Genomic DNA, 72,089 nt, shown 5'->3' on the forward strand with positions numbered 1-72,089 from the left:
TGAAGAATATACAAACTGAAAATAAGAGCAGACATACCCAGTACAGGAAGAAAGGATACAAAATAATGTATGACAGGATACAGATATTGCTCCAAAGTGTTAGGGGAATTGAAAGAGGACTAGATTAATTCTGGCTAAAGGAAAATTTTCATGGCAGCAGAGAAATTTGAGTTGGGATTTCCATGTTGGAAATATGGATTTAAGGAGGATTAATATTCTGGGGGAAAGGGATTGTGTAAACTCAAAACATTAAATCAGGATTATGAAAGGCATATGTGGGGGATTTTGTTCAGTTTGATTAAAACTAAAATTCAGTGAGAAGAAAGACCATTACATTGGAGTAAAGCATTGAAGGGATTTTAACAGGCAAGCTAAGAATTTCTGTTTTAAGCATTGAGATAGGAAGTATTATTGTATATAAAGATAAATAACTACAGTTAAATAGGTATAACTTTGATACATAAAGATAGAAAAAACAGATTTTTATTTGTGACAAATGTTTACACAGACTATAAAATTCTGACTTCATATATCTAATGCTAATTTTTTTACTGTCACCCTACCTAAAAATTCACTTGATTTATTTGCTGCAGGTTTGAGTCTATTGGCAAAGTTGCTGAATATATTTGACTAGTTATTATGTTGCATTAGACTTGATCATTTTGTTGGCATTTAAAACAAACCTCCAGTACTTGGGGGCACTGAGATGGTTTTGGCTACAGAAAAGTCCCTTTGGAACTTCTCTGTTGGACCATTTGAGTATCAACTGCAATGAATGTCCTCAGGATGTGGTTTAGGAGATACTATGATAAATTGCTATAAAAATTAACTGCCACTATACTTCAGAAAAGGATTGGTGGGGTTACTGAAAAAGAAACACATGAGTATAACTATAATAATTGTTCTAGTATAATGTTGCTGAGAAGTAATTTCACTGGAGTCATCCTAGTTACCCATTGAGTCAGCTCTCTTTGTTGTTAACCAAATTTCGTCTAGAAGGATCTTTCTGAAAATTCTCCCTAAGACTCTCACTTTTAAGGTTTTTCTAGGACTTTACAGCACAGTCGTCTCAGAAAGAGAATTCAAATATTTTATTCCTAAGAAATAATAGGTGTTTTTTTACATATTCTAAAACTATTTTTATCCAAAGTATTATTTCTCATGACCTTGGTTAGATATAGCCTAAAGGGTTTCGCTATATGTTACTTTTGACAATGCTAAAACCAGAGAATTTCATTAAAAGTTTCAAGAGAAACAAATCAAACTTTTCAGAAGTTCTACATCCACTGAATTTACTTCCAAGGCAAATGTGACAAAAATTTTTAATATGTAATATGTTATTTAGCATAAAAATGCACTAGTGAACAATAAAGTATGAGAAATAGTATCATTTTAGTAGATTTATTTGAAAAATTACTAGAAAAGAAGACTATACTGTTGGTATTGGTTTTAAAAATTAGATAACTAATAGTATGCAGGAAGATATAATATTGTCACTACTCACTAAACTTCCCTCTCTTTAACTAGCATTCTCTTGAAATAAGGTAATTCCCAACCTTAGCTGTCACTCCTATCAGTTATCTCTCTTGCCTTTCCATCCGTATACCTACTTTTTAAGAAGAAAATGACAAATGAGTATATAGATATATTTAAAGACAGACTACAGAGAGAATTATAATTATTTATTTTATCTGGAGAATAGAACATATTTATATTACCAAATCAAACATTTTATTTTTTTTTCCTTTTGTCTTTGTGTTATTGTCCTGAGTGCAAAAAATGGTAGAGTCAAGAATCAAGTGGAAATACGATTATTTTTACTAGGTAGAATCTTAGTGACCACTGGAATTTCGCTTTGAAATACATCCTACCTGAAACAGAAAAAAAAAAAAAAAAACACCAAAAAACTTTAAAATAAAAATTCAATTTGGAGAACAGTTTGAAACAGGTTGAGGGGCACCTGGGTGGCTCAGTGGGTTAAGCATCCAACTCATGATTTTGGCTCAGGTCATGATCTCAGGGTCATGAGACAGAGCCCCACTCTGGGCTCTGGCCTCATCGTGGAGTCTGCTTAAGATTCTCTCTCTCCCTCTCCTTCCCCCTCCATCTGCTTGCACTCTCTCTCTCTCAAATAAATAAATAAATAAATAAATAAATAAATAAAATCTTCAAAAAAAGAAACAAGTTGAAAAAAATATGGGTCTGAAATAATCAAATATATATTAACTCTTTATCTTCATAATAGGTAAGAAATAAACTGAAACACTATCTTAATGTTAAATATTAGTTTATTTCTTTATTATCTATTAATCCTTATATTCAAATATAGGATTTTGTTTGGCAAATGAATAAAATGTCAACATAATCAACTGAAGAGTAAACTGTTCATGCAGCACTTTGTAAAAAATCTAGCATTTAATAATGTGTCAACACAGAACATATTGTAGTTTAGGACCTAAGGTTTATATAAACACATACACAATTACAGAATAAGCCAGAGACAGCAAGTAAAGAAGGAGACGGAGAAGGAGAAAAGAAATGGATGAGTAATTTTTTTGGTAGTGACTTAATCTTTGCCTCAAAACTTAATTAAGAAAAAAGCCAACGTCTATGACATAAGCATAGTCCTTTGATAAAATATTAGATCTCTTATTGTTGTTAAATTACCTTAACACCCTTGACCTGTCTGTCCTCTAGTATATAACTGGAGACTATCAAGCTCTAAAATAATGTAATATAAAGACCCAAAATATTTATTAACCATATTTTGATACAATGTAATTTATTTTTAAGTTTTGTAAAATATTATTTTCAGTCCAATGGGACAAAATATATTTGAAAAAATTCTTTCAAAATCGCTGTTGTTATAATCCATAATTACATGGCAGCAATCAGTTTAATCGTGTGACTCTTTGGAGACCCATTGGCTTTTATTCTTTCTTGATAGGCACTGTACAATTAATAGAAGTGGTTTACTGTCAATACTCTATGGAGATTATTCACAAACATTCAATTAGTTGACTCATACAAAGGGATGAAATTAAATTTGATAATTATCTTGTTTTGCTAATTGTTTTCTAGACTCCCAGAATGCATTTTGATAAGGCTTTTCATTTCAATTCCATCAACTTTTTGAGCAACTATAGTTTGTGTAAGAAAAAGCTACTTAGTTCCTGATACAAGAGAATATTTTTCAGCACAAAATTCTTTAAACATTTTGAATGTAAGGCAGGCAAACAGAGCTGTGAAGAACTCCCTCAGGTGTTATAAAGCAAATGTCCATAACAACCTCTTGAAATTTAAGGCAGGGGAAAAAAATTCAGGGGCATCAAAATAGACCTATGGGAGTTGTCAGTGGTTTCTTGGAGATTAGCCATTCAAGATGTAAGATTACAATCTTATTATATATGGGGCGCCTGGGTAGCGCAGTCGTTAAAGCGTCTGCCTTCGGCTCAGGGCATGATCCCGGCGTACCGGGATCGAGTCCCACATTGGGCTCCTCCGCTATGAGCCTGCTTCTTCCTCTCCCACTCCCCCTGCTGTGTTCCCTATCTCGCTGGCTGTCTCTCTGTCACATAAATAAATAAAATCTTAAAAAACAAAAAAACAAAAAAACAATCTTATTATATAATTATTATTATAATCTTATTATTCGAGATGTAATGGCATTTGTTGCCATTTGTTGACTACTGAATAAAGAGAAGATGGTAACTTTATTTAAAAACACAAATATAAATCTATTTATTTGAATAAAATATTTATAATATATTTTGTTAAGTCCAATGGAGAACATTCCTATATAATAACTCTAAACTGTGAGTGCCATTTTTAACTGACATTCAGGGAATTTTTCCTGTATGTGTCTATATGTCTTATCTATTTAAAACTGTATGATTTATATAAACATGTAATATGCATAAGCCTAATTATTAGAACAACAGATTATCTTATGAATTGGCATAGAGAAGCATAGTACACTCAGTAATTTCTTAGTCCAAAGACATTACAGCACAGAAGTATAAGGGCCAACTTAATTAAAGGCTGTGATATCCCTATCTAGGCCAAAGTGACACTGACTTCCTCAATACATAATTAAATTTTCTCTATGGTGATCTTGACATGAGAATTATTGTAGATCTCTGTAAATGATGCATTTAAACTGTGCATTTAAAAAAAAAATAGCTTCAAATTCTGTTGCTTATAGAGATAGGGCACTGCAGTCACCTATTTAAAATAAAATAATTCTCATATAAATATACTTCAATATACTTAACCATAGTTGTAAAAGCAGCTATGTTGACAAATACTTTAATTTATATTAAAATATTCTACTTAAAAAACATTCCTTATCACTTGCAAAAATCACACACACACACAAAGATTATTTGTGTTTTTTTTTTTTTTTTTGAGGGAATACCTTCTTTTCATTTATTTATTTATTTAATTTTAATTCCAGTATAGTTAACATAAAGTGTTAAGTTAGTTTCAGGTGTACAATATAGTGATTCAACAGTTCTATACATTACTCAGTGCTCATCATGATTTAAGTGTACTCTTAATCCCCTTCACCTATTTCACCCATCCCCCACCCACCACCCACCACCCCTCTGGTAACCACCATTTTGTTCTTTATAATTAAGAGTATATTTTTTTGGTTTGCCAAAATGATTATTTTCTTAACGAATGGATCAAACTTAAAGAGAAACAAAGTGAATGCAACAGTGTATTCATAGGCAAGAATCCAAAAGCAGAATTTAACAAAGATTTACTTTTGTTAATTTTTATGCTCTGATTTTTTAATGGTTCTTGACTCAGCTTAAAACATCCAAGTACTAGGAAATCGGAAGTTCCACTATTTATATCTAACTGCAAATACAAATGGCTAACATCCCACAGGTCAGACTACCTTTCTTCTGATTTTTTTTTTTCTTTTAATGAAGAGGGGGCCAAGATTGTCCCCTCTGAATTATTTGACTGCTTTTGCAACCTCGTATTTTAAGAAAGGAGGATAACAGGGCTATTTCCCATGAGTGACTCCATCACTTCACTCATGACTAAACTATTTTTATAGCTTGGCCATAATCCAGAAACCTAAGAGCAAGAACACTGACAAAACTCTTGGTGCATTTAGAACTGCCTAGCTGCACTCAAATCTTTAAAATTCATGAAAGGGTGGGTTCATATGTGAAAGAAAAAATACTGGTGTTTTGGGTCATCAGGCCCCTCAATGTTTCATATGCTCTGGTTTCAGTAAGATCTCAAATATTTCCCAAGCCTTTGAAGTGTTAAAGAGTGTGCACACATACATACACACACACCCAAAGTAACATAATGTGAATTTCTGAATCATCAACATGGAAAGCAATAACCTATGCAGTATTTTGGCAATATGCAGGGACAGACATTTGAAATTGTTGTAAAAATGGCCACAGCAGCTAACTATATAGTTTACAACCTACCAGGAGCATCTAAGTGAATATGTGTATTTTTTCATGAAATGCTCCCATAGTCTTGTTAGGTATGTTAGAAATTACTGGACTGTAATTTTAGAATATAGAAATAGAATAACAATATAGAAATTATTATATCATTTTAAGTGTATATCATAGATAAATAAGACAAAGAGAAAAATTTAAATAACCCAAGGTCAAAGACCTAGAAGAGTAGTTATATGAACTTGGGTAGTCTGATTTCGGAAACTACACTTTTAACAATTACATTATTCAGCCTCCCTTTTCTAATCCATGAAGCCATTTGTTAACAAAATATTTTATTAATTTTAAGAAAAAATCACAAATGTCAATGATTCTGATGTCTGATTATGGTAACTCACAGATACTTATTCTATTTACTTTCAAAACTATTCTATATCCTTTCTAAACAGGAAATGTATGGCCTAGCTACGTATGTATAATTATTCATTCTCCTTACACATTCTAAAGAAAATTGCTTATTTCTTTTTACAGAAATAAGTATTTTTTTTATTTAAATGTTCAAACTCTTCAGTTAAAATGGTTGTATGAAGTGAATTTATATAATTAAATAAATTTCATAAAGCTTATCTAACTTTCAAAATTTAATGTTATCATTCATTTTCTAAATTGTGCTTTCAAGGATAAATGGAAGATTTTTTTCCAATAAGGACCACATTTAACTTAGAGGACCTATGCAACTTATATTAATTTTATTAAGCTGGTTTTAACTTAGAAAATTAATAGAGGAATGCAGGCCCATTTCAAACACATTGTGGTTTATCATTTGTCATTATGCGTATGTTTCTTGTAGGGTTATTTTATATATTTTATGTTACTCCACAGGATTTGATTTGTGTTATTTTTGTCTGAGCTATGCTTTCTTATGGTTGTGTGACTAGAGTTATTGCTCTTACATATCTGATATCTGCTGTCACCTTGTGGTAATAAACTCTGAAAGCTCAAGTTAAAATATGGTTGGTTTTCAAAGTTTTATTGCAATTTAGATAGAATTAAAAGGTCAATTAAAATAATGATAAAGGTATATTCTTGGAAAGGGTATTAAAATTACAGTGACCTAGTTCTAGAAGATGAAAAAGAAATAACACATGTCCTACAAATAGAAGTTTTCAGAAACACTGTTAAGTGACTCTTAGAAAGCATTGGGACTCAATGAAAATGTCAACTTCTCTAAGACAGATGTAGAAGTAATGCTAGAAGTAGACAAAAAGCATCAATTTTTATCTACTGACAATGACTCAAAAGCTGCTGTTCTCATCTTTTCAACAACTGTACTTATACACTAGTGTGTAAATAGTTGTATATTAACTGCATATTTTTGTAAAATCCTTAGGATTAATCAACTTTATATTAATGTTATTCATATTAGTGTTAAATATAATATGCAAGTTCTGAAGAAGAAACTAGAAATTATTTTAATTGGAGTCAAGTCAGAAGTTATTGATCATATTCTAACTTTGATTTTGTCTGAATCATTTTGGCCAAGTTAATGAATTTCTTTGAATATAATTTTTTATCTGCCAAATTAGAAAAATATGTCTTAACCTTAAAATCCGCCATTTGACCTAAATATCACTCAAAAAAGGGAGACCGACAAAACAGATTCTAAAAAATGACCCAACCTCAGGGTTCATTGTTGGTGCTATACATTCTATAGGTTTGGACAAATGTATGACATATATTCATCATTATATCATGCAGAGTAGTTTCACTGCTCTAATATAATTGTTTTTTATAGTCTTCATATTTCTGAAGATATTCTCCATCTGCTCATTCATTATTTCCATCTTTTCTTCCAGGTCATAATTGGCTAATTCCAATACCTAGATCATAAGTGGTTCTGCATTCATGTGTTTATGAGTTCCATTTGCTTGCTTTCCACTTGTTTAAGTATGTAATTTTTACCTTAAATTGGCAATAGATTAATAGTAGGAATTGATATATACCCTTATTCTACTTTCTTCGGTTTTTTTTTTGTGCTTGAAAAACCTGTTCCTTCTTATGTCTACTGACTGAACTCAGAAGATGATCACTCACATTATACCAAGTGCAGGTTGATTTGGAAGTAGGTTTTGATAATTAAGCACACCTGCTATGATGTTTCCACAGCTGCCAGATCCAGTGTATTTGATCATATTAATGTTGATTCCAGGGTTTGGGCTGGTATTTGCCTGCAAATTCATTAGTAATGGCCTCTAGTTTCAGAGACTTGCAATGCACAAATACTATGATAACCTTTCTGACTTGCAGTCTCAACCGTGTTGAACAAACAAAAAAAGTGGAAAAATGGAAAAGATTAAGGTATGGTATAAAGATTTAGCTGGTGAAACTGCCTAGAACAATTTTTTAAAAATTAAAGTTATCCTTAACTGTAACAACATCTCTATGTAAAAATAATTTTTGAATAGGAGTTACCAGGGTAAGGTGGTACTTTGCAATTGAAATTATAGAGTTAGATGAATATGAGTTATAGATATTCCTCTAACATAACAAAATGCTATAGAGTGAAATTGTGTTTTCCTAAATGTTATTGGCTTTATAAAGGGCAATAACTTTTCACATTCCCCTAGAAAATAATAATTCATATTTTCACTGACAAGGGGAAAATCTTTGCCACTATTTTTTTCTTTGTCCTTGATTTCTCCTCTTCTAAGAACTTGCAAGTTAAGCTTTTATCTGAAATCCAGTTCAGTCATTATACTTTCTTTCTGCCTGCAATCTTGTTCTGTTTTGTTGGTTTTTACCCTTGAACAACATTTAGTTTCTCACATAAAATAATAACCCTTAAAGATTCATGAGCCCTAAAATTCTGTTTAAAGAGGAAGCTTATTTAGAAAACTAATAATGCCAGGTCATGTGGTTAATATTACTCTCATTGAGTTTATCAATTATTATTTTATATTTTTTGAAAAGTCATTTTACATATTTTCTTATTATTGCTATTTACTCAAATACATTTTGACGAACTTTATGAGCTGCAAAGCTGTTAAAACAGTATGATTATAATTATATACAGATTATATGTATATATACGTGTATATCTTCAGTTAAGGACAGAAACAGCACTAATGACAAAGTCTTCAGTCCTCATATTTCCAATCCCTTTTTCTATGCTTCAGAAAAATGACATAAATGTATAAACAGAGGGATAGATATAGATAAACTGTATATTCCAATATGTACAAGATACTGTGATTTTAAAAAATTATCAAACTTTAATTCGATTGATATATTTTATGTAATCTGCATGCACAAAACCATATTTTTATAATGCACAATGAAATGTATCTAGTATTTTGGAGAGAACCTGAAATTTGTGGTTTAATGAGGTTGAATTTGAAATCCAGCTCTACACTAGCTTGTGATAATTTGTATTATTTAAAATATGAATAATAAACATTCTTTTTCAGTATTCTTAGGAAAAATACATGAGATATGCATGCAATATGACTGTTCTATTAATTACCTTTATTAATTACCTTTATAAATATAAATAATTGTGTTAGAAAAATCAGAGGAGTGTTCTGAACACATCCAGGAATACAAAACATTAAAGGTGCAATTTTTACACTGGCATTGATTTTCTGTCTGCCTCTCAGCTTCTCCATGACAACTCTGGAAATATTTAACCATCCCACAGAGTTTTCATGTGGATTAACCAGTAGTAGGCGGCTTTATGCTACTCTCTCAAGTGTATTCAGGTGGTGAGTCCCCTATTTTACTAAGAAAATGACGTGATGTTCATTTAAGAAGATGCAACATCCATAGTCACCACAGGCGTTTTGAACTGCCTACCTATAATGGTAATTTATTTATTCAGCACCGTCCGCACACCTGACCCTCTCGCCCCCAGCAACATTCATATCTGGGAATAAACTTTCAACAAGTGACCACAGTACATAAAACAGAGAAAAGGGCTTTCGGTTTTTTCCTATGAGTCAAGCTGTTTGAAAGCTCCCCTTGTTCTTATTTTAAAAAGGGGTTTCCTTTCATTAATCCAGTTTATAGTGTGTGCACATGTTTTATTGAAACAGTGCACTTCTCATGAAAATGTCTATTAGACAAACAAATTCTATTTAGTTTTTGGTCTTTTTTAACTGTGGAAAATTGAGGGAAAACAAGAATTCTTTACAGAAGGACTTAAGTAAAGGCCCCTGTAATTAGAAGATGTAAGGCTGTTAATAAGGTAGTTTGATGGAAAAAATATAAATAAATTTCTAAAAATTAACCAAAAGAATAATTAACATATCTTGATGTTGCAAAATCAGAAATGACAATGCCAGTGATTTGTATACTACCCTATTTATTTATATTGCAGGAGAATTTTAAAAAAAAGTTTCATGTTTCTTTGCTGCCATATTGTGATATATTTAGAAAAACTCCTGTCTTAATTATCTGGGTCAAAGATAATAAGCACCAATAATTGCTGTATATTTGCAAAAGCAACCCTACCTATTTCGTTGTTTTTCATTTGTTGGTTTCCACTGAGGAAAACTTAAGAGTCTATTTTTTCCAAACCATTCCTTTTATCACATCTTGGAACAATTCATCCCACTTGAGTATTTCTTAGTGGGCAGCTCATTAATTTTCATGACATCTTTTATTGCTGAATAGCTCTCATTTAAAACACAATAAAACAAAATCATCAATTTTTAAAAATTTTTCAAAAACATATTTCCCTACCATTTCTTCTAAATCAATCAATCTCTCTCTATCTACTTACCTACCTACCTATACCTGTACGTATATATTGATACCTGTATCTGTGTTTATGTAGCTATATTTATATATTTGTATCTATATCTTCATATAATATAATTGTGAAGCTGTCAGATTACTTACAGGAAAATTTATACACCAAAGAGGAAGGCAAAATCTTAAGTCCAATAAGTGAGTATCTGAATGAGTGACACATGAGACAGTTGATGAATTACATTTTGACAGGTTGATGGCAACTACTTGCTAAATTTCCCATTGTTTAACTGTGATGGATCATAGAACTTGCTGAAAATAATATTGGCAAGAAAACTAGTACTCAGCTGATCTTAAAATCTTTAAAAACATAATAGTAAAATCAATGATTTCTGTTGAGCAGAAATGTTCTGTGTGTGGTATGGACTCAGAGACTCTGGGCTGATTCTACCTGTTAACAGAGTCTATGTTTCCATATTGTCTGGGTGTCTTCCAGGTTAAATTGGCAGAGCCTGGACTATATTAGTGGTTCTATAGTAGCAAAATTGCATCTGGAGACCATACGCACACTTTCCTTCTTACCAATTTTCACTTGGTTCTATTTATTGAACTTATAGAAGTGCTGAGTGAGTCATGGCAAGCTGCCTGTCAAGTGAAAGGTGCCATCCAGCCTGGCTGAAGTCAGCAAAGGGACTCAACATCTTTGTACTAGTGGCTAGTAGGCAACAGCTTTTCAATTTCACAATTGCATATGTAAGCAATAAAATCACTTTTATTAGATGTACAAAATTTTAGTTGTTAGGGATTTTGGGTCATTTTATTTAATATGGGAATGCTTTCCACCCAACCTTCCACTGAGATGTCCATTCACACTCAGAATGTTTCCTAAGCAAGGCTACATTAGTCAAACACTTCCATCATTTAGCTATTCAAATTGATGGCTCTTTCTTAAATCTTTATTTCTAGATTAAAAAAAAATAGGAAAAAAACTAGCCTATCTGCCAAAGTTTGAAAGAGTGATTAGATAAAAAACATCTATGGGCTCTAGGTACAGGTGACTTTTTCTTTTAATCAAATTAGAAGTTGTATGGAATAAACTTATAACAACTTTCAACTGTGATCTAGTCATTCTATAAAACTGCATGTTTCTGAAAAATAACCTTTCCAATCTTTATTGTGATATCTGTCTTTTGCATTTCTCAAGCAGTGAACTCAGTCCTTTACTCTAAACCAATGACTCTCACTTGTGGCATGGGGGGGGCAGTTTTGCTGCTCAGGGGACTTTGGCAACGTCTGGAGATATTTTTGGTTGCCATGACTGAGCATAAAGAGTGCTACTGGCATCTAGTGGGTAGGGGCCAGTGATGTTGATGAACATTTTACAATAAACAGAAAGGCCCCATAACAAATAATTTCCTGACTCAAATTGTCAGTTGTTCCAAGGTTGAGAAACAGTTGTCGAAGCCAACACAGAATTAATTTAATTATTTTAATATACATACTTTTAAATAAAAGTCGTATTATTTTCTACATTTATGAGAGTGTATTAAGAAACAGGAAGTGAGTTGAGGAGTGTCATAGAGCTAGTTGAACCCAGATTTCCCTGAGTCATAGCCAATGCTTTATCTGCTTTACTCATTGGTATGTAAGACAATGCTTGTGTCTTATGAATTCAGGACTAAATCATGACTCTCTTTGTTGGTAATTGGTTCCAAAACAGTGAACGAAAACCAGAAGAATTTTGGAAAGCCCTTTACCATGTTTTTACCTCTTTAGCTATAGGATATCTACCTAAATGTTCTACTTATAATAATTATTGCTAAAAATAATTCAATATTTTCGTGCTTTTCCACTTTATAGGATGTCTGTCAATGACGTCTTCTGCATATCTTCCCTCTCTTTTGAATGGGAGGAGGGAAATGAGGAGTGAAAACTATGAGTCTCCTACAGTTTACTTACGTCTGTGTCTAGCAAATGTTCATTCCTTGTTTTAAGTATTCATGCACCATTCCCTTATATATATATATTTAATAGATCACTTGTTACAAATTTGTACAAGAAGTAGGGCATAATTCTATAGGCCTATGGTCAATTTATACTCATAACTGTTAACTTTTCATTAACTTAATAAGTAAACAATCTTTTTTTAAAGAACTCAGCAAAGTAACAGTTGGAGCAGAATAGCTAAGCGTAGTTAAATGTCATTGACATTATCTGTGATAGTAAAGAATCATTGGAGACAAAAGTGGGACACGTGTCAACTTCAATTTCTAGAGGATATAGAAATTTTTGTAGGATAAAACTATGAGAGAAACTCAAAATTAGAAATGCAAATTGTGAAACATAAGCTACCTCTCTATTTTGGTTTGCAGTTTAATGTAAAAAATAGATTTTTCTTATTAATAGAAAACAATCCATGAGAAGTTTGGTAGAGTCAACTCATAGTGACTCTTTAATCATACCTTCTCCACCAGGTTTGCATTCTGTTTGCACATACATATGCCAAAGTTTTAAAATTATCATAAATATATTTCTTACTCTTCAGTATTTAACATTTGTTCATGGAGACTGAAAGTTTTATTAAAATATTTCTATATTTTTAAAAATATAGTCCAAAATACCTTGTAAAATATCTCTTTTGCTTAATAAAAATTGCTTTTGAAGATAGATGTAACTTTTCAGGTATTTCCAACTAGTCTGTATTCCCCTCACTCTTACCTGCCCTCTAAACCCTTCTCCCTGATTCAGCTCAGCCACAATCATGTCCAGGAAGAAAAAAAAAAATTTTTTTTTCTGGCAACAAAAGTGAGAACTAAAAGCAGCTGAGGTGGAGGCTATTTGGCAGCAAAGACAAGAAGTGTAATGTGCTTTGAGGAAAGTACAAAGACCTCACCACAAGAAAGGTAGCCATTCTGAAGCAGGGAGTAATAGCAAATATTCAGAAGAGGGTTTGAGCTCAGAGTCACAGCTCTTGAATTTGCTCAACTTGTCCCTCCAGGCTGCTGTGATTGAGAAAACTGAACTCCCATCTGTTAGCAGTATGAATGGTACCTTAGTACTAATGCTAGAAGACAATGTCCAAAGGCAAGTATTAGCTGGCAATATAATCCAATATCTAGCAACAAGCCTTTTTCCCAACTCTCTTTCCTCTATCTCCCTACGGGAAAAAATCCCTGATTAAAAAAAAATTAATTTAATCTTTGATGATTTTTTAAAATCTCTATTTCTATACATTTTTCAAAATGCATTTTAATAATTTTTCAAAATATTTACTCTATTGTTCTAACAACCGCATTGGTGTTATTTGATCACTGATCATATATTTTCTTCTACTTATAATCAGATACGTTCTACACGTATCTCAAAATACCCTGATATACAGCGATAATCTTTAATATGGTTTGTCTGCTTATGATTTTTTAATTTTTTAAAGATTTTATTTATTTATTTGACAGAGAGAGAGAGACAGCCAGTGAGAGAGAGAACACAAGCAGGGGGAGTGAGAGAGGAAGAAGCAGGCTCCTAGCAGAGGAGCCTGACGTGGGGCTCGATCCCAGAGCACCGGGATCACGCCGTGAGCCGAAGGCAGATGCTTAACGACTGCACCACCCAGATGCCCCTGATTTTTTAATTTGAAAAAAAAATTAACATGTTCCTTTTTAAGTTATTTTTAAAATCATATCTAATCTTTGAGTAGTCTATGAAAAAACAAATACTCATTGCTACAACAAACACACAGTGATCATCTACATATCATCTTACATTTGCCTTAATCAAGAGATCAAGTAACTGTTTACTGAGCATCCACAAAATTGCCTGTGGATGTCATAAGAACAAAGATGAAGAGACAAACAGTACAATATGTCTGCCCTAGATTATACTCTTGTGGGAAACACCAAAAGCAACAACTATAACACAATGCTTACACAGAATATATATATGTATAAAATATTCTGTGAGCACAATAAAAGAATATATTTGATTTTGGCTGTGTGGGAAAGGAAAGCCTCTACAAGTACAGAATAAACAATCTTGCTTTTCCAGAAAAATTCTAAACCATCTTAAAATCCTACAAAACCTACAATTTTATTTTTTTGGTTTAATAACAACTTTGATTTTATTAAGTAGACTATTCAACTAAAATTATACGATCTTGGATAAAGTATCACTGCTTTGCGTTGGTGTTCAGAAAACAAATAAAAAGCACTAAGTAAATGAAAAAGCTGGTGGTTTCAATCATTTTCATGTCAGATTCAATGAAAAATATATCAATATGACCAGAGTCTTTCCTTGTTTGTATGTGTGGTTATTATATCAGAAGCCTGTAATATGAGTATAGAATTCACTATTTCTCAGTTTTTTGTACAGACTATTATTTTTCAAAACAACTTATTTCGAGATAGCTGTAAATTTCAGCCCAGAAGCTTTTGCAACTTTATTAAATTGCAATATGATGGGTCCAAATAGAATTGCACTTTATTTTTAATTAAATTTCAACAGATCTGAAATCAAGTTTAAAATGGCATGTTTTCTATGGTCTTTTATATAATGGCTTCATCATATTTGTATCCATTCAGATCCAATTCAGTATCTAGCCAAAATCAAGCATTAGATATATGGTTATTTAAGCTTCTATATTTTGTGAAAAATGAGAAATTGAGCATTTCAAGAAATTCACCGTTTACAATGGAAAATGTTAGGCTTGAGGTTTATATTCATGCATATAATTTTAAATTGAAAATGCATAAGAAACAGCATTACTTATTTGAATTTTTTAAAGACAAACCCACAGCAAGGTTCAGGTACACAATCTGCAGGAATACTACATAATTTGTTCAAACTTTTTTTTTTTTTTCAGTTTCTTCTCAGATTAAACAGACTTCCTCTTTACCTATTGCATCAATGTATTCATTGGCTATCCAGACTAATCAGAGGTTTGCTTTACTAATTCACTAATTTACCTAACTAATCAGTGATTCCTTGAAATTAACAGACTCTCTTGTCTTATGTAATCTGGAATTTATTTGGTGATACAAAAACAGTAAATGGAATCTGAAATAGTTCAACAAAATTAAAAATAAAATGTTTATTTCAGTTACTTTTATTGCCATAATTGACCTAATTTCCTTGACCTCCCAAGTCATTATGTCAAATGAAAAGAAGAAATATTTTTTAAATTTCAAATGAATGAAAGTCGAACTGATGAAATATCAAAAGGCTTTTAGAATCTATTAATACTTGATGTTCTTAAATGCAATACTCATGTATCTAAGCTCAAATTATTTTTAATCATTATATATATGTATATATGTTGTTTTTAAGGTCTTGGGCTTTAAGATAATTTCTTAAATTGTTTCTGACACTACCTTCTATTCAATTTTTTTTAGTCTTTTCTTACATTTCCTTTTATTTGGAATTTGGTTGTCATGGATAGCTTAAATATGTGCTAAACTAACTTCTCTAATTTGGGGGGCATGGAGTGAATGGGTTGTGGTCTTTATTTTTCCTATTTAATTTGTTTTCTTCAATTCCCTGAATATTATATTTTTCCCCAAGGGACAATTTTTGCTTTGTTTAGAAATTATTTGATTATGGGGCACCTGGGTAGCTCAGTTCGTTGAGCATCTGACTCTTGATTTCAGTTCAGGTCATGATCTCAGGGTCCTGAGATCGAGCCCCTTGTTGGGCTCCGTGCTCAACACAGAGTCTGCTTGGGATTCTGTCTCTCCCTCTCCCTCTACCCCTCCCCTGCTTGCACTTATGTGCACTCTATCTCTCAAATAAAGAAATAAAATCTTTTAAAAAATAAATTAAAAAAATTATTTGATTATATTAATAATGAAGCAAAAGAGAATAAATACTACATATTCTTCTTTCATAAGTAACACCTGGCAACCGATACTCTTCATTCTAGGGTGAGTTGGTGAACAGTCTTCCATTTTACTGAGCATTTCCAAATGCCAAGGTGCAAATGATTTATTCTGGGCTACCATTCCAGCTATTCTTGTCCTTCCCAGTCACATAATTGCATTTGTTGATATGTATTTACCTAGAAGGTGGATGCTTGCCTTCTAATCATCCTGTGTTCAGGAATGGGGGAAGGGAAGTGCTGTATTATATACATCAGGGCACCCTCCATCTCAGTCCAGAGATCCCCTGGGGTTTAAAACTGGCAAATCAGCTCTCTCTTCTTCCTTCAGCCTTACTGAGCATGTCATGAACTCTGGCTTCCACTGCCCTGCTTTATCAGTCAACATACTTCTGTTCTTCTAGGTATTTGTTGCAACCATTTTTCTATCAATGCCCCCCCCCCGATGTTCTTTTTGTTGATGTGGACTTATATGGCTCTTAAAATAATTTTAATGAGGTTCCAGGAGGGCAAGTAGATAAACTGAGTTCGTAATCTTGAACTAGAATCCCCAATTACCTATTTAATGCTTTTTAAAAAAAATTATCATATAATGCATTATTAGTTTCAGGGGTATGGGTCTGTGATTCATCAGTCTTACACAATACACGCACTTGCCGCAACACATACCCTCCCTAATGTCCATAATGCTTGTTGTTTTCATTTGTCTGAATCCTTGGCAAGAGGATCCTACTCATCTCTTCTTTCTCAGTATTTGGCATAGAGTTTGGCTCAGAGCTGGCACCCAGTGATACTCATTTGAGGAATTCATGTTTATCTGCAAAATGCTCCTTTACATTCTTACTGTTCTTAAGACCATGAAAGAAAGAGAGTCTCTATCTATAGGTGTATATATGAATTCCTATTCTTCTATAATTCCCTACCAGGGCATTCAAGAAAATGCCACCAAACTTCCTCTAATTCATCCCAATTTTGGTAAAACACATATCACATCATAGACTTTGGAAGGGGAGTAAACCATGAATACCAAAATGAAAGTGTTTTTAATGTGATTGAATTATTAAATGCTCCCAAATGAATTATGTAAGTGATCAAGAAATCTACAGATTTAGAATTCCAAACAATTTGAATTTGAAAGAGGTTTTTTTTTTTTTAAGATTTTATTTATTTATTTGACAGAGAGAGTGAGCCCACATGCATAAGCAGGGAGAGCAGCAGAGGGAGAGGGAGAAGCAGGCTCCTCCCTGAGCAGGACCCCGAGGTAGGGGCTTGATCCCAGGACCCTAGGATCATGACCTGAGCCGAAGGAAGACGCTTAACCAACTGAACCACCCAAGCGCCCCTTGAAAGAGGTTTAGAAGGAATTAGGTAATTGTGGGTGAAGATGAACAGATCAAAATTAAATTTAGGGCAAAAATCATTATTAGTACAACTTACATTTGAGCTAAAAGCGTATATTAGTGTATTTTCCTTAGTTTATCCTAAACTCCAAATATATATATATATTTCTTTTTGTAAAATATTTTTGAAAACAGAGTTATAGTGAACATCATTTATGGTGATCAAATAGTTCAGGATGAGACTTGAATTTATATTTATATAATAATTAAAGATATATCAAAGACAACTGAGAATCTGCTATTCACAAAAGGTAATTCTTACAAATTTAAAATGGTCATAGAAACAAGAACTCATAAGCTTGTCTAAGATTAAGCTGAACTTCCAAACTGTAAACTTGCAAAGTTCCAAAATATCCTGAATGACCCTTAGAAATTATTAAAAGTGAAACTGATAACCAAATTCAAAATAAAACGAGTCTTGAGAGCAATAGCATAGCAACAGCTTTATACTGCAGAGGTGACTATTTTGCTTTTGTGCCCAAATAATATTTTTTAGTAGTATAATCTTTGCTGGCCATTTAGTTATAGCTATTTAGTATTTGGTGATACTTGTCCTAAATTTGCTGCTTATTGTACTGTTCTCTCCTACTATAAGGATTAACATTTCCTCTATTAAACTTCTTCCATTTTGATAGAAAGCCAAGACTATATTCATCTGTGTTCCTTGGGAGGGATCAACTATCTCAGTGCCTTTCAGCAGAATCAGGAGTTTGTGGGCCAACTGAGCAATAGCATTTAATTTGAGATGTTCAATGGTGAACATCCAGTGAATATCCAGGAGTATTTTAAAATAGACTTTTCCATTATTTTTCTTTCAATTAAATTGAGTTACATTAAACCTTGTTGGAAAACAGAAGGAATATAGTTTATGGAAGCAGACTGTCCTGGATTTCAACCCTGGCTCCACAATTTCTGTTATCCTGGAAAATTTACTTATTAACACCTTTGAGATTCAGGTTCTACTTTGTGAGGAGCTTATGTGGTGACTGAATGATAGTAGAGCATTTAGCACAGTGATTGGCATACTAGGCTCATAATACATGTTATTTCTCGCCAGAATACCTAAAGGCAGCATTAAAAAGAAAAAAAAAAAAAAAGCCTTGTTTGAATAGTCATTATCTCTGCTCAGGCAGGGAAGTATTTCCTGTCAAAAAGACATTTTGTAATGCAAACAACCAAACAACCATAATATATTTGCCACTTCAAACTCTTTTACTTCATTTACCATAACTGAGTTAAATTAGCCCTCTAGGTAGGCTGAGCTCTCACTGGTTTAAAACTGTGGGAAAATAATCCTGAGTGCAAGGAAATCAGGAAATTATCTTGGTTTTGGAGTTAGCTCCTGAGAAAGCTAGTCATTAAGACTTTCCAAAGGACTTGCTGTAAACTACTTACATAACCAAGGGTATCTGAGACACAATGTTTGCTCCATTGTAGAGAGACCTTGGTTTCTCTAACTGGAGAAACTGAGAAAGTTGCTTAACGTTTGTAATGTGTGACTATAAGGGATATATATATATATATATATATATATATATATATACATACACACAAACTGATACAAGATTATTTTCAGTAAAACAGTAAAATCGTGCTACTTAAGGATGTATTTTATATATATATAATCTGTCTAAAAATATGTATAAATATGTATAATATATATAATATGTATATAATCTGTCTACATACACTTAATTACATCTACAGAAGGGGAGGGAAGCAGGAAGAGAGGTGTCAATGCCTATCGTTATCACTATGCTGCACTCAATAACTGATAAAGGATAAAAAAAAAATCCTAGCAGATGAAGTCCTAGGAACCAGCAAACCACAAAATGTCAGGACGAACAGCAGGTTTGATGTTTTCGGAAGATTTACCCGTTGAGAATGAAGATACATAGTAATTCTCTGAGTTATTGAATCTATGCTCCTGGCTTCTGCTTCTAAAGAAACTCAATGGTACATTAGGAAATATTGTCAGAAGCCCAGTTTCATTGAATGACTTAATAAAGCCATTAATAAAGCTTGGACTATTTCCCACAGGTACGATCCTGTGATTCGCTTCAGAATTGGGCAAAACTAGATGATGAAACAACTCACAGGTGAGGGTAGGCAAAGTAGGAACTGATACAAGATTATTTTCAGTAAAACAGTAAAATCGTGCTACTTAAGGATGCATTTTCTATTACTGAATCCAAACAGGATACTAGAAAATAGGAAATTAAAGTAAGAGAATAAAGTCGAATTATAATGTAATGGTGTTGTTTTTATTTATAAAAGCTATGAATTTGATTTTTGAGTGGTTTTAGGTTTACAGAAAAATTGAGAGATGGTGCCAAGACTTCCCATATATATACCTCCTGCCCCGTAGATGCTCAGCCCCTCCCACTGCCAACACCCCCCACCAGAGTGTACATTAGTTACAATGAATGAAAAGCTATGTATTTTTATTGTTGAAAATTTTAATCATAAAATCTTGAACATTAGAGGAAAAGGGTACAAAGGAGAAGACAAAAATCACCTATAATGCCATGTTGCTAAAGAAGATTAAATGTTAGTGTTTTCAATATGTGTGTATTTATATATATTTTTTCCTCTGACATTATTTATATATATTTTATAACATTGAGAAAATTACTTGTAATCTGTTTCTTCACTTTAAATATGTATTATGTATTATGAACATTATCTAAAATTCTCTTCTAGAACACCATTTTTATTTTTTTTTTCTTTTTTTTTTTAAAGATTTTATTTATTCGACAGAGACAGAGACAGCCAGTGAGAGAGGGAACACAAGCAGGGGGAGTGGGAGAGGAAGAAGCAGGCTCATAGCAGAGGAGCCTGATGTGGGGCTCGATCCCACAACGCCAGGATCACGCCCTGAGCCGAAGGCAGGCGCTTAACCGCTGTGCCACCCAGGCGCCCCAGAACACCATTTTTAATGATTTTGTAGTATTTAATCATAAATCGGCAAAACAACTTATCTAACTTGTATCTTTGCCTTTATTCCCATTTGGTAGCAATTGTTGTTAATTAGGTTATTATTCTTAAATCATTGCTTATCTTCTTATAATAGGATTACTGATAAAAGCTTGTTGCCATGCGACTTTGCAATGACTCTCAGTAAAGAAAGCTGAATATAAGCCCCTTGCCCCTTCCTTCCATTAACTTGGGCTACAGCTTCGGGACTTAATTTGAACAATGGAATATAGGCAAAAGTGTGATAATGTTTCCACCTCCCAAAAATACTTTAAGTGGTGTCTAGTTTTAAGCTCACTTCTCTGTGATTGATATTGGAGTTTCTTCAGACTAAAATCAGATGAGAAGACACGTTAAATCCAGAAGAGCCTGGTAGAGGCACAGCTGGCCTGTAGTCTCATGTGCATTATATAAATGCTTGTTTTCACAAATGACATTTTGAGTTTTTTTTATTACTAAGTAAAAGTTGATCAATGCAATCATTATATAGAATGTTGTACTGACACTCTTTGTAGGTATTTCTTGTTTATCTTTCTAGGTATTTCTTGTTTCACTGCTAAGTTTGCATTCCAATAATCTAAATTGAAGTTTTAAAAAAATACTCATATTTTTAAGGTCTTTAATTTGAATTGCTAGATTTTATTCAGAAATATATTAATCATCCTACTTCATCAAAATGTTTGAGAATACTCATATGCTGCATCATAAAAAAGGGGGATTAAAATAAGTGCATATAACATGAGCTATCTACTGATGATGGCATCTTTAACAAAAATTAAAATATATCACCTGCAATATCTTACAATTTTCATTTTTTCCTTAATTAGGCACTTAAATATTTCTCCTGAAAACACACTATAATATATGTTTCAGAATACTCCTTGGGAAAAGATTGTATTTGACACAGATGGGCAGATTTTATTGTCCCATTGCTGATTCATTCACAGATTGATGGACCTGAAAACTTTAGGAAACATCAAAATACCTTTCTTATCCTTGCATGAAATAACTGAAACATGGCTCTTATTCTTAGCATGAAGCCATGTAATTGAACACTTTGTACATCAGAGGACGCATCATTTGCTAAAGATCCAAGGAACATCATTAGGGTGTTAATTAAGAGCATTAGGGGTATTATACCACTAGCAGAGGTCATTGATTCTTCACTTGTGCCAGTTTCAAAGTTAGGCCATTCTCTGTTAGATATACCTTAAGTACTATGTACAGTGTAAATACAGTAAGAAGTTATGCAACCACAGAACCATAACTGTTAAACCAAGCTGTTAAACCAAGGGTAAGTGGTCTTATTCTTGGTTTCAATCCAAATTATTAAGGCATAGCATGGTAAACAATGAAAGAGACATTGATTAGGTAACTATTATTTGTCAGCTACTATGCCAGGTGTTTTACAAATATTGACATAGCTGTTAATTCTCTCCCTCTAAAAATTCTTTTAGAAAGAATGCTCCCCTTCCCTACCAAAGGTATAACTAGAGATTAATACTCATCACTCTACTAATAACATTTCTTACAGCTAGATGTGGCCATTTAGTCATGAGCATCTGAGCTTATGCAATGTTCACAATTTCCATATCATATTTTTGTATAAGAAAATCACTTGCCTTACACCTCTTTCCTTCTTCCCATGTGGTGAAATGAAGTCATGGTGTTGTGAGCAGCAATAACCATGCAGGTGACAACAATAGAAGCTAACAAAGAAAAAGAAGAGAAGGAAGCTGAATAGTTGAATCCTGAATACCTGTAGAACAAAGTACAGATCTGTTGTCAACCAGTTGCCCATCTATGAATACATACTACAAGACAAAATTAAACTAACCTGGTTTAAAACACTTTATTTTGGAATTTTTTTTCTTAATATGGCTTATATCACTAGTTATTCAAAAAACTAATCTCTTGCCATATTTTTTTTAATCTCTGAAATATGTGGTACTGGCTTAGAACTTGAGTGGGCCAGCGGTGTTGCAGGTCAAAGAGCTGGTGATCCTCATTATGTTATGGTAAACATTTGGTTAAACTGTTGTTGTTTGTTAGTCTTGAAGGCAGACCACATGCCCACCAAGACTACAGCTATAAAGGAAATGAATGAATATTCAATAACTTGAAGTCTTTCATAGGTTGGGAAAAGCTATTCAAATGTAATTAGGAGATATTATTCTTGTTCAGACATTTTCTCTGAGACTTCAAGAATTTCAACCAGATTCTGTGAGTCAGACCCATGGCAAAGATTAGTCTAAGGGAGGTGTTTTAAATGGCTTATTGCTTCACATGGCATCATTAAATCCACGATAGATAGATGATCTAAGTGCAGAATTTAGTAAACAAAAGAAGAGAATTAGTAGGCTTAAGTACGATGACAAGAGCAGACTTGAGGTTTGGTTACTCCACAGTGGAAGTTTTTCTAAATAATCAGACTTGAAACCTGCTACATAATTTTGCAGCCAAAGAAACAAGCCTGAATTACAAAATTATCTGAGTGTTTCATTCCTATTAAAGCCCCCAGACTCCCAAATCAGCCCTAGCAGGAAGTAAACTCCAAAAGTTCACCATCCCCTGGAAAAGACACACATTCCAATACTAACACACATTCCAAACTTACATTTGGCTACACAGAAAAATGATGCATCAGTCAGTGTAGACCGAGTTTTGCTGCAAAATCAAAAACTCTATAGCACACACCACCACCACCAGCAACAACAACAACAAAAAGTTTTATTTCTTGGACCTAAAATATCTGATGTGAAATTAGACATCTGTCCAGGGCAGATGGCCCCCATATCTATAGACGTTTCCACCATGATAAAGGTGCTTCCACATGCTTCACTGGCACAAGAAAGTTATGTGGGCACTTCAAGAAGGCATGGAAGAACAATTTTCTTTCTGCCTATAAACAGAAGTATGCTCATTAGTATTGCATATTAATAATATCTACCCTAAATAAATAGGAAAATATCTCTCCAAGAGCAAAACCAAGAGACATAGAGAACAAGATACAAAGATTTCCAGAGACGAGAATCAGGTACAGTCAGATGGGCTAATAGACGAATTTGCTCTACTGATATAACAGGATTCTCTTTGATTCCTGCCTATAAGAAATTGTTAACTTAATGTGTTTCCATTCTTCCTTTTTCTTAGATCAGTTTCAGAATTATATGCAAAGTGATAGAAGAGATATCACATTGTTCAGAGATCCTGGATTTTGAACTAGATGAAGTGACTGCATAGGATTTTATATTTTCTTCATTGGAGAGAGTAAATGTACCTATGTACGGGGAAAATTACATGAATAAATATTTAGTGGAACAAAACTGAAGACGTTTACAGAAAAAGCTAAATGCAACCTTCCTCTTCTGTGATTGAACCCCTAAGATTTTAGTTAAGTACACGACCACCTATGCTATTATGGGTCCTCTGAGATGCATATGATGGGGCAGAATTAGATGTGAAGGAGATATGACCCCACATAATTGGAAATGGTTTAAAAGCTGGCACGGAGCACCTTTAGATTATAATACAGTGTGCCATCTGTGAAGGGAAGAATGGAAGGTAAAACAACTTCAGTAATAAGAGTCTCAGAGCTAAGTGCACCATTGAGAAAGTATATGCCAAACCAATAAGGAGCCCCACAAAAAACGATTGCCCATAGAGAAGTTTCAAGTTAAGCAGAAATGGTCTAGCCACAGTAACCCAACAAGTATAATCACTGGCTTGGTACAGGCCGGGGAAAGCATGACCTTCACTAGATTGCTTCAGTGAATCCAAGTACATCAACTTAGATGCTGTCAGCCAATTACATTCCTCATAGCATTGTCTCCTAAAGGGAGATCTGAGTCATGTATTTCCATAACTGACATATTACTTAACTACAAACTACCGTTATCAGTCTCTCTTGAAGCTAGATTTGGTCAATGGAATAAAAGAAGTGATTTATGCAACTTAAGTACAGCATTTTATAAGGCAATTTCTTGCTTCCCCTTTCCTCAATTCCCTCATTACAAAGGTTAAAATTTGGATGATATCATGTGAAATAAGGTAAGACCTTAGGTGATGATAAATCAAAATGTAAGAAACTTGAATCTCTTTAAGACCTCCAGGTGGGCTATTGCTGTGCTAGTTTAACTGCCCATTCCTTAATCAACTGCCCATCTCTAGACTGTTACTTGAGAGATAATCAAGTTTCTCTCTTATTTGGGGCAGAGATATTGGAGTCTCTTTTTAATAGCAATTAAAGCTATCTAATACAAAAACAACAACAAAAACAATGCTCTAATGCTTCATACAAATACTACCCCAATATAAAAGCAGAGGTAACCACATTCAGAAATTAATTTTCAAGTTTCCATCACTAGTAATCAATAGAACTTGTGCTCAAATTCAAATTGTAGAAAAGCCCTAACCAGAAATACGATTAGCGCTTAAAAATCCTTTCTAGATTCAGACAACTGGAGTTCAAATTTTGGCTTTACTATTACTAGTTGTATGATTTTTGACAAGTCATTTAACCTTTCTAAACCTCAAATTCCTATCTCTACTTTCACATGGTCATCATTATTGCATTTATTTCATAAGATTATGAAGATTAATTAAATAAGAAGATAATATTCCTGATAAATATAATGTAATATTAATCATAACTGTTCAATGTTATTAGAATTTTCTTTCTCTACCCCTGCCATTACTCTCTTGTTCCCTAACTGTTCTAACTCCACATTATTTGTAGGTCCTCAAATATAACTGCTAATATTTTTAAATAACTCCAGTTATAATTCTAAATGGAATTATCCTCTATCTATCTATCTATATTTATTTATATGAACTGTGAGTGTATTTTATTAATTTAAAATGAACCAAAATGACAGGAAAGTTGAAGGGGTATGGACACATGTCAGAAAAGAAAGTTTTAAGTATTAAGGGGACAATTAAAAATGTGACTAACAATGAACTAGCTATCAATAACCATGCAGGTCTGTTAACAAAATATGACAAGTGACTCAGATAAGCCATCAGGAAACACAAAGGATGTCAAAGCTATTTGCTGGTGTGGGAAAAATATCATCCATGAAGGAAAAAAAAAAGATATGTTAGGAAAAGTAAGGGTTTTTGTTTGAGTGATTGTTCAAACATATTTTTGGGAATATAGAAATGGGAAGGAATCATAAATAGGTTCCATAGGAGACCAATTAATCACTCATATCTGTTAAAATCAATGTGTTTTAAATATATTTATTTATGTAAAAGACTGAACTCTGAGGATACTAATACAGGGAAAGGAGACAATAAAATGCATACATAGTTTATGACAATGAGTTTTTGAAACAACATCTTTAAAAAAAACCTAGTTTTAATGGGGACATTGGGTTAAAAAATGCATTTAGCATCTTAAGAAGAGGACTGAAATTGATTTGAGGTGTTTCTATTTAGAAGAAGCCTGTTCTGGTACAGATTCATATACACCATCTGCGATTAAGCACACAAATACCTACGATCTATGAAAGGTTAACTAGACTCTCTTGATCTACATTATTTTCCTATAAATTACTGCTCTAAATGTTTCTAACCATCTGAACATTTAAGTTCATTTTTTCTTTTTTGTTTTCTTATTTGTCTTCCATTAAAGATAAATCTTAAGATCTACACTGGTTCTGGTTTGAGCAGAATGTGGCTATTATTACCAAAAACCTGTATTATTTTCTTGTTTAGTTATATGAGGTGTTGCAAAATAGATTAAACTGACTCAACATCTTTGCTTCTCTCAAGTAAAAGTAGAAATATCCACCCCCCAACAGTAAGACTAATCCCACCATCTCTACACCATATCTTATCACTTCCCCCCTATGCTTTGTACTAAGTCTTTCTCATCATTATTTGATCATACCCTAAATTTTGAAGGAAAAAAAAAAAACTCTCCCTTAAATCCACATGCCTGTTGAATATACAGACAGACCCTGACTGTATGGTTGGTTCAATTTATGATGGTTCAACTTACAATATTTCAACTTTATGATGGTGAAAAAGCAATACGCATTCAGGGTATTTTGAATTGTGAATTTTGAACTTTTTCCAAGCTAGTGAGAAGTGGTACAAGTACTCCTTCACAATGCTGGGTAGTGGCAGCAAGACACAGTTCCCTGTATGTCACGTAATCACAACTAACACAACTGCTCTGTACCCATACAAACATTTTATTTTTCATATTCAGTACACAATTCAATAATTACATGAAATTCACACTTTATTATAGGTCTCATGTTAGATGAGTTTGCCCAATTGTAGGTTAATGTGAGCGTTCTGAGCATGTTTAAAGCAGGCTAGGCTAAGCTATGATGTTCGGTAGCTTAGGTGTCTTAAATGCATTTTCAACTTATTACGGGTTTATCGGGACATAACCCCAAAGCAAGTCAAGGGAGATCTGTAATTGTCTCTTTCATTCACACCTAGGAGACCAATTGTCTCTTTCATTCCCATTAAATCTTGTTTCTAACTATTCATCAATTCATTTCTCAAACTCTTGCAACCTGGTGTCTACCCTCAAGTCTTTATTTTTTTTTTAAAGATTTTATTTATTTATTTGACAGAGATAGAGACAGCCAGCGAGAGAGGGAACACAAGCAGGGGGAGTGGGAGAGGAAGAAGCAGGCTCATAGCAGAGGAGCCTGATGTGGGGCTCGATCCCATAACGCCGGGATCACGCCCTGAGCCGAAGGCAGACGCTTAACTGCTGTGCCACCCAGGCGCCCCTACCCTCAAGTCTTAAATTCAAACAAGTCTAGTTAAAGTTGTGAATGATTATTTTGTAGAAAAATTGACTTTTCAGTTGCTGCTTTTCTTGGTTTCTCTTTGATTCAACACTATCAACCACTTTCCCTCTTAATGTGTTTTTTTTGCCTTGAAATTTGGAATAACACTTTCTCACATTACCCCTACATACGTAGCGTAGGGAGTGGGGGGAGGCACAGAAGGAGAAAGAGAGAGAATCTCAAGCAAACTCCCTGCTAAGCACAGAGCCTGATGTGGGGCTCGATCTCATGACCCCAAAGACAAGATGTGGGCCAAAATCAAGAGTCAGACGTTTAACTGACTGAGCCACCCAGGCGCCCCAACTTATTACCTTATTTACCACAGAATTTCTTCCTTTTCTGGTGTTAATAATAAAGGACATAGTGTACTAGCCAGTGTCTAAAGCCAGAAATCTAATTTCAGTTGTAATTATCCGATGCCTTTCATCCCTGCATCCAATGAGGGAAGTCCTCTCCAATTCCCTTGAATCCCTTGATTTTACAAGACAGTCACTTCTCACCAGATTAATTTTACAGCCTCTATTGTTTTTGTTTGTTGGTTTTTCCTAGATATTCCTTTTGTCCATTCTTCTCTATTCTATACATTGTTGTCCCAATGTTTTTTCTACCAATATGGTCATGTCATTTCCTTTCACAGTTCTTTGTTGATGAAAAGATCAATAATAACACAAAATAAACTAGAAAAATTTAAGAAGAGCACATTGCCATAGACATTAAATAAATAACCACATCAAATTAAGAGAATTATTTTATATGAAAACTAGGCACGTAGATAGAAATAAAATTCCCCATATGATCCTAGAACATATCTTGTGTCACAATAGCAATTTCTATCAAAACTGCACACAAACAGTTTTAATGTAATGCGATGGGAACTGGGTTGGAGTTATAAAGAATCCAGTGAGAACTTTAATCATGTTCCTGTTTAAAAACATTACTATAAAGATAGAATATGCAAAGGTAAAAGCATTTTGACTCTATAAAACTATTTTCAAATATAAATGTCATTTTTATTCACATCACTTTTCTCTGCCTTCTTACACTAACTCATTACGGTTACAGTTTCCTATGTTTCTTCTATCCCTACTCTTTGCTGTAATTAAAACCTGATTCTCTCCCTAAATCTTTAAATGATCTTTATAAAAATCACTGTTTAGGATTATTTAAGACTTCCTAGAATATAACAACAGCTGTTTCACATTTTCTCCCTGTCAATCCCCTGCTATTGTGTTAGCAACCTGACAACACATTATTTTAACCGTTCAGAATCCAGGACCATCGAGTTATTTAATGCCTATGCAGACCTCCTCTTTCTTGCCACATTAGGAACTAATATTGTGTATCAAACACCAACAAAAGATCTTTAATTCCTGTATAACACCTGCTTCTCTCAAGTCATCATTCATTTTACATTTGTTCAGATCCAATTTCTACTCTAGAATCAGTTGTCATATATTATGACACCAAATACGTATTATTGAATGAAGTCAAATCTGCTTGTGGTTTGTGTCACAACTGAAATAGGGATAACTGAGTCAAGACTATGGAGAAGTTAACATAACAATACAGAGAAAATGTATATTTTAAGGAAATTAGCACTAACTTGGGTAAAGTTGGATATAGATTAGAAAGGAGATTGGTGAAATAAGAGAGAAACTGAAATAAGCTTGTATTCCACACAATATAAGACTAGGAAGAAATGAGATTTTAAAAATTTTGCTCATTGTTCTTTTTCTGTGATTTTTAGAAATTCCTCTATTTTTCTCACTGTCTAGAAGAATACCTACCACATAATGGATGCTGATTTTTTATTTTAATAAATTGTTTCCCCTAGAGATGAAAGACAAGTCTTTAAAGAGGATATGAAATCTGAAAAAAATGAATAAAACCCTAAAATTTCGATGATCAGATATGGAAAATAAGAAAATTCTAATTTCATAACAAGGCCCTCTCCTACCACAGTCCTTCATTCCACCACAGAAGAAAAGCAACACTGGATAAAGAATTCCACTTCTTTCCCTTCGTTATGGAAATAAGGATGATGGAAAAGTCAGAAATACAGTTGGCTACACTAGAATCTCAACCTCTTCAGACAGGAAGGGAAAATAGTAATGATTTTCGAAGCAAAGTAAGATCATGGGTTGAATTATATTTTCATAGGATTAATTACATGAGGAATCTGCATGCTTGAGGGGAGAAATACGTAGAGGGAAAGACCATTAGCGAAACATGTCAAAATGTAATTCTTTCTATCTCAGAGATAGTTTGGAATAAAAAAGGTCAAAACCAAACTATAAAACCAAATACCCTCACATTCTAAATAAATTGCCAAACCACCTATGCAGGATATGCTTAAAGAGTATGAAGCAGTTCTACTAGCATTAGTCTTCTATCCTCCACCAGGCGATATAGGAAAGGCAAAAAATTCATGGGGCATTTGATGAAACTAGAGAATGAAGCTAATACATGGACTGTTTCCACCAACTCCAGTCTAATGAAAAGACGTTAGAGAACAAATCTGGAGATCTTTTTAATAATGCTTGATAAATATAGTTGAAACTATGTAATTCCTCATCAGTCTCACATTTTTCTTTCCTCTTCAAAGCTAAATATTACTGCATCTGTGTTTTTATTATTTATTGCTTATGCACATGTCCATATATGTACATGTCTACATACATATATGTACATGCATGCATATACAAACAGCGATAAAACATTTTTTGTGTATATAACAAAACTTGCTGTCATAATATATGTTTGCAACTTTTTTTACACAGAATTGCTTTTATCCATTTTGGTAAATATAAATCAAGCGTATTCACTTTGCTGCTGTATGATGTTCCATTGTATGAATATATTGTATGAATACTGGTAACTGATTTATAGTTACCAATCTTGAAATCTATTTTATTTGTTTTCTTTTCTATCGCAAATAAAGTTGAAATGAGTTAACACTGTACTCCTTTCATTATACAAGTATAACAAAATTTTCCTAGGATATATTGATATCAGGGATTTTTCTGGGTCTTAGGATGAGTATTTCCAGCTCACATTTCATTATAATGATACTTGTGTCATACACACATTTCCCAGAATGTTTAAACTCTGTTTCTGAACTTTCTATTTTATTGTATTAATCTATTTTCCTATCCCTGTTCCAACATCAAAAGTCTTGAATTTTATAGATTTAATTTGTGTCTTAAACCTTTATAGGTCATATATTTCCTCCTTAGACTTTATGTTATAGTGTATGGGCTATCTATGGCCTTTAAAATTTCACACGAACTTAAAGAAGGATTTTAAATTTTAATGAAAAAAAACTTTGGAGTTTTGATTTCATTGCTTTGAATTTACAGGCTAATATATAAAGAATTGACATCTTTGGAATACTGAGCTTCCCCATTCATGAATACATTTTTACATGTAATTGTCTTATTTTAAAGCGTTCATTAAAAAATTATATATACCCATACATATCCTGCCTTTTTTGGTTCATTCCTATGTAGTGAAAAATGCTATTACTATGATGAATGAGATATTTTTAAATTATACCTTTTACTTTGTTGTTGCTAGCATGTAAAACATTTTTATACAAGTATATACCCATCAACTTGCTGTGCTCAGTAATCAACAATTTTGTTAGACTTTCTATTGGAAAAGAGTATATTATCTACAAATGAAGAAAATTAATCATTCCTAATACGTGTATTACTACTACTACTACTACTACTGCTACTACTCTACTACTACTTTATCTAGGACTGCCCATGTATAACTAAAGAAGTTAAAGTACTTAAAATTTTACTTTTATTGATAACAACAGCAATATTTCTAATAGCTCTCCATTTACTAAAATGTGTGCAGTAAGGTACCTGGCTTGCTCAGTTGGTGGAGCATGGGACTCTTGATCTCAGGGTTGTGAATTTGAGCCTCGTGTTTAGTGCAGAGATTATTTAAATAAAACACAAAAAACTTTTTTTTAAAGATTTTTAAAATTTATTTGTCGGGAAGAGAGAGAGAGAGAGTAAGGACAAACAGGGGGAATAGCAGAAGGAGAGGGAGAAGCAGACTCCCCGCTGAGCAAGGACCCTGATGTGGGACTTGACACCAGGACCCTTCGATCATGACCTGAGCCAAAGGCAGAGACTTAACCAACTGAGCCACCCAGGCATCCCAGAATAAAAAACTTAAAAAAAAAATAAAAATAAATAAGTAAATAAATAAATAAAATATGTTCAGATTTTGTTTTGTTTTGTTAATCTAATTAGGGAGATTTGCTTCTATTCCTTCTTTGTAAAAATTATGAATTTGATAATAAGTATGGAATATTCATCAAATGATGTTTTGCAAGTGTTTAAGAATTATCAAATTTTTATATTTTAATTTGATAATAAGGTAAATTTTACCACTAGAATAAAGATTCTAGTGTTAAATATTCACCCCTTTCCTGGTTCCTCAAAATATATGCACCTTCGCTGTGTGTGAGTCTCACTACTTTATTCTCATTCATACTTCTGAGTTTCTATATTGTATGGAATTTATTTTTCTTCCCCCTCTAAAACCTTACAGGACTATATCACTTCACCTCAATTACAAAATTTCTTCTTAGATCCTTAGAATCTATGCCAATGCCAGGTTTTCTTAATTGATGTTGCCTTTATAATCATTACACCATGTAACTTTTTAACTCATATAGCCTCTTTCTTTCCTTAAATTTATTATAAACTGCTTGAAGGAACAAATCTTGCCTTAGATTCCTATGCATGTCTTCCATTTCTAGCCTACTATGGTACAAGTTGGACAACAAACATTTCATTGGGGAGCCTGTGTGGCTTAGTTGGTTAAGCCTTTGTCTTCCGCTCAGGTCATGATCCCAGCGTCATGCGATTGAGTCCCGCATCAGGCTCCCTACTCAGTGGAGTCTGCTTCTCCTCCCTCTGCTGCTTGTGCGTGTTCTCTTTCTCTCTGTCAAATAAATAAACAAAATCTTAAAAAGAGAAACAACAAAACAAAACATTGCATTGGATTGATTAAAAGAGAACAGAAATAGTGATAGAATATGTAAATGGGGAGAGGCACACACACAGAAAGTTATGTATTTGAGAGAAAGGAACAAAAGTAGGAATAAAATGTTTTAAAAAAATAGCTTAAGATAATGACCAAGACAAAAAGATAAAGAGTAGGAGAATATTTAGTTGATATTGGATATTGTTTGAAATGATTTTGGGAAAATTTGAATTTCTATTAAATTGTCATCGCCATTTGTCCGCTAAAAGAAAAAAAAAAAAAAGAGATCACAACTCAATAGCTCTTCTCTGAATGTGGGGGTAATGAAAAGGGTACTAAATAGATATAAAGAGGTATACTTCAAACAAATTTATGTCATTGATTATTTGTTTGATTCTGAGCAAAATACCAAATAGATTATTTCTTTGTCTTTTTTTCCACTGGTGTGAGATTTAGAGTTTACCTATAGCAACATTTCTTAAAGTGTGTTCTATGGAACAGCAGTCCCATAAAATATTCCTCAAAAAATGTGTGTATGTGCAGATAGGTGGGCAATTATATATATATATATATATATATATATATATATATATACACACACACACACACACACACACTCACACACACGTGTGTATATATATAAATGCACATATGTATACACACAAAAAGTATACACACACGCACACATACACTCATTTTTTTAAATGGAATTGCTGCCTACCATATCATCCCTTACAGATTTACAATACACCTGAACATGTTATATACAAGATCTGAGAATTCCTACTATAAAGACATTTTGCCCGTTTGATCCAACATTTTGAAAAGTACTTATAAAACACTGAACAATGATATTTTCAAGGTCACCATTATATCATTATTGTTCTTATTTGATAATTCTACTCCAAGCAACCTATATTGAGGGAGAATAACTATGGAACTGCAGAAAAAATGTTCCACATAATAATCTCATTGACTGCAATTACCCTGACACATATTCCCAGGCCAAAAGTTCTTAATATTTAAGATAGACAATCAAATTGAATACAAGAATATCTAAAGTAGTCATGGTTGAAATAATAAAAAAAAGTCTTGGGCTCGATTATCACATTAAGAAAGAATCAAGAGGACACCTGGGTGGCTTGGTCAGTTAGACTTCTGCCTTTGGCTCAGGTCATAATCCCAGTGTCCTGGGACCTACACCCGTATCGGGCTCCTTGCTCAGCAGGGAGCCTGCTTCTCCCTCTGCCTGCTGCTCTCCCTGCTTGTGTGCTCTCTTTCTATCCCTCTCTGACAAATAAATAAGTAAAATCTTTAAAAAAAAAAAAAAAGAAAGAATCAAGGGTTCATTCATGTGCATATCTCAAGAAACAGCAAAAGATAGGTTCAACAAATATATGTTGGGTTCACTGATGCTAATATGTTGATTATTTGGAAACAAGCAGACATTCTTGTATTTGTACATAAATCTTTGATTATTAGGATAGTACAGAAAACCGTTTCTTTTAAACATGATATATTTAAAACTTTTGCATCTACATATTGCTTTTTTAATAAAATGAAGCAAAAACAGAAAAAAGGCTAAATGTTATTATTTTTTTAAAGATTTTTTGATTTATTCCAGAGAGAGAGAGAGAGAGAGAGAGAGAATGAGTGGGAGGAGCAGAGAGAATCTCAAGTAGACTCCCTGCTGAGCACCAACCCCCTTCCCCCTCCACATGGGGCTGGATCTCACAACCCTGAGATCATGACCTGAGCAGAAATCAGGATTCCTCCACTTAACTGACTGAGCCACTCAGGCACCCAAGTGTTATGACTTTTTAAAAATATTTTGAGGGGCACCTGGATGGTGCTCTTGGTTAAGCATCCAACTCTTGGTTTCAGCTCAGGTGTGATCTCAGGTCGTGATCTCAGGGTCTTAAGACAGAACCCTGAATAGGGCTCTGTGCTCAGCATGGAGTCTGCTTAAAACTCTCTCGCTCTCCCTCTGCCCCTCCATGCTGCTCTCTCCCCAAATTAAAGAAATAAAATCTTTAAAAAAAATGAAAATATCTTGAACATTGATGTTTCCGATTAACATTCTGAAATATTGTTCTGAAACACTGATGTTTCAGATTTTTTTCAGCAAAGTGGGTATAGAATGAAAACATGATTTAGGATTCTTTAAGAGATATTCTGAGCACTTTCAAAATTATCAGAAAAATTACCTTCATTTTTATCATTTCATTTTTAAAGAAAAGACTTTTTAATTTGCTAAAAAACATATAATTAGTTATTTTTTAATTATGTAGATCAAGCTTTAGTTGTGATGGGTAAGTTATAAAAACTCCAGTCTTGCGCAAATGGATTGAAAGAAGGAAAAGCAATCAGGAAAAAGAACATTACAAAGACAGAATGAGGGAAATTTTCATTATCTTAAGGAGCAAATAATATCTGCAGAATAAATGATGAAGGAACAACAAGAAAAAGAATGTTGAAAGATAATAGGTGTGATTTCTTTAGGTTAACTATCCAAGTCATAAATGATGATGAACAAAGAGAACTGGGAGGCCGTGGAGACCTCACAATGACCATAATAGAAAAGATCGAATATGTTCAGTTTCAACAGGAGTAATTACTCCAATCTATTATCATGTGATTATCAGTATTTTATCTCATTAGACTGTAAAGTTTAATAATATTTAAGATAGACAATCAAAAGGTAAGGGTAAAGATGGGTACAAATGGTTTTCTATGTTAGCCAGCATGGGGAATAAGGAGTCTCAGAATGTTATTACCATTCAGAAAGGTAAAGAGAAGTAAGGCACTCTCATTGCCATGCCAGGAAGAACAAATACTGACCCTCTGAATTTTCATATCTCTGGGATGTCCTATGAAGTTTCTGTCTCCTTATATCTACCATGGGCAATATTTGAATTATCTAATGAATTTTAGCTTGTTATTACTCAGTGAGTTATATTCCACAATGGTGATATCACATTTATTCTTAGTTATGAGGATCACAGTAAGAGTGGTATATTCAAATTGAAAGGTATACATGAAAAATAAATGGTTCTGAAAAATACTTGAAAAACAACTGTTGGAAAGCTGAGTTTGCTAGTCAGAAGATAAAATAACTCAAAATGGGAGGAGTGGTAGAATACCATGGTTGCTTTCAAATAGTTGAAAAGCAGACTAATAGGAGTGGGACCAGATACAATGGTCACTACAGATATGACTAGACCTAAGCAAGAGGGTTAATGATTTCTGTGTAATACAAGGGTATATATTCTAGTTGTCTGCTTCAGAAAGCAGTGAACTTCTATCATTGGTGGTCTCAAAGCACAGCCTGACAAAAACAGACATTTGCAGAGGAATTAAAGATTGGAAAGTTAACATTTTTTAGGATCTCATCGAACCCTGATATATTATAAATCTTAATTTGTGGTTAACCTCTGCAAATTAGGTCTAGATATCTAAAAGAAAGCTCTATTCTCACTGTATAAATGTTCTGCTCATTCACTGGTGTCAAATTATCGAATCGGCTTGTTTCTTTCTTTGCATTACTTGCAAATAAAATTTCTTTAGGGTAAAGTCGTTAATCTTTTCAGCTTTGTTGTAAATCTGTCATCCCAGAAGGGTTCTTTTATTTTGTTAGAATTTGTATTTCATCTAGAACTATGAAAAATGAATTCTCTATCACATGGTGAAATCTATAGTTTAATAATTCATCAAATGTGAGTCAACCAATGGATCTTTTGAACCCTTCCTTTTGCCTTCACTGGAATTCTTTTGGCCTTTGTTCTGCATCATAAAAAGGGTCTTAACATGTGGAAGAAATCATCGGAAACTTGAACAAGATTTTATTCTTAGACATGTAAACTTGAACAAATTCTTGACATTGACAGGGCTATCAAAGGAATATGGCATGCATCTGGGCAGGTTCTCCCAGATAGCCCCTCAACTGACTGATCTTCAGGCAAGTTAATGGACACCAATATAAGTAAGCAATGTCTGACCAGTCACTTTCCGTAGTGCAGTCAGCCAAAGATCCAGATGTTGCTTCTGCTGCTGTTACTCTTGCTGGAAAAAAAATGTGTGTCAACCAAGTAACTGGGACCTGAAGCTATACTATTCCCTCTACATCCATTGTATTTTTCATTTTATTTCTACCCAAAAAAAACTGGAATAAAAAAATCCAAAGAGTTATACATCGTGTGGAAAATATTGGGAATTAAAAAGTGCATTGACTCACCAATTCCATTTCTAGCTCAAAACAACACATTGATCCCTTGCTAGTGTTCAGTGTATTTCACTATTGTGCGTGATATTCGTTCATTGTTGTGGAGGTCATACTTCCTGTCCTGTGGCCTTGACAACATTATCTAACTTCATACTTAATGATATGCAAAAACATGCCTAATACATCTGGCCACATCAAAACAATAAATCCTCTTGCTATACATGATGTTAACACACTCAAGTTTTAATCCTCATCACTATGAGTGAATAAAGAAATTTATTATAAGAGTTTGTTAGAATGTGTTCTACCTATTGTGAGCTGCTTAAAAAACTGGTGACAAGTTTCTCAATTATTAATATTAAACAGATACCAAATTTTTCCTGGAGTTTTATTCCAGAGTACTATTTTGCTAAATCACATCCAAGAAGGTATGAATTAATTCTAGTGAATGTTTTAATAAGGAGGGCTAATTTATACTGTGTTTGGAAAAATAGGTTGCAAATTAAATCAATTTTCAAATTTCATGTGTAAATGTAGATTTATAAACATATGAAATTTACACATAATGCTAGAAACATTCTTACCCTACGTAAGCAATTTTCATTTTACTATTCCTTAAAGTGAATGTTTTTATCATAAAAATCATCTTCAGTAATTTAAATTCTACTGAATTATTACATTTATCTATATTTCAATAAATGTATAAATATTTTAAAAAGCAATTAGTTGGAAGATCCTTCATAGAAAATCAATAAAGTATGCCAATACACATTTTTTTCTATTTTAAGTCATTTTAGAACCATACTTAGCAAGGCTATATTATAAGCATTCATAGTGAATATCTATTATATAGAGAAAAAAGAGCTCTTGTTCTTTCTTCTTAAAAATCTGACATTTAACTTTATTAAATAAAGTTTTACTTAAATTTAGTTGCTTAAAAAATGTCTGAATTTCCAACAAGGACTCTCTGCTCATTCCCAAATGGCTATTAATTTCTGCAAGAATAAAGCCTAAAACCCTTTGAAGAATCTTGCTCAAGATGCAAAAGTCTTATTTTATATAACCAGTCCCATCTCTGTGTACTCTTTCCTTTTTAATTCATTTTTTAAATGGCATTTCCCAAGCATGTGTCCTGGGTTAAAATATATGTAGGTCAAAAAAATTAAAGCAAAATCCTAATATAGTAATGCATTTTTATAAAATTTCCAAGGAGAAGAAACTATAAAATGCAGTTTTTCTTAAGCTCATTTGGCCACAGACAACTTTCATTGCTGAGTATTTCTCTGGAATAACACTTTAAGGAACACATCCTACAAAATGCTTTAACTGCACTTATGGCTTTTATTTTTAACACCACGTGCTGTCATGGCGTTCTATGTCTTGCATGGAAAACCTTGATATTTCTCTTGCTAGTAAAACATTGTGCATCCTTCAAGACTCAGTTCCAGTGTCACGTCTCTTTCAAATATTCCCTTGACTTCTGCAAACTATGCTAATTCACTACTCTCACTCTATGTTGCAGAGTTCTTTTTCCCCCCACTTTAGTAATTTTCATATTCTATCACCATTGCTGTATTTTATCAAATCTAAGGCATCATTGAGTGTATTGATAGTGTATTGAGATTTTCAACCCTTTAAGAAATAAAAATTCACTGTTGAGTTTTTATATATAATTAACATGTGATGTTTCATTCTACTTAGAATTATCTTAAACTAACAGGCATAGGTCTTCTAGACTTATTTAAGAAATATTTTATCATGTGACACTCTTGGACACACATAAGAAGGAAAATGTAAGTGAAATAAAGAGAGTAAAGTATTTCTAAAACTATTACAAATTTCAACTTCAACTTTTGATAAATTGCTTTTTTTTACTCAGGATTATCAATATTTACTATACAGTAACATTCCCTATCATCAAGAGAATTGGAAAACTCTTAAGAGAGAGCTTTAGTACTGTGTCTCCAATATTCTTCCAAGTCATGGCCTCCCCTTCTACAATTTTTTAAAAGATTTTTTTTTACGTAATCTCTACAGCCAATGTGGGGCTCAAACTCACAGCCCTGAGATCAAGATTCATGTGCTCTACTGACTGAGCCAGCCAGACATCCGCCACTTGTGTAATTTTTGATGTTGGCATTTTCTTCATCATACAGCAAGGTTTCATGCATGTGAAAACAATGACAACAATATGAGAACAACAGCTTAACAAACTAAAATGTTTATTAGCTATTGATTGTAAAAGACATCCTCATTTTAGAGATGTTACAATGTGAAACATATATGCCTTAGAACTGATGAATTGTGGTATTTTTCCACTTCCCCAGTAAGCAGTGTACCTCTTGAGAGCAGGACCTTATCATCTTTAGAAACATTCACTGGACACTCTACTCCCTCTTTCTCTCTCTTCCCTCTCTCGACAGTTTTACAAATAAAAATGTTTTTGTTGGGGCGCCTGGGTGGCACAGTCCTTAAGCGTCTGCCTTCGGCTCAGGGCGTGATCCCAGAGTTCTGGGATCGAGCCCCACATCAGGCTCCTCTGCTGGGAGCCTGCTTCTTCCTCTCCCACTCCCCCTGCTTGTGTTCCCTCTCTCGCTGGCTGTCTCTCTCTCTGTCAAATAAATAAATAAGATCTTTTAAAAAAAATGTTTTTGTTGACTGCCTTTGTATAAACACCCCCTTCTGAGTTCTATGACATATATTTATTAAATACTTTTGATGTTATAAACCATAAGCTGAATGATGAATAGATGAACAAGCACACATGGGTTTAGAATAGTTGAACAATTGGTCACTGAGACTTAAAGATTTACTCCTCATCACAGGTAAGTTTACAAATATTGAACCAATTCGCTTTTTAAAATCCAAGAGGTCTTGTCATTTATTTCAAGCCAAAAAGAAAAGGAGATACTGTTATCCAATAATTTTATCTATAGTAACCAAACAATATCATAATTACTTCCTGATTAATTCTAAGCATACTGACAAATTTTTTCTGCATAACTTACTCAGGAAAGAGCTCTACCAATTTATGGGGACATTCTCACCATATACATTTTTAAAACAAATAGAATTTTCCTCCTGATGAATAAGACTACAGACAGATGGAGTGTTGACTAAAGTGAGCAGTTTTAAAAATACTAACAGAAAATGTTGACTCTAAAACATTTTTGAATCTGACTTTGTTCAATTCAGCAATCTCTTAACTCGTATTTAATGATTATTTAACATGCTGTTAAAATCTGCCTGGGGTTATTTCCAAATTCAAACACAAAATAAAGTAAATACCCTTAAATAGATGTTTTTATCTTAAAGGAATCATTGCTTCCTAGAATGCCACAAGAGGTACTATGAGTGAAAGTATCAAAAATTGGAATTTTTATTTGAACATTTGGAATTTTTTAAATTGCCACAAACACTATTCATAATTGCTTGTCCTTCTTTTGGAATATTTAAGATAACATTGTAAATGTTGGTGGAACATTTAAAATAACTTGGGAAACATTCAGTTTGAGACAAGAAAGAAAACATTTTTATAGATTTTTTTTTTTACGATTTTATTTATTTATTGGACAGAGAGAGAGACAGCCAGCGAGAGAGGGAACACAAGCAAGGGGAGTGGGAGAGGAAGAAGCAGGCTCCTAGCGGAGGAGCCTGATGTGGGGCTTGATCCCATAACGCCGGGATCACGCCCTGAGCCGAAGGCAGACGCTTAACCGCTGTGCCACCCAGGCGCGCCCAAGAAAGAAAACATTTTTAAAGGCACTACCTTGTCCCATAAGCCTTAATACTCAGTGTTGTTAGACAAGTGTCTTATGATTCGTTTACTGAATTTAACACGAACAAAATATGGCTGGGTGCCAAAAAGTCACGAGTTAAAATAAGGCAGTTATATTTATAAAGGAACATGAGTAAGGATGGACAACTTTTGTCTCTTTAGCAAGCAGTACCTCTTAAAAATAAGGAGAAATTTTTAAAAAGAGAGAAATGGAAATCATAGGTTAAATACTGTGGTTTAGTGAGTCAGGTAAAATACTTCCATTGAAAGGAACTACGTGTATAAATGTAATAATGAGAGCATGGTTTGGAATCTAAATATAAAATAGTTTTGATGAAGGTTTTCACATGGAGACATCTTTTTTCAATCTTGCCTCCAGAGTAGAACCACGAAATATTAGCTGTAGTCTTCACAGAGTCGTGATAGGCCGTGTGTGTGTATATGTATGTACATGTACGTGTGTGTTCATATGTGTCTGTGTGTGGGTGAACATCCCAAAACTGAGTAAAACCAAAAAGAACACTGTCCTGAAATATTTTGCATATAAAAATAGAGGAGTCTAAGCTAAGGTCAGGATGTCCAAAACATATCGCATAAGCATTAGTCTAAGTAATGGAATGTTTATTACTTAACAGTGTTGCAGTGCTCCTTTTTCCTGTTGTAGTAAAATTATTTAATTAGATTGATCATTTGTGATATTGACTGGGTGGTAGAGCAATACATACTGCATGAACCGCTCTGAGTGTGTAAGTGTATATATACACTAAATACTGAAACTAAGTGATTAATCCTAATATCAATATCATTCTTAGAAGCTAAGAAGGTTCAAACACGAAGGCCAAGGTTTTAAATATGAAGAAGTTACATTTAAAAAGACTAGCATTTCATCCTGTAAATACATCCCTATATTCTATACCATAAAATAACTTAATTTAAATATTTGATTAATTAAAACATTTGAATCATATAGAAATATCATGATGTTGAGAGAGAATATGAATCTTTAATATTTTCTGTATTTCTATTATTATGTCTTTTAAGTATGGAACAAATCTGAAGGTATAGTCAGAAATAATTATTTTTTAATTGACCAGAGTTTTTACAATGCACAAATCCAAGGCTACCATTTGATGGAGTCATCATCTGGAGAGTGATTATTCATTGCCCATTCCAATCTCTTTATAGACCCTTCTAAGCTAAAAAACTAAACAAAAAAACAACAAACCAACCAAACAACAATATAAAACTCCACCAACAGGGGTGCCTGGGTGGTTCAGTTGTTAAGCATCTGCCTTCAGCTCCGGTTATGATCCCAGGGTCCTGGGATTGAGCTCTGTGTTGGGCTCCCTGATCAGTGGGGAGTCTGCTTCTCCCTCTCCCTTTGCCCTTCCCTACTGCTTATGCACACACACTCTCTCAAATAAATAAATAAATAAAATCTTTTTAAAAATTCCACCAACAAACGCACAAATAGAAAAATGAAAATCTATACATTTTTAAACTCCTTTGCAGTTCAATTGTTTCTGAATGAATTAAATTCTAAAAACCCATGATTTTTAATTCAGAACTGAATTAAATAGGGGAGAGAAGCACAGTACAAGGGATCCATTTATTGATACACATTGCAGCAAGCTTTCTGAGGGGGCAGCTTCCTGAGGCCTCATTAGCAGTTTGGTCAATACAAGGAAGCTTGGCCTGGAACCTGCCACTCTTGGACTCCCAATGATTTGCAAGCCACACACGACCTGGTTATAGTCATTCCTACAAAAGCACTTTCTCTTGTCTGTAACTGAACCATAGTATTACCCAATTGTTGCCAGGAATGGTTATGTATATCATTCTCACACAAAATAAGTCTTTGGGGATTGTAGTCTGACACTTTTTTAGATATAAATGTAGCAAACACTCATCTAGTATTAAAAGATGAGACTAGGCCTGATTTCATTTTTAAGTGGATCTTTCTGGCTGCCGTCAGAGTAAAAGGCCAAAGAGCATCAAGAGAGGTAGAGAGACAAGTTAAAATGTAATTGAAAAAGAGAGAATACTTTAAAACTAATTCTATGAGGGCAGCATTACCCTAGTAATGCTAAAACAAAGAAATTACAATAACAGTAAACTACAGAATCATATTCTCATGAACAGTTACACAAATTATTAATACGGTTTCAGCAAATCTAATCCAATACATCATGACCAAGTTGAGTTTATCACAGTTTGCATAAGGGCTTAAATTTTCAAAAAACAAGGTGTAAGATGTGTACGTAAGGTATATGTGACTTTGAAAATTGTCAGTATTAACAAACCAAAAAAAAAATTTAAAAAAAAATCTCAGTAGATGCAGAAAATCCATTTGTCAAAATTCAAAAACAATGTATATTAAACATATTATATTTAAAGGAAAACTTTCGGGGCGCCTGGGTGGCACAGCGGTTAAGCGTCTGCCTTCGGCTCAGGGCGTGATCCCGGCATTATGGGATCGAGCCCCACATCAGGCTCCTCCGCTATGAGCCTGCTTCTTCCTCTCCCACTCCTCCTGCTTGTGTTCCCTCTCTCACTGGCTGTCTCTGTCAAATAAACAAATAAAATCTTTAAAAAAAAATAAAAAATAAAGAAAAACTTTCATAAAATTTGGAATAGAAGAGAAATAACCCCAGGCTTTTAAAGGACACATATAAAAAGATATGGCTTCAATTTCAGCCATTTGAAATCATGGAAATAGAGTGAGCTACTAAAAGATACTATATAAAATGAAAGAGAAGTTGTAGGGACAATCTTCTGTTAAATTTAAAATCAGGCAGAGTAGGGACGCCTGGATGGCTCAGTCAGTTAAGTATCTGCAGTCAGCTCAGGTCATGATCCCAGGGTCCCGGGATGGAAGTCCGTGTCTGGGCTCCTTGCTCAGTGAGGAGCCTGCTTCTCCCTCTGCTTGCCAGTCCCCCTACTTGTTCTCTCTCCCTCTCTCTCTGACAAATAAATAAATAAAATCTTTAAAAAAATAAAATAAAATCAGACAGAATAAAGGAAACTGTGATAAGGAATTGTATAGTGACTTTTTTTTTTTTTTTTTAGAAGGGGCTATTAAACTCTAACAGATAACTTAAGGTAAGAAGTGGAGTGAAATAAAATATGTCAATTTGGTCATTGGCTGTCTTTTAAAAAACTAAATTGAGTAGAATTATAGAGGTGGAGCTAGACTGTAGGAGACTGGTAGAAGTGAGAAATTGAGACAATAAACATTGACTACTCTATTAGTATTAAGAATTTTGGTGATAAATGGTGGGTTCTATGGTAGTAAGAGTTCTCTGACCCATTTGAAACCCTTACTTAATATAAGAATGACAAGAAATAAATATAATTTATTTCCTGAGAAAAAGTGTCATTAGGAAGAGCTTATAAATACACAGAAGAGAAGGGTGATGAAAAAAGCATCTTGAAAGAGGAAGGATGGCAAGGGAGCAGAAATAGTTTTTTGTTTTTTGGTTTTTTAGTGAAGATTAAAAGTTCTTTGTCTTTAAAAATATGAAGTAAAAAGCTCTATACTTGTATTCTTTTAGAATGATATCTAGAGAGTTGTAGTTTCTAAAACTACTTAAAATAGAATAGAAAACTGTATAGATAAATCACTGGACAGACAACAGTTTCTCCACATTCTATAAACTTCAAATTAACAAACAAGAATGGAATATAACAAAACATAGCTTAGAGTAGATCCATGGTTTCATCAGAGACAATACTCTCTTGGGTGTTTGGTTTGTTCTATTTATCCCCCTGCAGTCTTTTTCTAGGTCACAAAACACATCAATATTTGTGTTCTTTTAGAACCAAGAAAAGTGTTTTAGAATTATTGTAGAAATCAAAGCAATAACTTTTTTTAAGCCCACAAATACTCTTCTTCCATTTTACTCGACAATGTTCATCTAAAAGTCATCATCTTTTATGAACGTTAGTATGCTAACAGGAGCTGCCCTTTACTGGAAGAGCCTCAATTGAAATCGCGCTGTGGATACTTTGGGAGTTATTTAAGAATGAAGAATATATTATTTGGCCTAAGTATATTAAATTTACTAGATGGGATTTTTGTTTAAAGCAACATTCTAAACCACTATTGTATTTCCTAGCACTTTAAATATTAATGCCCTTTGTTTGGAGAAAGTTCCGATATGAATTTGACTTAGAAAGCAGAAGCTATTTAAAGAGAAAGATGATTTTCCTACCTATAGATTTTTCAGATCTTTTTTGTTTTTTGTTTTTAAAGATTTTATTTATTTATTTGATACAGAGACAGCCAGTAAGAGAGACAACCAGTGAGAGAGAGACAAGCAGGGGGAGTGGGAGAGGAAGAAGCAGGATCCTAGCAGAGGAGTCTGATGTGGGGCTCGATCCCAGAACACCGGGATCACGCCCTGAGCCGAAGGCAGACGCTTAATGACTGAGCCACCCAGGTGCCCCGATTTTTCAGATCTTGATAGAGTTCAATTTGCTAAGAACATCAATGTCATTTTTCTATTGTTTATAATTTATTTTTACCAGTTTTACATTTATCTTTTCAAAGGTAAATAAATAATTTATTCTATTTGTTTGTTTCTTAAAGTCTAGTGGTAGCTAATAACTATAGCTTCTAATCAACTTAATTAATTAAAAACTTTACTACTATATAAGTGACTTCTGTAATAAGACTAGCTCAAATGAATGTAAGATTTTTTTTTAATCCTTCAACATGAAGAGATGCTATAATACCATGAGCTTAAGGATAGACACCTCTCTGAGGTAACTTTATTTCTCCTATATCACAGGCACACACACACACACACACACACACACACACACACATGTATATATGTTAACTATCATGAACTGTAAGAAAGCAGCACATTATACAACTTCTTACCTACCCTCTTAATGTTGGGTCTTTTTTCTGTTGCATGAAACAGAACATCTGAATCCGAAAGAAGATGTATTAAGCTCAGCAGTCTAGCTACTATTGGTATTGGAAGCTCAATTAATGTGATTAGGATTTTCTTTCTCAATTTCTTCTTCCTCCTTTTATTAGGTTGACTTCTTCATATCTCCCAACTTTTTTGTGATTTCCAAATGGCTGTAGCTATTCTTCAACTTACATATAATCTCATTTTTAAAAGAGTTTCTATATGCCCACAATCAAAAGAAATAAATCTTGGCATCTCTTTTTGTATTAATCAGTGGTTTTCAACTGAAGGAAATTTTGCACCCTTGAGAATATCTAGCAATATCTAGACATATCTCTGCTTGTTACAACTGAGATGTGATGGATAGATGCTGCTGGAATCTAATGAATAGAGGTTAGGCATGTTGGTGAAAATCCTACAGGGTGCAGGGCAGCCCACCCTGCAAAGAATTATCAGGCTCAGAATGTCAATAGAGTCAACACTGAGAAACCCTAGGCTAAAATGAATGGTATGTTTATATTTGATCCAATGATTGCAAAGAGGGGAAAAGAATATGCTGATAGCTATAAATCTACCAGTGGTTACCCTTGAAGTTGAGAGCAGAATTAATTCTCCCATGGAATGAGAAAGAGGGAGATGTGACATGCAAAAAATACTGAGCACAGTCTTGCCAGATGTGATAAGCACAAATTCAATAGACATCTACTGCAGTCTCTTCTACCTCCACTGTTTGGGTAGACATAATTATTCTACATTTCTTTGGTTTGAAGTATTGACATTCTATTCTGTAGCAATAATTTACAGAGTTTTGATTTACATGGAGTCAAAATTTTTGTGTCTTCTTAATTTTTCACACAGTAGTAATGAAGTTTACCCTCGAATCATTTGTTCAATTAGATATCATGGAGGGAAAAAAACATCCAAGTACTTTAGGTTTGAAAATAGTATTTTTACCAGAATGGTAGTGCATTACTTATCTATTGCTATATAACAAACCACTATAAAGCTTACTAACTTAAAATATCAGCCAAAAACAATTCCTCATTAGTCTGTAATAAAGTAGATAAAGTAGTTGGTTTTTGCTGATCAGTTCCAAGTTCCAGATTTGTCTCAGCTCCAAATCCATTCTTTTCTCCCTACTCTGTGATAGGAAGGCTGCGGCTCTGTGAACCACATTCTGCTTGGCCTGTTGGCTCTTTGTTAGGCTCTGACCAATGGATGCTAGAGGGAGTCTGGAAGTCTGGAGGAAGAAGAGACTCTTCCCACCTGCTTGCTTCCTGTTTTTGACAGTATCATCACCCCATCCTGGGCAGCCACAACTTACTCCAACCTGTGAAACCAGCTTCTTCTTGCCTCTTCTGATAACCCTGAAGATTCAGCACGACTTGAACAGTGCTTACTTCTCAGAGGTCTGAGCTCCAAGGCTGCCTGGTATCTGTTCTAAGTTTCTAAGAAGCAATAGCTCCAGCCCCTTCACTCAGGGTGGTAGTGGGTCTTTTCAGTTACGCTCTCAGGGCAGACTTTGTGATTCCATTTTGCTTTTTTATTTCAGTAATTATACAAAATATTTTGCAATAAATATCCTCTATTAAAATAATTGGTGTGGTACTGTCTTCTGGCTGGACCTTGCCTGATATGTTCCTCTCTACAGTACTGATCTGCTGTTGAGATTTCCCTCCCATAATTGTTCCCTTTTCAAAAATCACAACTGAATTACTTTGGAAAGGAAGTCAAGGAAGGCAGAGAAGAAATACAAGCCTATTTCCCTCCAGGAGTTTAGGCCTCGACACAGCAGTATCATAACCCACAACAAAACGTTCCCATTGGTGTTAAGTTTCTGGTTGAGCCAATGAAATTAGAAACAGATTAGCGATCAAATATTGCAGGTGTTTTTCTTCTATCATTTTCCATATATTCATGTAGTAACCTATTGACTGTTGATACCAGATGCCAAACACCAAATAAATGGCTTGGCCTGCAGAAGGAACTAGATATGCCACTTACCAATTTTGCTATTGCAAGTAATATTTTTCACATAAGAAGTGAACTCCTTATCTTTTTGATATTTTATTTATGACATGACTAAAAGATGCCTTCATTCATTCTGGCCAGAGTCTCAACCTAACAGGATCTTTAACAGCTCACTTTTCTCTGTGCGCCGTACTCCTTTAACCTGGAATGCATTGTCCCATATTTTATTGTGCAGGGAAATTATAAATATTTACAATGACATTTTGGATCTATTGTCAGATTTAGGCAAAATGAAGACCCACGCCAAAGTATTACACTTTTTAAACAGGTCTTAGATGTAGCCCAACATCGTCTCTGCTCTTTCTAAAGTCACTACTTCAATACTGTTCTCATTTTCAGTATGGTTTTCTTCTCTGAGAAGTAGTATCCTTAGTGTCTCTAAATTTGGTTGGGAAAACCTAGCTTTCTCCCTTAGGGAGTGTAAAACCTGGAACTATAGTGCTGATAGCTTTTGTCTTTTTGATTCACCATTAGTTTGTTTTGTTTGGGGGAGATTAATGGCACCCACATATACAAGGTTCATTAGTCACATCTCCAATAGTTGGATTACTTTCTCTACACTTCAAATCACCAATATTTTTGAGAGAAATGACTCAGTGTCCTGAACTTTCTCAAAGAAGTGAGGTCATTTTTCAACTAAAGGAGATATTAGGAGTCTGAGGGTAAATGTTGTATCATCAGACTCTCTGGAGGAAAAAATAGATAAATAAAATTCTGAGTTAAAATATTTGTTGTTTTTCATATTGTTGATATCTCACCATGGGCAAGTTCAAGTGACCAATGTGTTGTTACTGAACATGGAGTTAGGACAAAAATCTCTGTCAAAGGAAAATACACATTGGCTCCAGCACACCACTGTGCTGATTAATCAGAATTCATTTCCAGGATAGGCAGCCATCCTTATGTATGAAAGTAGATGATAAACTTCAAACTTATAAATCATATATTTGATTAAGTGTTATTCGTTGATTACTTACCCTGTTAAAGACACTTTGTTTCAAGGAATGCTTTTTAAAAGGCACATTACTGCAATCAACATACTTAAACCTACAAAAATCAAATTACTTTGAGTACTTCCAAATTTATCATATGGTTATGTGATATCACCTACTGCTTAGAACCTGATTACAGTTATTGAAAAACCTCTGTTTTGATCTGAATCCACTAAATTTGTTGATATCAAGTCTATTGACACCATTTTTTAAATTTAGTTTTTATTATATGATTACTTATCAATAAATTAAGTGATCAATTTGCATTGACATGATAATCAGTAGAAGATTCTGGTAGAGACTCTAGGAAGAGTGTGTTCAACATCTGATGCTGATCTTTGAACAGATAAAAGAAACTGACAAATTACACATCTTAGGCTGTTTTTCAAATTTCTTTTTGTTTCTCTACCTAAAATTCTATTCTCTCCCACTCTCCCATCAAACTCTCCACTCATTCTCATAGTTTCCCAAAATTTTTGTGGGCATATATTTGATGCCTCTATGTAAATGTATCTTCCTCTCATGTTTATAGAGCTTGAAATAGTTCCATTTCTCCTTTTAGAGGCAAATTCTTGGTTTTTCAAGGCAAGAGGATATAATTTCTGAATAATGACATGAAAAATTTTAAAGATTATAAAGTAGCGAAAAATAGATGTAAAATATAGATGTCCTAGAAAAAAATAGAAGATATTTTCTGTTCTAAACAATGGTAATGATAGGAAATCACTTTAAATTGGTCTATGACTATTAGAGTTTTGATGTGATTGCAGCTCAATTACAGCGTATGATAGTGGTCTTCTGAATTATTTTAGAAGGAAATTTAACTTTTCCCAATAAAGACAATTTTAATGTTTAATGTTATATAATGTTATAAATTCCCTATAAACAACAAATAACTTGAATGCAGGTGGTAATGTATAATATTTTTTATATAAAACGGTATATTTTGTTAGAACATAGTTGTACTTGTAAATGCAAATAATAAAAATCAATATCAGATATTAACACCTAATAATTTTGAAATGTTTCTTATATGCCAGAGACTGTTCTGTTAATTTGTATATATGTGTGCGTATGCATATTCATTTGAGCCCTGAATCAAATCCTGAATTAAGGCCCACTTTCAGATGACAAAACTGAGGCATGAAGAGATTAAATCACCAATAGTAAATGACAAAGCCGAGATTCAAACTCAGTCTTGCTCTGAGCTTGGATTCCTAAAAGTAGTATCATCTTGCATCTTTGCTTCTCCTAATAAATTATCAGGAGGGTGCTGAAAATACGCGATGTGCTAAGACTTAAATGGATCTTATAAATGGTTTGACTCAGAAATTTTCCATATACTTCATGTCTTTTAAAATTTTTTTCTTTTAGTTCTATGCATTTGTGCTTACTCGATGTCTTCTATAACCATCTTTTCCAAAGAGATAAGGTTATATTATAGGGAAATAAAGAATTTTTCACAAAACTCATGAAACTACACATAACTGTTAGGAATTTATGTAAAAACATCATTTAATTTGTGTTTTAATTTCAGAATTACTGTGGTATTATCACACTTTCCTTCAATTAATATATTTCCATCATATAGGATATATATATTTATTATATTACACCATGATATTACATGATAATATAATGCATAGTTTGTTGTATATCATATTGTAATATATAATGTTACTGCTTCTGCATTAATCCATATCCATATCACTTATTCACTGATTAGTACAGTAATTATAATAGTCATTATATTAGTTTACTATCTGGCTATTCTGGTTACAATTTCCAACTTATAATTCATACTCTTATTGGTCACCAGATCTTCTTCAGGTGCATAACTCTTTCACATATATAATAAGTACCTGGGGAGAGCCATCTTTTCTCTATTCACTCCATGTAATTGAAGTGCTGAGGACTTCACCTGAACTTGCCCAATTACAGACACCATATCTCCTGGCCTTGAGTATATGTATATATATATACACACCCCATGGCAGGGCACATTTCTAGCTACTTGGGTATTAATTTGTTAACAAATACAAAAACATATAACTTAATGTACAGCGAGATGTTCCTACCGGACATATAGACAGCATGAAAACAAACAGCAAAGTAATGAAGAAAGGCTGGGCCTGATGATCCCATTTCAGTCATGTCTAAAGCCAGATGTCTGCATATCCATTTCACATATCTAAGTCACAAACATGTCGTCATCTAATAAATGTTAACATACATATATACTATAATTAAATCCATAGTTAGTTGATAATTATATATTATACACATAACTGTGTAATTGTTATGATTTGTATAAACTAGAGTTGACTTTTTTCTATTGTGACAAGTTAAAAATCCCTGATGAAATACAATCCATTACTAATATGATATTAATTTTCTTTTTTTTTTTTTAAGATTGATTTTATTTATTTGTCAGAGTGAGAGAGAGAGAGAGCACAAGCAGGGAGAGTGGCAGGCAACGGCAGAGGGAGAAGCAGACTCCCTGCTGATCATGACCGTGACCGGAGCCAAAGGCAGATGCCCAACTGATTGAGCCACCCAGGCACCCCAAGACACTAATTTTCTATGAATTCAGTGATCATTTTAACTTCGTTTTGCCAAAGTTTCAAGCATTTCTTATTTTTAGATTCCCTTTACGTTCTCTCTCTCCCTTTTTTAAATTCTCTCTCTCATTTTCCTTATTTCTTTAATTATACAAGTGATGTTTTCATTCTGGGTAAAATTAAAAAATACAAAAATGGTAAAATGTATTACATTAATTCCACGATTTATAAATAAAAACTGCTAAATCTTAACTCATTAATTCCACGATTTATAAATAAAAACTGCTAAATCTTAACTCTATATTAGTCTATATCTTCTATTACGTGTTTTTTAAAAAATGGTATATATTCCACATAAATATGTATGATTTGTATAGCTTATTTGATTAATACCATAAATATCATTCAAAATTTATAAATATACACCTCAAACATTGTCTAATGGTTACACAGTGTGCCCTCATTTGGATAAAACAGTTTGTTTACTAAGTTCCTTGTGTTAACTATCTGGGTTGTTTCCAGGTGTTCACTATTATAATTAATGCTACATTATATACTGATATATAAAAATATGTTTCTCTGCATCTTAGATTGTTTTTGAGAAGTAAAGTTTTCAGAGCCCTTTCTCTAATAGCAAGCGCCGGTGGCTCAGAACCATGCATCCCCTCTCCTAAAAACTCTTGCGTTCTTTTTTTCCCATGGAGTTGAGTTCAGACCATTTTTGGGTCTCTCTCTCCTATCAGAATAGCCTTGAATAAAGTCTTTCTTACCTGTATAACTTTGTCCAGTGCAATTTTTGTTTGACAATTCCTATCCACATGGAAAATGGATTCTAGAAGAGAAGACAAAGAGAGCATATATTTTAAAATATCAAGACATACTGAATGCCATTACTGATAAGAACAATAACACTCACCATACTTCAACCTTCCCCCTTGTAAATAGAAACAATAATACAATATGGGATCTATTTCAGGCTATAAATAGAACATCAAATTGCGATGCTAATCGGCCCATATTAATTATTCAATATAGCCTTTGTTTTCAATATATACCATTGGGAATGCTACAGGAATGTGTCTCAGCAATTTGCACATTAACTTGTTCTTCATCTCTCCAACTTTACGATAAGGCCCAACTTGAATCCAAACTGACTATACATGTAGACTAATTATAGTGCTACCCTTTGTTTGATCCTTCACAACACTTTCCTTTAAAGTTCAGATTGTCAGGTCAAATAAGCACCATGACTTTTATATTCTTGATTTTCTGAATATCTGACTATTCATGTATTGGTAGTTTTCCTGTGTGGAAATATGAAAAGCTATGTACGGTTATCTTATCTGCCAAAACTTCCATTACAAGGAATTACTCCCCAGTCTTACAAATTTTCTCCACTGTTCTTAATACAAAATCCTGAAACTAAATGTAGACTGTTGTTGAAAAAAACCCGTGTTACTGAAGCCACCAACTAAATCCAGATGTGCAAGAAACCAAGCTGTGGTGAAGTTATGCCAGAGCTTTTTAGGTAAAAATAATTAGGTGCATGGGCATTGAATTACAAATATTCAAAAATTCCTCAAATGATCTTTTTCCTTTTTTGTTTGGTTGTTTTTTAACAGATACTTTGAAGTTCACCTATTGATCCCACTTTCAAGGTTCCTTCTCCATCCTGTAATTACGGGTTTCTTTTTAACACCATTGTCTTGAGTACATTTGTATTACACCCATAATGTATAAACATTTAATCATATGACATGAGACAACAAAGAGTATAGCATGTGCACATATTTCCCTATTATTCTTTCCTGTCTAGTTGAAGCTTGTTATACAAGCCATTACCAAAATGTGGAAGAATCCCCTAGGGACAATTTACTATGTCATTATTATTTCTGTTTATTAGTGGTTTCCTTGAGCATAATGTAGGATACAGTAGAGTAATAGCTTTTAAAAGAACAAAAAAGTAGAATCCTCAAGTGAGTTTGAACATTTTCAGAAAACCTTTCATTTCAAACTCTTCTGCTTTCCTCAATTAGAGTTCTTCCTTGTACCCAAAAAAAAAAAAATTTTTTTCTTCCTTGTAGTTTATAAAATCCATGTTTATATATGTGACATTAACATCTAGCTTACCTGAAGTAAATAATAAAATAGAATTGAATTATTTTCTTTTAATATGTAACCAGCTTTTATTCATGATGACAAAATTAAGCAAACTAACCTCTGCTAACAGCTAAGGGAATTAAAACTATATCAGTATGGATACCTGAATTATATACTTCCATTTTTCCACCAAAGCCCCATACTGCTACTCAAGTGATGGTTCCAAAACACACATCTAACATTTTGTTTTATTATTGTAAATATTGAATCCCTACCATAAATGGGACAAAATCTTAACATTTTAGTGTTGTGTACAGATGCTTTCAGGACCTGCTGGTTTCTGCTTATCTTTTCTTCCTTAATGCAGGAAGCTTGTAGGATTACATGAGTCAATGTGGCTGGCACATAATAAGAGATACATACATCTAAATTCCCTTTCATTGTAGACATGAGCCAATCTACAGCCTGCGGAGGGGTAGAGGAGGGATGGTGGAAGGACTGCAGAGACCTTGAGGCTAAGCCAACATATTCTGACGGGTCCGTTCTTTCAGAGCTGCAGGATTCCTCACTGCCACCCTGGACTGCTTCCTCGACCTCTCCTCCTGACCATATCCATCTATACCGACATTTTATTTTCCAGAGTTACTTCTTCCATTTTGAGCAGTAAAATAAACATATCATAGTCTTTTGTGAAATTTCTTCCACTCAAAATACCCCTTCTCCTTTGGATTCCTTTGCAAATCTCCTATTCGGTCTTCAAAATCTCCCTCTGATTTCATGGTGTTTCTGAAGCCTTCCTTCACATCTTTTTTGTACACTAGGATCACTCTGCCACCTTACATTGAACTTTATTCAATCATTATTTTTTTCGTATCACCCCATTATTGAATTCTGTTTTAGATCTATCTTTCTACTACTCTGTGAACAACTTGGGGGCAGGATAATGTTTTATTTACATATACATTGTTTTCTTTAGCAATTAATGTAGTATTTAGAAAAAGCTAAGGGCATAAATCTAGTTGCTGAAGCTAAATTTAGAGGTGTGTGTATGTGTGCGTAGTATTAGAACTATATTAATAACTACATGAACAACAGTAAATAGGCAGTTTCAGTTTAAAATCTGAGGGGTTGGAAGGAGTGATGGTGGTGAACTATTATGACTTACCAAATTTTCAATGAAAATAAAACAGAAAAGATAGAATAAAGACAATAATAAGTTAGCCGTCAATACTATATGCTCTTGTGAATTAAAAATTTAGATAATTCAGACATTTAGTTGATCAAAGTACAGTGTTTTGTTTTCCTCATTGCAATAACTATATTTAAGTAGTGACCTGTCTTAGTACTTAAGCAAACCTGAATAGGGGAATGGCTAAATAGTTTGGAAGACCTGACTGATTCATGTCCCAAAATCTGTGTAGATGTATTCTGCCAAATAAAAATCAAGGCAAAGTTTAATAAAACTCTTATGACAAAACATTTCCAACTTTTGATTGGACTAAACCTAGCTTTATATTTAACACCTTTGTCCTTTGCTCAGTGTTAACCTATTTCTGGCAATCACTTATTCTGTCTTACTGAATTCTCTCCTCAAATATGAAATGCTTCCACACACTCTTTTCTTGTCATGCTATTACCTATGTTATTCCTTCTCAATTTGTATAATTGAACAGTATTCTTCCAGTTTGCTTACTCAAAACCCCTTAAAGGACTTGAGAAGCAAAGTATATACTCACATATTTTAAAGATGAAATTGTTCATCTTGTTTCAACAATTATAAAGGAATTATAAAGATTGACATTTTAAAATAAACTGTTGAAACACAACCTAAATGTAAGCAATGAACTCCAAATACTATAACCACTTAACATCCACGACCGTTCATTTAAATGTCCCTGTAAATAATTTCTTAAACAATGAGAAATTTCAAGTTGCCAGTTGAAACCATCGTTGTATTCCATTTGTTTCAAATTTCCATTTTACTTTTCCAAAGAGCTTTATCCTAATATATTTTTAAGCGTTAAAATAAAAACTATGTACATTTAAATACAAACTATTTCTTGAGAGCATAAGTTCTTCATATGTTTGTGTGTATGCATATTCTTTGCACAGTTGTACTCATGTAGTCATTGTATAAGTAACCTTTTAGTTAAACAGGCTATTCAGTTACTTTTCCACATTTGGCAACTTAACTGTGGAAAGGGGAAAGAGCATTCTGTAAATGATTGCCCCTGTGATGAATAGCCACATGCTTTCCTTTGGCAAAAACCCTCAGCCTCATATTGTGCAGTGTACTCTGGCACTCACATATACACACAGACGTGCAAGCTCAACACACACTAGGCTCAATGTCTTAAAAAAAAAATCACTCCCTTCTGCAGTCTTCAGAGAATCCCACAAAGCCATATGTTCAGTTATGCACTGTGATAAGAAGTGTGGAAAGATTGAGAAAGCATGCCAGAATGTTAAATAGTAATCAGTTTAGTGATTCCATTTATGATTTTGTTTTGAGTAAATCTAAATTTAAAGCATTTTATTGGTAAAACAGACATGTCACTAGAACTTGAACAATATCCTTTAACACTGAGTATTTTGAACAGCAGGTGCGTTATCATTTGCCTACGCAGATTAGAAGTACTTTTTTTCCCTTTAAAAGTTAAAATTATCTAAAAGAATTCTAATAACTGATGTCAAATATGGGGAAAAAAGCATCAGGGAAGGTAGAAGAATAAAACAATACTTTAATCTTATTAATAAAATAAATAAATGATTTCTAAATAACTGTGCAATTAGATTCTATGTGGGATGTGGGATTTGTCTTCTTTGTTTTGTCCATGTATAACTTACTTTGTACATACATAAAAAAGTATAGGACTTTTAGAAAATGTATAAATTCTAATATTACATTTAAATATATATTAATTTTCATAAGTGGAAACAGACATGGTCTCTAATAACTTGAAAATAAGAAAAAAAAATGAGGTTGGTCTTTGACCAATATTAGAAAAGTCACTCCATAATTACTCCTAGCAGAACCATATAAAATCACTTTAAACAACAAGAATGACACACAGAACATGGATGCCTACGAGAACAAGAGTGAATAAAATAGTAACATCAATTAAAATATGTTCATCCTCTGAGGGTACTGTTCCTGCTGGTACATATGAGGACAGTAACTGAGGAAAGGAACTTCCAAATCTAGTCCAGTAGAAAGACTACTTAGCTTAAAGGATGTGACAAACTTGCACAAATAGTTCACAAAGCCATCATATAAAAATGAAGGACTTTATATCAACAGTAGGATTGTAAAAAAGTTTTAGTTCCTCACTTTGCCACTGTGATGCAAGCAATCATATCTATTTTAATTTTTATTTACAATGAGATTGAGTAGACTTTCATATATTTGCTAATCTATTGGTTCTTTATATATCATCAGGACATTCTTCTATTCTGAAATTATCTATTTCCTTTAATTCTATCTGTTTTGATTTCTGAGAATGCTTTATATTGTGCCTATATCAATCCATTGTATGTTACATATGAGGAAAATTTTTTTTTTCAATCTACCATGTGCCTTTAACTTTATATTGTCTATTCCACAGGGAATATTTTTGTTCTTTGAGGGACTTATTCTTACTCATCAAACAAATTCACCAAAAAAATTGTGATTATAGTTTGGCTTTCCCATGTTGTTTTGTAATAAGAAGCATTTGACAGATGATACATATCTATTTCCTTCAGCAGATAATTTTTATTTTAAATTAATACACTGCAATTCTTGTTTATATAAAATATGCTAAGTTTGAACGTGGCTATTATGTGCATTCACCCTGGACAGAAGGCATAAAAGTCACTGGGCATAAAAGTCATGATTCTAATTCTAAAACTTAGATGTTTATTCACTGGATTAAGGTGAAGTCACTCAGGTAAAAACCATCTTGTGATATCTCTTGATGAATGACCAGATGGCTTTTCCTTGGCAACAACCCTCTGCTCAACAGTGAACTACACTGTTCTTTAAAATCTTCTATAGTCATTAATATGTTTAATAGGCATTCAGTGAATATTTACTTAATAAATTATATTCAAATATGCTACTAAAATGCAAATCTAAGCTGAATAAATATCTTTTCAAATATAGGCCAAAAAGTCAAGAATTATTTTATACTTTCATTTATCCACTTATTCATCCTTTGTAATCGTGCTGTCTGGTTTCAAATATAATATAAACTTTCTTATCAAAGAATGACAACTAAGAATGCCTAGATATATAGTGACAAACCAATGCAAATAGCAATGTACTAAAATAATACAGAACTGGATTAAAAAGACCCCAATAATTGGAAAATTGATCTCTAAACTTTCTAGAAACCATGGCAGGAAAAATCATAAATTCACTGGGTCTATTACAAGTTTTCTTGGAATATTTTGGACACTGCTTATTGGCAAGAGCTCTGATTTAAGTTTCAGAAAACTAGAGCCAAAATTTTAATTCTAGTATTACCAAATTATAAAATTCAACTCACTCTCATTAAGATTTAATTTGCTCAACTTTGTGGATAAATACACATACTTACAAAGTTGTCATGGAGATCAAAGGAGCCAATACACCAAAAAGGGTTTCAGAGTCATAGGTAATTCTACTATTTCTGTCATCTGAGCTCTGAAAAGGTCTTCTAAATGTTTAGCATAGTGTTTTAGACCAGAAGTTTGCCTTTAAACTGAGCTCAATTGCCTTAGTTTTACATGGTCTGAAACAAAGGCTTAGAAACATTATTTAAAACTTTAGTTTGGGTTATTTTCATTCACTTCATTTCCCCACCAAATTACAATAGTGTCCTTAAATGAACTTCTGGATATAAAAAATAAAATTAAACCACATAAATCAAATCCATATCTATTAAACTACTTTCCGTATTTTAAGTATTTTTTTTTACTCCTTGTCATTATTAAGCAATCAAATAAAATCAGACCAATATGCACAGCCAGTTGCTAAATTAAAAAAAAAATGTGTAAATGTGAAACAGGTGACCTATTACTTACAAAACTGAAAATGCAGAAAGTTTATCAAAATAACCAGAGATCAACTTTTAGATGTTTGCTTCATATTATAGAGAAAAGAGTTCTTTTTCAGTACTATAAAATAACTGAAATTGCTGGATCTTTTGTTTTATTTCACAGCTATTTTTTTTTTTTTAATAAAAGAATTCACTTGATATCTCCATCTCTTAACTCCTATTTCAACCTTAATACTGTGGCTTCTCATCACTCTGGCAAGCTGCTATTTGGATGATTTACAATGACCTTGTAATTGGTAAATCAATATGCATCGTCTCTGTCTTCATCGCTCTTGACTCCTATATAGGATTTGTCAGCACAGCCATTGTCCTCTGTGACATTTTCCAGCCCAGGCATCTGTAATGTGATAATTTTACACCCTTACACACACACAAACACACACACACACACACACACACACACAAATCAACATTTTCTTTTTCTTTAATAATAATTTTTTATTATGTTATGTTAGTCACCATATAATATATCTTAGTTTTTGATGTAATGTTTCATGATTCATTGTTTGTGTAGAACACCCAGTGCCCATGCAATATGTGCCCTCCTTAATACCCATCACCGGCCTATCCCAATCCCCCACTCCCCTCCCCTCTGAAGCCCTCAGTTTGTTTCCCAGAGTCTGTAGTCTCTTGTGGTTCGTTCCCCCTTCTGTTTACCCCCCCTTCATTCTTCCCTTCCTTCTCCTACCGATCTTCCTGCTATTTCTTATGTCCCATAATGAGTGAAACCATATGATAATTGTCTTCCTCTGCTTAAAAATCAACATTTTCATTCCGAAGTTTTTCTTCCTTTTTTTTTTTTTTTTATAATGGAATCACACAATCCAGGTCAGACAGCCTCAAAACACTGGAGACATCATCTGCTATTCATTCCGACTCATATGATTCATTTTTGATAAGAATTCACTAAGATTTTACATACACTAACTAAAATCTGTCTCTTTCCTACTTCATGTCCTCCAATTCCAATTAAAAACAGACCAAAATTCTTTATGGTGGCTTACACAGTTCTACTCCACCTTGTTTCACTTCCTTTCACCATTCTATCCCTTGCCACTCAAGCTGCAAGCATAGAGAGTTTCTTTCTGTACTTTGAAAGCACCGAGCTTCTGCATTTCTTCCTCAAGAAGGCTTTAATAATGGTACCCTCTATCTGGAATGTTCTTTCCTTTTATTGTTGCATAACTGGCTGCTTATTTACCATCACATTCTATCTTCAATGTCGTCTTCCCAGAGAAGCTTTCCCGGGCCAGTCTGATTTAAAACATAAGCTCCCCAAGAGTAGGAAACTTCTCTCTCTCTCTCTTTTTTTTTTTTTTTTTGTTTGAAAATCTCTCTGCTACTAGGTCCTAGGACAGTGCATGGCATGTATTTGGCATTAAATACTTTTTTAAACAGTGAATGAATATTCTAATTTAGAAATATCTTCATTATTCCTCTCAACATACAGTAGCTCAGAGGACTGTTGCCTTTTCCCTCAGAACACTAACTACCTGGACTGCGTTCTGTCAGATACCTCTCTGATCATGGTCCTTCCATTGTCAACAATCTATATCGACTCTCCACTTCTCAAAGAATGAGGCTCATACATGGCATTCCGTGATTAGACTCAGGCTTGCCTCTCTGGTGCAGTGTATCTTATAAATCCCCAGTCCTCTTCCCTGAAACCAAGCTATCATATTCACTCCTCTTGAGAGATGGGACTTGTCTGTCTCTTGAACATATCCTATACGTTTTGTTATCCATGATTTTTATGTCTTACTTTCTAAATTCAGACTATTTTCAAACTCTTGCCAGCTAAAATCATACATGTACTAGTGAGGCTCAGTTCAAATCTTATCCCTTAAAAACAAACAAACACATCATTGCTCAATTTGAATAGAATTAATGTCTCTCCTCTGTGAAAAACTACAAAATTTTTTTTCCAAAAAGTATAAAGTGAATGTCTTACATCAGTTGCCCACTTACTTGCCCCTACACAAGATTGCCAGAGTCATTAGTGAAAGAATAAACTCACAGTACATATTTTTAGTCCCTCACCTCATGTAACAGAAGGCCTTGAACAAAAAGGTACTCAATGAGTACACATTGCATAGATATTTGCATGTTTTAAATTTTACAATACTAGTATAGCCTAAAATTTCAATTTATTAATTTCAGGAATTATTTCATAAAGTATACGTTCAAATTACCAAATAGGGAGTAATTACTTAAAATTTATCTACCTTTTTAAAATTATTTTAATTTTTTTGTTTGTTTTTAAGAGAGAGAGAGCAGGGAGTAGGGTGGAAGGCAGAGGGAAAGAGAGAGAGCATCTTAAGCAGGATACACACTTAGCATGGAGCCCAACACGGGGCTCCATCTTATGACCCTGAGAGCATGACCCGAGCTGAAATCACGAGCAGGATGCTTAACCCACTGGGCCACCTAAGTGCCCCAGTTTGTTTGTTTTAATTATTTCCTTAGGAAACAGAGCTGATTGAACTTGTCCACCTAAGTTCTTTGTACTTCACTTATAATTATAACTCTCTTTTGAAAGTATTTCTATCTTTACTAGCTCTGAATATCCTGATGTTACTGAGATATAAGCTGCCAAAACACCACCAATTCATCAGTAATTCAGTACTTGTTATCCATAGGACAGTATCCTTATGTTTACCTTGAGGTCCATAAAATTCAATTCTAAAAATGAGTGAAGAGAAAGTATATACTTCTATCTCAAAAAAATTAAAATATCACATTGCACACACAACTCATTGGATCTGATATTGAACACTTGGAAAGACTTTATTATAAATACATACACATAATTATTTTAATTAAATTTTTAAATACTGTAATGCAAATTATGCAATCTTGAATAAATACATAGGTCATGCTTGGCAGCAATTCTAACCAAGGTTTTTTGTAATGATTCAGATCCCAGTGTACAAAATACCCCTTTTCTTAAAAAGTAATTCAATTTTTCTGGTTATTGTCAATTTGAGAATTTAGAAGAAGCTTTGGTTGGTTGCACTTTTAGGATGTGTCATTCCTTAAATGAGATTTAAAAGTTTTATATATTGAGAGAACTACAAAGCATTCAGTATCTAATTTCCTTGTCTCATCACTCTGAAATGTATTACCTGATGTCACATCTCTAACCAGTCACAACGAAATGTGACAAAGCAAGCACTGTTTAATGGTTCCATTTACAACAAGATTTTTATATCTATTCCATTTTTCTGTAATTTCATATGCCAAATGTCTTCTGTAGAATAAATTAGGTATTGAGCAAATGATCAGACACTTTAAAATGTACACTCTATTTTAAGCTACTCTGAACTCTTTTATGGCAATGCTTTCTTAAAAATTATAAAATAAAAATGTTAATAAGAGAGCGCTCTTTGAGATTATCTATGAAGGTTTTTTCCAATTGGAAAAATACAGGTTGTGAAACTAAGTCTTCTTCATTTGCTGTCCTTAAACAGAAAATGTGTCTTTATTTTTATAATACTATGTACTGTTAATAGGACAAATTCAAAAGTAAAGCATAATAGAAATAAAATTTAGATTTTTTTTTTAATGGGCACACCAGTACAACTACTACTGTTGTAGTAGGGATAAATACTGAGCCAAATACTGGACTAACTATTTTTCATTCCTTGCTTTATTTAATATTTAAAATAACCCTGGAATAGAGATGTAGAGAAATTTAGTATTTTATACAAATTCTGAAAATAAGTTGCAAAATATATACTTTAATATCTAAGACTGAGCTAATATGAACTCTTAACTCCTATATAATTCTGCATCTTCCTCCTTCAAACCAATATTCATATAAGCATGTATTTCTCACACACTGCAATAATTTTTTTAAAAGATTTTATTTATTTAATTGAATGAGAGAGAGAGGGAGAGAGCACAAGCAGGGGGAGCAGCAGAGGCAGAGGGAGAAGCAGACTCCACGCTGAGCTAGGAGCCTGATGCGGGACTTGATCCCAGGACCCTGGGATCACGACCTAAGCCAAAGGCAGATGCTTAACCGACTGAGCCACCCAGGCGCCCCATGCATCAATTTTTATACCGTTTTTTATAAGGTTTTAACCAACTTCTTTCTAAATCATCTTCCTTTTTACTACACGCATTGTATAAGTAACGTAGAGTCTGCTAAAGTTAAACACACACACACACACATTTGTAAACATATTTAGTTTAAGCACTGGCAACACAATAGTAACGGAACAAGCTAATTCTCATTCACATATCTGAAATTTGGTTGGAAAATATATCCCCTATAATTATTAGGAGAGATTTATTTTAACATAAAATGCTTGATATTTTATTCCCTCTGAAAAGTTATAAACCATAAACCCCCTCGACTCTGACTTCAATGTTGACAATCCAATCACATTAAATTTTTAATGTGTATAGTTAAGGAAGCAAAGGACGTGTAGGTAAAGAATCTGCAAATTTGAAATGTCCATTTAACAAATAATTTTTTAGTCTGTGCTAGGAGTTATAATTGAAATGGAGAGCAAGATAGATGTGGTCTTTACCTCTGAGCACTTGCAGTATAAAACAGAAAGCAAGCAATTGAAACCTAAGTCCAAAAAAAAAAAAAATGTGGAAATGACATCAAAGTCAGAACAAGCTTAATAGAGGCCCTGCAGACTGCAAGGGCCAGGTAAGGAAGAAGATCATACCCGCTCCCCAGATTTGCCTCCCTGTGAGGCTGAACTGAGCCAAGGATGTAAGCAGACACTGGAAAGAACTATGATGAGACCGAACAACAGAAACAGGAAAAAAAACATTTTTTTTGGAATGGCAAGTCATTACTCATTGACATAGACCATGTGGGCCTACCTACAGAATGCAGGAGAGAAAGGAAACATTTAAGAGTTCTTGTATCATTCAACATAAAATGACAGACTTATTTGCTGTTATCCATTCCTCTTGCCTCATATTTTGCCTTAATGTATATGCACAGCTGTTGTTTCTGACCCGAGAGACTTTATGTTCAGCCAATTAGTCTACGGTTTTTAAGGGGATTTTTTTTTCCATAGTTGTCATTCGCCAAGCTTTTAAAGTAATAAGTTTAGTTAGAAACACATGTTACTATTCCTTGTGGGATATTTTCTCAGGTAAATTAATATTGTATTACAAAATAGTCTAAGATCTCTAATATAACATTTAATAATCAAAATCTTTAGGTCATTTGAAAATCATTACCTATTTCTTAATAATGTATTTTTAAATCTTATATAGGATTTTGCCTAGAATTTTAAAAATAAGTGGCAGAGGGGAATTTTATTTTGCAAACTGTTGCAGACTGTGTTACACTGGTACTTAGTATTTAATAAAAATGATTGTTTGGATTATAGGGGCTTTGGCTTAATCGTTAAATATTTCCTGCAGCTTTCAAGAAATATTAGAAAATCATAATCAGAGGAAGGACCTGTGAATGAAGATTTTGGGGTCTAGAAAGTGCCACCTCCCCGAGGCAGTTTCTCACAGGATTCTCTTACTTCCCAGCCTTCCCGCACACCTCTCTCCAGCCAAATTCCCACTACATGCCAATTTTAGTCACATCAGATAGATACTGCTACTAAAAATTAGAGGAAATATTATGGAAAGTTTAAGAGTTCAAGCTAACTCATAATAATATGAGTTTGATTCTATATTTAAATTCTCATTCATTAGCACTCTGATTTTGTACAGGTTACCTAAAATTTTTAAGTTTCATTTTATTCAACTTTAAAGTGGAATTTATAAAACCTATCTTAAAGTAAGGCTGATAGTTAAAGGTACTAATTTAATGAGCTAAGGTACATAAAAGCCTTAGTTTCTACTTCATACATAGTAAATTATCAAGAAACAATAATATTAACTGTTTTATTACTACTAGAGTATTTTCTGCCCATACTAATTTCACCTTAAAAAATGCATCTGGGAAACTGAATCTCTTAAGTAGAAATAGGTGGTAATAAGTTATTCAAAAATTGAACTCTTATAGTTCGGTGATAAAAAGACAAAAATATCCCAATTAAATAATGGACAAGGAATCTGATAGACATTTCTCAAAAATATTCAAGTGGACAATAAGCACATGAAAAGAAGTTTGACATTATTAGCCAACAAGGAAAAATGAATTGAAACCACTAGATACTACTTCATTCACATCCATCAGGATGACTACAACCAAAAGATGTGAAATGGAGTGTTGGCAAGGATAGAGAGCAGGTGAAACCGTCATGCTCTGTAACCCTTTGACACAGTCTGGCAGGTCCTCAAACGGTTACACCATTTTACACACAGAGTTACAATTTTACCAAGATAGTCCATTACCAAACAAACTAAAACAAGTCCACACACAAACTTGTAAATGAATGTCCAAAGAAGGAGTATTAGAAGATTTTGGGGATTCTTTGTGATCTTGTACTCAAATTGCACTTGACATTATAGAACAGTAAACAGGCTTAGGGCAAAATAAAGGCTAACCAGGAGAAACTTTGAAATACCTGGAACTAGCACATGTACCCAACAGAATGAAAAGTCATCAAAGATGTTACTCATTTCCCCTTTTCACTCGGTGTGTGTCTGCAAAGCACAGTGATTTGGCTATATCCAAACATAGGCGGCAATTAAATTGGGCTCTCAGGATATTTTCTGACTTGAAACTGGTATTGTGTGAATTGGTAAATATGTCATTGCCTGAAATTATAATGCCAAAATATCACTTCTAAAAACATTTTTTGAAATTTTTGTTTTGTTTTTGTTTGTTTTGCTGACCCCTGAAATTGCTCTCAGAAACCATCAGCCTCCCGACCAGAGTTGACATTCCTATTCTAAGGGGTTGCAGGAAGTCTGAGGAGGGATGCAGAGGATTGTCTATAGTTAGATAAATGTTTGCTTCCTGGGTCAGCCCTTTTCTTGAATTGGATTTGCTTCTAAATGGATTACTGAAAGACAGAAATTCATGGGAAATGACATCGACCTCCAAATATAAAGAAACAGAATTTTGTCTCCTGTTGCAAAATGTTTTTTCCTTAAACAAAGATAAATCTATGTAGAGGAATAGGTCTTCCCGGGTTTAAGCTCATTGCATAATACGTTATTTTAAATTATTTAAAGACAGTTAAAGTCTATGGAACATTCAACACCTGTCCTTTCATATTGGCTGCTAGTACCATACTCTCCTTCCCATCTTTCTTCTAAAAGATTGTTTTAATTGGAGTGTATCTTTGCTCCATTGGATCAAAATGTAAACAATGAAAAAAAAACCAAAAAACTGTTGGCACTGGCTCTGTTTCTCATTTCCCTCTAGTAAAAGCTATCTTTCCCTACACGATTGTGTGTTGACATCTGTACTTTGGTGCTAAACAAGATAAATAATTATTTTCATGTGTTTGGTGAATATCCAGTATTTCCAGTAGTTCATAATCATAACCTAAGTAATGTGAAAGAGGTACGACCTCAAATTGGAGTTTATTAAAACTCCAAGCTTACTTAACTTTTTAAATATATAATTTCTACTTCCCCTTACAGATTCCCAGTTCTCTTTATAGATTCCCAGTTATTTCAAAATCACTTTAGATTTCAAGAATTACCTAGAAAAATCGAGTTTACTCACAAATTATCACATTGATGATGAAATCCTTCTCATGTTTCCTAAATAACACAAAGCTGGTGTGAGAGTTACTGTGTTTCTGCTCTGTCTTAGGCTCCTTTGCTTAATTCTCACTAAGCATTCAACTCCAACTCTTTCTGTGCAAATCAACACACATCTAGAGATAATGTGTCCAGGCACATGAGCTTTCGCATTAATTCTATTTTTTCACCTAATCTTTCATAAAGAGTCATGAAGGCCCCAACAGTGTATCCCAAATTTGAGATGAACTCACCTCCACAAATTTAAGAAACTTTATAAAATATAATGGACAAGTGTGTTTATTATTCAGGTCAAATGTAAGAATTTTCTAGAAGTAGTAGGACACTTGCTTCTCTTCCTCAGTAATAAATTTTTCAGCACCCTGAAATGATGCCAATGTTTTTAGTATATTTTTGTCAAATTCTTGATAAAATATGAGCCAATCAGGATCATAGTAACACATAAGTATGAAAAGTCACATTTCTATGATTCATTCTTTTTTTTTTCCAAGTATATAAATGAAACTAGTTGAGTTTCACATAGCTATGTTCTGAACTATGATCTTAAAAGTATCCAGTTGATAGCATGCAATTTACAAAGTACACAGATCGTTTGAGGACTGCAAATCCTTGATTATAGTAAGACAGACTGTAGTTGAAAGAAGCAAAGAAATAGGCTACACATATCAGGGAAAGTTAGCCTTTTCTGATTGTCTTTATCCTATACACATGCTACCTAAGTATGAGTATTCTCTCCTCTCCTACACTCTTCTCCCCTTTCTCCAGAGGATGGAGGCTGGGCTCATCCCCAGGCTCCAAAGTCTACCTATTTTCTCTTCTCTAGCCTCTAGTCAGTTTGCCAGCACATAAAATCCAAATTTACCCACTACACAAAAATCACCAAGGTATTCCTTGCCTATTGAGAAGTAAGTTAAGTTCTTCATTTTAATAACTGCTTCATTCAGGTCATTATATTACATTTTACCTAGTTTTATAACTAAAATAAGAGTCTCTACATGAATTTCAGGACTCTTCCGTGTGTGTGTGTGTGTGTGTGTGTGTGTGCGCGCGCACACGTGCTTTGTGATTTAAATTTTGATTTCTCTTTCGGAGTCCATTCTGTTTTCACAGTTACTCATATAACCTGTGTTACCTGAGAAGTAAAATTTCTTCTCTGAGAAAGAAAAGATAGTGTAACAACAAAATAAAATGTCAAAATACGTCCAGAATTACATATAGAATTAAATAATTAAATATTTCCATTAAAGCTGTTAGCATGAACAGGTCACAAATGAACCAGAGAACTGAAAGCTAGATCTTTCTAGCTTCATTGGACTAATTAACAATATTTTAAAGAAAAGAGCCTTTGCAATGACCCAAATGTACAAATATGAAATTCGTTTCACCTGAATAAAAGTAAAGGAGATAAAGTCTTTCCTTAAACTCTGCCTTATTAAATTGCTATTAAAGTTATGCAATTGATGAATAACTTAGTATCTGCACATAAATTTGAATTTTTAAAATTTATATTTCTTTTTAGAATTCATTTTCTTCACATAGGTTTTTACTTGACCCCAGTTTGAACTAAGAAGCAACCATAGATTCATTAACATTGTGAAAATGTTGGATGTTTTGAAGTATTTCCATTTCTGATCTCCATCTTTCTCTTCATTTTAAATTTACTCTTTTTCTCCTACTAGGTCATATAACAACGTCATCAAGTGTTTGTGGTTGGGGCAAAGAGGCTTCATGGCACAGAAAGACTCAGGCCATAAAAGATAAAAGCTGGTGGGTGGCAGAGAGAAGGAGCTCCCTTAAAGTCAACATTGAGGAGGAACTTGCCACTGCCCGTTTTAGCATTCCTATTGCTACCGGAACAAATTTTCACAAATTGAAGAACTTAAATCAACAAAAATTTATTTGTCCTACAGGTCTATAGGTTAGAAGAATTACATGTGTCACACTGGACTAACATCAAAGTGTTGGGAAAGTGTATTCCTTTCTGGAGACTCTAGAGAAGATTCTGTATCCTTGCCTTTCAGCTTCAAGAGCTTTTCCTTGTCCATGGAATTCTTCCTCCAAAAGAAAGCCAGCAAAGTTGAAAGCCTTCTCATGGTGCCATCTCTCTGGCTCTTTCTCGGTTTCTTTTTCTACTTTTTTTTTTGGGGGGGTGCAAAATGGTGGTTTATTAAAGCACAGGGACAGGACCCATGGGCAGAAAGAGCTGCTGCACCAGGGTCTTGAGAGTGGTGATTATATAACGGGAGTTGAGGGAAATAAGGAAAAAGAAGGTTTCAAAAGAACTTTCATATGCTAAAGCGGACAAACCTATAAGATACCGAGGTTTTGCCGTTGTCAAGTTAAGGTTGTTTTTCCCCTCTAGCAAGGTATTAACATTAAGATAGTTGGGAGATTCCTGGAAGAATGTCCCACGTGTCCCACGCAGGATTGGAGGTTGGGGGGAGGTTGCAGGGTGTCAGCTTATGCTTTGTCTTCAGCTAGCCTTCTGCTCCCTCATCATTTCCCCCCTGAAGAGTTTTGACCCTTAAATCTTTAAGGTTGTTGAAGGTGGAAGTTTACATCTTCTGTATTTTCTTCCCCATGAGTAGGGGTATAGAGATGTCCCTACCTATGGGTCAAAATTGGTCAGGTGGGGAACAGGTAGGGGTGTTACAAAAGGGGAGGCAGCTGAATCCAACGCAGACAACATATATGAACCTCCTTGAGTAGAAGGGATCATCTGTTGATATGAAGTGATTGCAGGGATGGAGTCTCGGCACCAAGAGGAGAGATATTGAAAAAGACAGTGCATTAAGATTAGTATGGCTATAAGAGCGAGAAGTCCAATAAAGAGATCCTTAATAGGTTATCATAATTTTCCTCCAGTCCAGTTTAAAGCAATCACTAAAGGAAAGAGAGATCATTTAAAGCGCCAATTTGAGTATTCATGTCAGTTGGAAACCCATTAGTATTTGGTGGTAATCTGGACTGTATACACGGCATTCTGTTTTTATTCTAGCACAAGTTTTACCTTGTATAGCAGTTAAAACATCTAATGCCATTCTATTATGTAGAATGGCTTCAGGCATTTGTGTTACTTTAGTATTTAAGAGAAATGCTATTTTGAGTGTCATTTAGGGCTTTGACCATGTATGTATTAAGAGCTTCCATGTGCCAAACAATATCCTCCAGTCCCAAAGAGGGAACAAAGATGGATGCTAGGTGGTTATACCAATAACACACAGAACATGTCCACCATTGTTTTAAATTTAGAGAGCTCTACCTGAGTTGGTAATGGTTTTAATAATGCGTCCATGCATCCAGGCAAAACCCAGAGTACGGAGACCTATCCAGCCTGGGGAAAGCTATGGACAACTTAGAGTTGCATAGCCATTGGGTCCCAATGGTTACCCTTTTTCTACTTTTAAGAACCTTTCTGATTACATTGGGCCCACCCAGACAATCCAGGATAATCTTCCCATTTGAAGATCAGCTGAATAGCAATCTTATTTCCATCAACAAACTTACTCCCTTCTTGCCCTGCAATTACCATATTCACTGGTTCTGAAGATTAGCACATAGTCATAGTTGGGTCATTATTCCATCCATCACAGAACCCTTCCCATGATCTTCATGTTAAACTAATATTGGCTGCGGTAATGGGGAAGGAAAGGATGAAGATGCTGATTAAGTTATTCACAAATATTGACTCTTATTGGGTGATCCAGTGCTGTTCTAGGCAACAGGGATTCATAAAAATCAAACACACACCCTGCTCTTGAGCGTTTGTGGTCTAACCAAGGAAAGGGTAATATAAACAATTGATTATAAAATAATTCACTAATTCAAGTATGCATTTTATTTTGTTACTCAGAAGAGGTGTGAATATGTTTTTAGAAAACAAACAAAACAAGGAAATCTTAATTAAAGCAATCTTTGTAGTAAGGCTTACATTTAGAGAATGGCTTTAAAGTGAATTATATAACCATATTATTGTGTCAGTTTACTAACTAGTTAATACCATTTGTTACTGAAATTGCCCTTGATTTTCTTCACAGATCTTTCAAAGAGCATAGATTCAGTTGATTATCATTTGGAGCTGTATCTGAAAAAATTATGATCCGACCACTCTCTTTACAGCTGGAATTTAAATAGAGCATGAAGGAATTATCTGAAATAATATGAATAAATCTACTCCCTTGCCTCCTCATATAAAATAATACTGAGACATACATATGAAAGAAGTAAAAGATGCTTAACTTCGGGGGATTATTTAGGGGGATAAGGAAGTTAGTATCTAACTGACCATATTCTTCAACTTTCTCTGCCTACACCTGAAGGTGCTTGGCAAGTGGGGTCTTCACAAGAGTAAGAGGGCAAAACAGCCATGAATAATTGTGAAGTTATACTCAGGTAGACTCTGGATCATTGAGTACTGAAAACCTTCAAAGTATAAGAATAATGGACAGTACGTATTTTTGGAGGGAATTTACAAGCTCATATAAGAGAAGGAACAGAAAATCCAGTGTTTCTAAGAGGAAGAACTCTTAAGTAACCTATATCTAATTACTAATTCCTATATATGTCAGGATGTCTTCTGATGAAGACAATCACCAAACCACAACTCAAACTGGCTTCACAAGATTATAAAAACATATTAATACACTGTAGAGCTGGAGAGTTTTAGAGACAAGGGGACATCTCTTTTGGTTGGTTTAACAATATCATCATGTTTCTAATTATTCCTTTTGTACTGCCCCTCTGCTTAGCAGTCTGTAGTGTCAAGAGTAGAATGCAGGGAGAGGGGCTACACACTATTATTTTTTCATGAGTAGCAGATAAAAGAGTGTACATTTGCTCTCCAAGGAACAAATGCCCTTGGTTTAATTCTGACTGACCATGCCTTTATTGACTCCAGAGAAATGCAGAACACTGATAAGTTTTTTTAATAATTGCATCCTTGAACAGAACTCTGTCTCAGGACTGATGGGATTACCTAGATTGGCTCAGATCATCAAAGCTTATCCAAGGAGCATGGTGTCTGTCCTCTTTTAGGCACATGAAACTTGCAGAGAACTCATCACACCAAATCAGGGTACCAAAAGCAAAAATGAAGCTAAAGCTGCTCAGAAATCAACTAGCAAATATTTTCTACATTTTATATCTTAAGTATAATTTTTAACTGTATCCAGAATGTAAAAATGTATAGTCTGTGCCCTTATTTGTAAAATGAGAAAATTAAACAGATCTAGGCCAGTGTGAAATATACTTGGTGACATTCATAGACATACTGTACACATAAAAGTGAATGATTTTGAGGGACTGAACTAAATAAACTATGAGATGAAAACTAACTACAGGTGTTGAACACTTTTGGAGAATTCTACTCACATATTAGGAAACATTAATCTAAGACTCCTTTGCAAACAGAATAGCAATAAAGGAAAAACAGTATCACTTCATATAGATTTGTCAAAATCCCAAATTAAGTAATCTATGCTTAAAATTGAAAGAGTTATTGAGGTTATATTTCAGAAGAAGGCATATTCTCTCACTGCTTTTAAACTATAATTATTAAAAATAATTGAATTCTGGTTTTAATTTTATTTAAAACATTTTATGTGATTATATATATTCTTAATGCATATTTCAAGTTGAGATATATGAACTTGCATACTAATTGGACTATAATAGCATAAAAAGTAGGAAAGAAGATTTAGTTTCCCTAAGAATGCTAATTTGAAGAAGCTTAAGATGCAATTGGTGGCATAAACTAATATTAATGAAGAAAAATGAAAAATTAATAGAGATTTTTAAAGGATTCCTGAAACTGAATTTCCTCGAGATTCAATTTTCTATAATCTGATGTTACTGCCAAAGCTCAGCTCTATTGTCATCCTACTGGCAGTTTCCCAACACACACACACACTCTCTCTCTCTCTCACACACACACACACACACACACACACACATATTCTCTTTCTATCTTCAAACTTTATCCTATTCAATTTTTCTGTTCAACTCTTGTCTGTTGTCTCTATACCCCTGGGGCTTTGGAGCATGCTTCTGATAAAAGAATGGCAGGTAAACAAAACATGAGGTCTTTTTGGATCATTAGATCCAATATGAATATTTAATTTATCACAAATATTCAACACTTTCAAAAATTAATTCTTATAAAAGATCAAAAACTAAAAAGACTCTGCCAGCATTGTATTACAGTTCTTATTCCTTGAATTATTGAAAATGTAGAGTTTAGTATACAAAATAGTATATTTCTTATCATTGAATTGCTTTAAAATGATATAAATAATAGGCCTATCTCAAATTTCTAAGAATACAAATTTCCTCTCCCTCGCCTTCTCCCTCATTCTCCCCTCTATCTCTGTCCCTCTTAGACATTATTCTGTCAGTCAATTAGGTTTTTTAAATCCATTTATTCAAAAAATATTTAGGGAACATTCACTACGTTCCAAGACTATTCATATCCTTGAGATAATAAAACTGACAATGGGC

Source organism: Ursus arctos, unplaced genomic scaffold (assembly GCF_023065955.2).
Source record: "Ursus arctos isolate Adak ecotype North America unplaced genomic scaffold, UrsArc2.0 scaffold_21, whole genome shotgun sequence".
Classification (NCBI taxonomy): Eukaryota; Metazoa; Chordata; class Mammalia; order Carnivora; family Ursidae; genus Ursus; species Ursus arctos.